The sequence below is a fragment of the Cupressus sempervirens genome, chromosome 7, assembly GCF_028749045.1.
Source record: "Cupressus sempervirens isolate cs-2001-9-10 chromosome 7, ASM2874904v1, whole genome shotgun sequence".
Lineage (NCBI taxonomy): Eukaryota > Viridiplantae > Streptophyta > Pinopsida > Cupressales > Cupressaceae > Cupressus > Cupressus sempervirens.
The window spans coordinates 656319938-656392026 of record NC_143124.1 but is presented as its reverse complement, the minus strand read 5'-3'; positions in this window follow the sequence as shown (position 1 = coordinate 656392026).

The following is a 72089-nucleotide window of genomic DNA, read 5'->3' as shown; positions in this document are numbered from 1 at the left end:
CATAGTGAATATCATTAGTAGAGATATAGGCCTCAATATCCCCATAATCTCCACATCCTTCCCTTGTTCATCCTAACATATGTTGGCCTTTTTTCTGCAATCTATACTAGCTCTATGAGAACCAATCCAATCCATACCTAAGACCAAATCCTAGGAGCCAAGAGGAATAACCTGAAGGTCAAATAATGTCACAAAATCTCCTATACTTTGCTCACACTTCTTAACTATGGAATCTATGGAAACCTTAACACCTAAGGCTAGCTCCACTTGCCAACCCACATCTTTCTTAACTGCTTCCATCTGACACTTAGCAACTAATGATGGTGAATAAAGAATCTGTGGCACCTAAATCAAACAAAATAGAGAGAGGTGTAGCTTGGATAGCTCTCGTAGTCTCAACCATGGTCCCCTAATGGTCTACCTAATAGTGATCTACTATTGCAAATACCCTATGAGCTCTACCTATATCTCCATCTATGGGTTTAGATGTTGTTGGTCTATAACTTAAATATTGAGATGCACACTATGGATAGTGGGCTGCAATGTGTCCAATCTACCCACAAGAATAACATCATGTGCCTCTTCTAGATTCCCTTCCTATAGGAGGTGAACTCAACTACTAGTGGCTACCCCTACTAGCAAAATATTGGTTTCTCTTCATAGGTTGAGTGTATTGGTTTCACCTATTGTGTTGTAAATTGCAATTGTTCTTAGAATTAGAACCACCACCACCACTCTGTGCTTGAGGGTATGATCCCTTCTGTTGCTATGACTACTAAGGTTTCTAGTAGTTTTGATTCCCCTTAGGAAAAGGAGGCTTCTTATTCCCACCTAATTTGTGGTTGCCTTTAGGTCCTAATGATGTAGGCACTATCATAAAACCTCCATGTCCTAGGTTGACACTCTACTCTATAAGGATGGCTTGATGTACCATATCTTTGAGGGTTTTAGGCTCAAACAACTTAACATCCCCAACTAGATAGTTATTCATGCCTCTGATGAAATGTTGTGATAACTGTGCTGCGTTATTACTAATTCTTGAAAAGGGCATGAGCTCATAGAACTCGTGCTCATACTCTACTATGGTTATAGTGAACTATCTTAGATTATGGAGCTCATATTCTCTATGCCACTTCCATTCCTTTGGTAGGAATCGCTCATGGAAGTTTTCCAAGATTATCTCCCATGTGACATTGTTCATGTCTATACCCAAGTTCTTCTCTTTGATAGTCCACCAAGTGGCTCCAAAGATTTCTAGGTTGGTAATAGTAGACCTCACTTTGACATTACTATCAAACTCCTGAATAGAAAAAACCCTGTCAAGAGCAATAAGCCACTGCTCAGCTACATATCCTGAACCATGCACATTAAATGGCTTGACCTTAGACCTCTAAAGGTCCTTCATCTGAGTAGCTACTATGTATCTATGTCGATGCCTCCAAGGGCTCCTAGACCTAGGTCTATTCTCATGTCCTCCATGATGTGCTCCATCCTAATTCTAAATAGGAGGTAGCTAGTCAATGGTGGTTTTCATCATATGCCTAAGGTCAACCTCCTCAAAGTTAGTTTTCTGCTCTTTATGGTTCTCTTCCTTATGCTCATTGACATACTCCTCCCTATTATCTTCTTGAATGGGGCCTTCATGGATAGACTCATGTACACTGATAGCTCTACCTCATCCATAGCCTCTACCATGACCAAGGCTATGACCTCTAACATAAGATCTCATCCCATATACCATCCTACAATAATATCCAAGATACAAGATACTATAACAATCATAAAACATATTTCGATAAACTATATATAAAAGACACATGTTTAAAAACAATAAGTTCAATTTTTAATTTTTCCTAATTTTAGGTTTAAGTATATTTTAGTTTTGAAGTTTAAGTGTTCAAGTATGAAAATATACAACTAAAATTTTAAGTTCTATTTTAGTTCAACTAGTTCAAGTTTCAATTTGAAATAGATATACATAACAATTTTAAGTTTTCATTTTTGTTCAACTAGTGGCATTCCAATACACCCAAAGCTCCTAATGTAGAAACTTGGGCTCTGATGCCAAATGTAACACCCTGCCAAGGAATCCAAAAGAATTAACCTAAAGTTTTACTATGTTTGCCAAACATTTTTTTTAACAAGAAAGAATAATATACACATCAAACATAAAGTAGTGGAAGCAATAACATTAAATCATTTATAAGCATTCATAACAGGTTACATTCCTTAAGGATCCCAAGACATTGAATTACATTTAAATTTAATTAATACTAAGGCTAACAAATACCACATCCATATGAAAGAATAATTAAAATTCCAAAGTCCATTTAAATAATATATATTTTTTCTGAATGCTACTTGGCAACAAAATTTAGAATTGCTCAATCATCCACTGTACATGTCACATGGTATGAAAGGCTTAAAGAATATACATTTATAAAAATAGAATTACATCATCCTCCTTGGATCCGTGATATAAAACAATACCATAAATGAAACCATCCATTATAAAAGATATAACCATCCATCATAAAAGATATAAACATCCATCATAAGATATAATCATCCATCATAATGATACAAAGATAGAATGAAAGGAAATACAAACAAGGAAACTCGAGCCATAGTAGCTATGAATGGATCTCAATGGTAAGAGTAAAAAGACTACCACTTGACCACATGGTAACCCAAAAATTCCCACTCCCACTACACTAAGGTGATAGTCTCAAGTCCCAAATAGGATGTCAATCCAAATATCAAAAGTACTCTCTAAGTCCAAGAAACCCTAAAAGTAATCTAACCCAAAGGTTCCAAGGTAAATCAACATCTAAACCCAGAGGCACACAAAGAAACATAAGAAACCTAATATGTAAGTGGGAAAGTGCCATCACATGAATCAATGCTAGAGTTACTTTGGTAGTCTCTCAAGACCCCAGACCCCTAGTGACCCTATGCGGCACTAGTATCCTCTCATACTGACAAGGCATACTAATGATGTAAGGTCACAACCAAGCATTCTCTCTACTCCTATCCTAGTATGTACTAGCACTCGAAGCATGGGCAAGAATATACAAAGACTCTTATTAGGTTCATTTTACTCTCATTTAGTGTAGTATTTTCAGTTATTAAACAACTTACAATGGGTTACCCTGGCAACCACTTAGGGCCCCAGCCTCTATTGCAAGCCACTTTTTGACATTAGATATAGATAACCTACCCTAAGCTCATAAAATCACAAATCAAAGAATCACCTCAGCCCTATATAAGTGACTGGAAAGCATCCAAAAGATAAATCACAATATCGATTAGTTCTCTATGAGCAACTGGAAAGTATCCCAAAAATACTGATTGAAGACTCAAAATGGTTAAGTCAAATATATCATAGCATTCATCTTGCTATCCCACAATGACAATGAAAATAGTAACCAACAATATAATCAGACTCGTCATAGAGAAAACCAACACATTACCATAGTTGAGTTAAAAAGATCAAGATCAGTTTAGCATAATACCACATTCACAAAACTCCCAAACCTCTGCTAGATGTCCTAAAACTAGTCAACTCTCCAATTAACCCAAACCCAAACTATAGACAACATATTGATACGAAGTGTACGTTTCATAGTTTGGTTTGATTTTGAAAACATATAGTTGAGTTAAATATAAGGTTTCAGTATTTGTTTCAATGTATGTTTCAAGTAAAAGATTCTCAATTTACCCTGCAAGTTAACCCATTCATTTATTCCAATAAAATATAGAATTACCCCCATTATATATTGAGTCAATTTCCCTAATATACTCTAAGGATAATTTTACATATTTATTTAAGATTACTAAAAATAATCCTCATTGATTTTCAATAAAACAATTTGCAATTTTATTAAAATTGGAATAAACTAAATCCAAAACCTTATTAAGTGATTTTCACTATTATACAAATTAATTAAAATATATTTAATTAAATTATATTAAATTATATTAAATTAATTAATAAAGATATATATAAAATAACTATGTTTTAATTAATTATTAATAATTAAAAATAGTTAATAAAATTATATTTAATAAATAATATTTAAAATTGATAAAAATTAACATTTAAAACTTTTTAAATAAATTTTAAATTTAATAAAACCTAAAATTACAAATTTTAATATACTTGGCATCATATTTACTAAGGTCATTGGCCTTCCCTTAAAGGGGTTGCTGAGAAGTGTACCCTATAGCCCCAGGGTCTACGATCGCAGTGGTACATTGTACCATTGTTGTTGTAGCATGCATCAACAGTTGTACGAATGCTAACAGACATAGGGGTGTGTGGTTAATCCATCCCTCCCAATATATATATGTATATATATATATAATATACATATATGTATATGTATATGTATATATATATATACATATATGTATATGTATATGTATATATATATATACATATATGTATATGTATATGTATATGTATATATATATATACATATATGTATATGTATATGTATATATATATACATATATATACACATACATACATATATATGCACACACATATATATATATATATATTATACGTACATATATATATATATGCACATATATATATATATGTATATATATATATATATACATATGTACATATATGTACATATATATATATATATATATATATATATATATATATATATATATATGTTATTATTATTTTAATTTTACTTTGCAAAATTTAATGATATATAAATTTTATAATAACCCTCCCCTTGTAAATTTTGAATTATTTTTTATATTAAGCTCTAGCCTTAATCTAATAGATGCAATATGACAATCTGGTCAAAATCTCAATTGAATTTTTAAATTTAATACAAAACCCTTCCCCATTCAATTTTCCACTTTTAAATCTACTAAAGAAGTATTATATTGATCATTTAAATCTAATGAAGAAGGATTATATTGATCATTTAAATCTTTCTGTATATAGAAGATTAAACAAACATACTAAAAATTCATAATATGAAACATTCATCACAAGAATTATTCAGATAACCATTCGACAATCACTATGAAGATAGGAAAAGAAAGAGCATAATAAGCTAAGCGAATAATCACAAGCATCTACTTAGACTCTAATGCTAATTGAATTGCCCAAGAAGATTGTGAGAGAAATTTCCCCTCTCAAAACCTTCTCTTTTTCAAATTTTTTTTCCCTTCCAAAAATTCATGGTCCTTCGAAAATGAACCCTCAATTGGTGATAATGAGTTCTCTCCTAAAATTGAGGCACTAATTATGCATTCACCCAAGAGGACTCCTTGCTCACCAGACTTTAACTCTTATTATCTTTTTCTTTATCTTTTCTTTATCTTTTCCATCCACATTTGTTGAATTATTTTAAATAACTTTATTTAATTTTCACTTGACTTCTCTTTTCAATTAATTTATTAAATTTTAATCTCATGCATGCATTACACAATTTTGAAACTTTTAATAAATTAATACCTTTTTCACTTCTTAATTTATTTTCAAACATTAAATGATAACATATTTATTAACTTAAATGATAATAGTATTTAGCATTTATTTAAAAAAGAACTCTAAATATATTATTATTAAATTATATAAATATTATCACGTTCTAAAATTATTTTTATAATTTTTATCTTCAAATTCAATTCTTTTTATTTATTTAATTTTCCCAATTAATTAAATATAACTAAATATTAAAAATATCATAATTAAATTTCTATGAAATTAAGTCATTAATTTAATAATTTAATTTGATTTAATTAATAGAAAAATCACCAAGGACTCACAAAACAAAATATGAAAACCCATCATAGAAAAACACATACCAGATCAAACTAAAGGGTTATAATCATGAATCAACATCATTTGATGCATTTTGAAGGTAAACAACTTAGATACTTAACTTAATTTTCTAGGACAAATGGCTTAAAGGTTTAGGATTTGGACTTAATAATTAGAAATGCCATACATAAAGTAAACATACATGCACACCATACACATGCAGTATGGGGTAAGTATCCATAAGAAAACACATGATAGTCCATCTAACTAATCATCATCAATGACTAAAATCACTGAATAATCATCATGCATACATGAAGTATAGAGTACCAAATAATCTCATCATGTAATCAACTCAATGTGAAACAATATCTGACAATCTCAAACTTTACTACTAGTAAAAAATATAAAACTCACCTAAAAGAGTTTGACAATGATAACAAAAATGTAAACTAGCGGCAGGCACTATAGGTTTCTTGGTTGCATTTCTCAATCACCTTTTGTAAATAAAATCTTGGGAAATTCCTAGGTGTATGCACATCATTGTAAGAGAGATACTAAGCATTGGCATCTTCTATCAAATTGTTCTACATTTCTACCAATTTAGTGCTCTATTTTTTGTTTGATAGAGTGAAAAGATGTAGGAACAACAACATGTTCATTAGAATGTTATACCTAATTGTACACTTTATTATCTCATTGATACTAATTTTGCTAATATGACAGCCTTGTATGTTGATAGTTGTCCAAAAATTCTACTAGATAGAGGCTTCAAAGAAATTTGGCAAGTGATCATTCGATGAAGGCATAAATATTGTCATGATATTGCTATCAAGATTTAACTTTTTTTTTTATAGTCAAACATACTGACTCATTTTTCATGAGTAGTGATTCACATGAATCCATGTCTCATGATAATAAATGAAACACTTAGCACTTAATGGATAAAGATGAAGCACTAAGATCAACTAGATCTAATCAGTGCTAAGTGTTCTATTTATTGTCATGAGAAATAGATTCATGTGAATCACTACTCCTAAAAAATGAGTCAATGAGTTTGACTCAAAAAATACATAATTAAATCCTGATAGAAATATCATAATTTGACTTGTGGAAAAATATCTCCTACTTATAAATATTGTAACTGATGGTAACATAGATTGTTGAAAATGTCTCATGTTCAACCAATCAATTTTGTTGGAGGTTAATCATGGAAAATGTCTAAGTATAGAGAGGGAAACCAATATGCAAACAAATAATCTTGACAAGCAAACACATGACAAATAATCTTGATAAGAGAGTACAAGATATGTATCTGACATGGTTGTATATGTTAATATAGTGATTAGCATATATTTTGGTTGAGAAAAGTAAAATTGGCAGTGTGGAAAATATTATCAATAATTTTAGTGATTAAGAAAATTGGCCTTGCAAATTTCAAATGATTTGATCAATATAATTGCTTTGCAATTTAGGGGTGACATCCTAGATGTTAACCCTTGGATAAAATGATGTTATTTTACTTATGGTAGTTTTACTAAATATTTTGTGAACATGTTTTGCTACCCAAACAAACAAAACATATTGAAGATTATAAAGGAAAGTTTTGTTTGGTATGTGGGAATAGATTATCATGCTATGATGATGTTGTTCTTTATATACGCAAGACTTGATGTTAGATTAGATCAGATGCAAGCTTCATTAAAGACTAATCATGCATTGTGATGGCAAGTATAGTATTTTTCAATATTATAATACTTTCATTATAATTGGGTAGATTGGGTCCCTTATAAGAAAGTGTTCTTTTATTCTTTATAACTATATCCAATAGGGATTGACCTACTTATCATCTTTGGAGAATGACATCCTCCTAAACCTTAGAGTTTTTTCATGGTTGGCTATCAAAAGAAAGGTCCTCAAATAGGATCACTTGGCTAAGTTTGGTTTCAATGGGATGAGTAGGTGTATACTAATAGGAGTATCCAAGAGATCTTAGACCACCTTCTACTAAATTGTCCATACTAATAATTTTGCTAAAAATTATTATGTTTGAAGCTCAAGTTTTAGTCTCCAATATTTCTTGGCCTTAAGGATTGATTTTGTACTTCTAGCCTACCAAGATGTGGAATGAAAAATTTGATTGCATTTGGTGCATTGCTCCCTCTCTTATTATTGTGATATTTGTAAAGAAAGAAATTGAATGATATTGAAAGAATTATCTATGAGCTCAGGAAGCTATTTGTTAAGAAAATTGAATCCTTAATTATAATGTTAGTAAACTCAATTGCTATTGGTTAAGAAAATGAAATCCTTACTTATGGTGCTAGTAAACTCAACTATATTAGGAGATAACATCTTGATAAAAATTCATATACCAATAAGGATGAGGAGGTTTTAGTAAAATTTTAGAGTCTATTATTACCAGCTATTTCAGGCCATTAGATTTCTCATGCTAAGGCTCTTCACAATATGGAGTCAACCAAGTGTGGGGCGGGTGAAGGTAAACTTCAATGGGGCAGCTTGCTGAAATCTAGATGTGGCAAGAGTTGGTTGTATTGCTAGAAATTGGGAATACTTGTAGAATTCAATAGGAGATCATCCAATAATACTATAGAATTCAGGGTAACCTTATGTGGTGTAGAGTTGGGCTTTAAGTTGGTTGTATCTAAACAATTCCTTTAAGGGGATTTATTGATAATGATGAAAGAAATATATTCTCAATCCACTCCTAATTGGACCTTGCATATATGGCTAGACTTCATTATTCTTATGATGGATAAGTTTGAGGATTGTAGGGTAGCCACATCTATTATTAGGGGAACTCAAAGGTGGATGGGTTAGCTAAGGAAACAACTTCTTACTTAGCCTAAGGTAGATTGATTGAAAATAATCTATTGTATGCAATTCATGGGTTGCTCTAAGATGCCAACTTCTCCCAACTTTCATATTTCAGCGGTTTCTAATTTCTTGGTTGGTCAGGAGATGTTTCATTTTATGGTGAGCCTTTCTCATAGGATTTTTCATTTTATGGTGAGCTTTTCCTCATAGTTTCCCTTCATTTGTGAGTCATGGACACTGGTGCTATGAGTCAGGCTATTGATCTACTAGGTGTGGGTATGATGTATTTTTGGTGTAGTATGTATTTCTCATCCTTGTGCACCTTTAGAGTTTTTAGTAGCTATTTGGAATGATGGACAACTTGGTTGTGCATAAGTATTTACTTTGTATCATTAGTTTCTTTTATTGTTAGGGTCCGTTTGGTTATTGGAATAGGAATAGAAAATTTGGAATATGTTTTCTATTTTCTATTTGGTTTGTCAATTGGAATAGGAAATAGGAATACATATTCCTATTTTGCCTCTAAAATGAGCTTATACCCATTCCAAAAAAATAGTTTCTATTGGAATAGCCACTCCTATTCCCAATATGCATTCCCATGCCTGCAGCGAAATAGGCCCTTAGTGACTACTAAAATTTTGGGACTTTATGTTGCTTGAGGACTTGGTATTTTCTATTAATTCACATATGTATGCCTTATTATTTTAATAAAATGGTCAATACCTCTATCCAACAACTTATTGATGAAAAATAAATAAAAATTAAATTTTATAATGTATTGAAATCTTGAATAAATGTTCAACTATACCAAAATAATGTACATCTTATTCAAATATTAATTCAACCTTCAAGTCTTAACCTTACTAGTTGGTTGGAAGATTATTAGAAGAGTCAATTGTGTCTTCAATGAATTGTTTTGTATCAAGTTGACCTTTAAATTATTTATTGTTTAGAAAAGTTCGGATTAAATATTTTTAAATTTTTGTAAATTTTTTTCTACCATTTTATTGTTTTGTAAGGTTAAACATACAAGCAATAATTGATCATTAATGACTCTACATTACTAAAATATGATACTACTTAGATAATTTAAATTGTAATATTATTATATTTTAACTAGATGGGGACTAAAAATATTTTAAATAATTTCTTATTCTAAAAGTTAATTGTGTTTGTCGTGTATTGTAAAAGGGATTGGAATTAAATATATTTAATTAATAATTAGTTGGAAAAATAAGACCAAACCAATTGAAAATTAAAATATATATTCTACATTCTATATTTAATAAATTAATTATGTTGGTAAACATATTTGTCACTTGAAAATGATGTAAGTTGGCCAAATGGAGTGTATGTGACAAACTATTCCCGACACTTGGATAGGCCCTTGATATGCATCCCTCCTCTATGTTTAGAGGGGCAACCTCCTCATAAGATGTAGATTATGAGTTTTAGAAAGATTAAAGGAATATTAAGTATTAAGAGTTGTAGAGCTTCATTCTTGCTTAAAGGATATATGAACTTCTAACAAGAACTCGTGTTGATAAAGATTTAAACTTCATCATGAATACCAATGAGCTACTCATACAAGCATCAAATGAAGTAAATTCAACTTCCTATATTACAGGTACAATGGTGAGATACCAATAAAAGTACTTGATCATGTAGAATAGATTTGAAATTGACTATTTTCCTTTCTGAGAGAGAGAGCATTAAATATTATATCCTCATATGATGAACATAACTAATAAAGTTTGATCAACCAAAGATATTGAAAATAGTTTCAAATTAACTTGGTTCTCAATACATGAAGTGATACTACTTCAATAAAAAAAAGTTGTTCTCTCAATTCTTCCACTTTCAAAAAAATCCTTTTAGAAAGCAAAACAATTCCTTATATGGACCTGAGGTTAAGAATGACTCCTCTGTGGTTAATAAATACCTCCCAATTACATAATTTTTGTGAGGTTAATTAACCTTGCAATAATTAACCTATACAAGGAAAACATCTAAAATATGACCCAAGCCAAGATTCATAAAGAGCATCAAATATACATCTGATCACTAAAGCTTCTAGTTGTTTGAATCCATCTATCAAGATGTGATAGATTTATTCTTAAAGGCTCTTTTGGCATCAAGGAATGCCACCATTGAACCGTAATTAGGAATGAACACATTTTTCATTCTAATTTTGGCTATGAAGTACTTATCCTAGATTTCTTCCCAACTCCTATTGATATGTTGAAATTTTGCAATCCTCCAAAGTGACAAAGACTAGATTTCTCTATCTTTGAATGCATCTTGAGAGTAAAGGAATCTAGAAGAAATTGGCAATCAACATGTTGAAGATCACTCATTATTGCTCCACCTGTAATAGTTGTGACCAAATTATGATATTGCTATCAGGATTTAACTGTGTGATTTTTGAGTCAAACTCATTGACCCATATTTCATGAGTAGTGATTCAACATGAATCCATCTCTCATGAAATATGGGTCAATGAGCTTGACTCAAAAATCACACAATTAAATCCTGATAACAATATAACAATTTAAATATTTATTAACAAATATTCAAATTATTTTATATTAAAATAATACTTATTGATTTTTCAAATGAATTAATTACAATTTTTTAAAAATCAATATTATTGATAATAATAAAATCAATTTAAAACTTCATCGAATGATATTCATTATTAATCAAACTTAATTAAACTAAATTTAATTAAAATAATTATAAAATAACAACTATATTAATCTTCATTAATTAATTAATTAATTGTTAAATATTAATAAATAATAATTTAAATTAAATAAAAATTTAATTTTAATAAAATTAAATAATAAAGACCAATTTTAAAAATATGTTTTAAAAACACAAGATTGTGTTTAGGGCCCACCGGCCATTAAAAGGCACGATGCCACCCTACTATAGTAGGGGCCTATGGCCTCAATAATACTTTTGTATTACTACTACCATAGTACCCTATGGGAAATGGTTATGCTATTGGAAAAGTAAAGGGGGGAGGTGGGGTAAACCCACCTCGCCTCCCATTTTTTTAATAATAATTTAAATACAATGTGTTTTTAAAGCAAAACCCCCTCCATTAATATTTTAATATAAATAAATATATATTTTATTTTATTTTAAAAGTTTTAGCAATACCCTGATAGGGAAAATATGGCCAACCAGTCGAATTTTAAATTTTAAATTTTCATTTCATTTTCAAAAGCCCTTCTTGGTCTAATTTTTCTCTCAATTTTTAAATCTACTAAAAGAGGGTTCTAATGATATTTTTAATCCTCATGTATACAAAAGAAATCCACATACATACCAGTAATTTCAAAATAAAATATTAAAAGTTTCATCGCAATGAAATTAAGATAAACAATTTGCAGTCATGAAGAAGATAGGAATATTAAATAACGTAATTAACTAGGTGAACAAAACACAAGAATCTACCTTATGCTAAATTCGCAAACACCTAAAAGATTGTGAGAGAAATCTTTCCTCTCAAAACCTTCTCTCTAAAATTTTCCTTCTCCAAAACTTCATTTTTTTTGAAAATGAACTCTAAATTACTAATAAGGAGTTCTCTCCTAAATTCGGGGCACTGATTGTGCGATCACTCGAGGGAACTCCTTGATCACCACCCTTTAACTCTTTATTATCTTTTCGAAACTTCATGCATAATTTATGCAATTTTAAATATCTTTAATGAATTAATTTTCTTTCTCTTTTTAATTAATTTATTATATTTTAATCGCATGCGTAAGCTTTATGCAATTTAATTAAAATAAAATTTATTAAATAATAGCTTACTCTCTCCTAATAATTTTTGAAGCATTTTTAATATAATATTTATTAACTTAAGTAATAAATTTATTTATCATTTATTTAAAAATGATCTCCTACATATATTATTATTAAATTAATTAAATATTATTATGCTCTCAAATTAGAACTATAATTTCCTCTTTAAAGTTTTATTCTTTTTATTTAATTAATTTCCCAATTAATTAAATATGATTAAATATTGAAAATATCATAATAATTTTCCATTAAATTAAATCGTTAATTTAATCTTTTAATTTGACTTAATTAATAGAAAAATGACCAAAGACGTATAAGATGAAATATGAAACCCATCATAAATTACCACATACAAGATCAAACTCAAGGGTTATAATGATGAATTTACATCATACAACACATTCAAAAGGTAATAAACTAAGATACTTGTCCTAATTTTCTAGGACAAATGGGTTTAAAGGTTAGGATTTGGACTTAAGAAATTATCTCCCCTCTCTTACTATTGAGATAATGCAATAGGTTATGCTCATCCTAGCAATTTAGGGAAGTTGATAACTAGTACCTATAGACTGCATAAAATCCAGACATGTACAAACACATATATACTAAGCTAAATAGGTAATGGCAAGAAGTGGTGCATTGTGTAGATCCTGACTAGCAGGTGACTGTGACTCCCTTCCTTAACCACATCAAAAATGTCATACATAAAAAAAATATACACGCACACCATACACATGTTGTATGGGGTAAGTATCCATAGAAAGCACATATAATAGTCCATCTAACTAATCATCATCAACTAAAATTACTACATACAAGACATAAATAGTACCAAGTAGTCCCATCATAAAAACAACTGAATATTAAACAATACTTGATAATATCAAAAATAATGCTACTAATCATCAAGCATAAAATTGGCCTAAAAGAGTGGCCATAATAACAAAATGTAAACTAGGGGAAGGCACTACAGGAACATTGTATAAGTTAGATGTAAAACCTATATGTTTTAATAGTGTCAATGTCAAGTCTGATAAAATTAATATGGCAACACATGGTGTAAATGCAATGGAAGTTAAACTTCTTGTAGAGAAAACAATACTTTGGAATTATAGAGGCTTGGCCATATTGGAAAGAAAGGTTTTAAAATCTTGAAGAATAAAAACTTGGTTGAGGGTTTGGTTGATTGTAACCTCAAATTTAATTTATGTGGGCATTGCATCTATGGAAAGCATAAGCATGTTTAGTTTTATTCTAGTTCCCAAAAATCTTCTAGTTTGTTGGACTATATTCATTCTATTGTGTTTGGTCATGTGGATGGTTCCTTCTCTATCTAATTCAAGATATTATCTATAATATATTGATGACTATTCAATATGATTTTTTTTTTATAGTTTTTAAAAACTAAATAAGAAGTGTTTGATCAGTTTAAGGAATTTAAAAATCTTGTTGAAAACTAGACTGGGAGAAAGCTTAAATATTTAAGGACGGGTAACGGTGGTGAGTTTTGCAATGTAGATTCATTTCATTAATAGGAATAAGATGACACCTTATACTTCACAACAAAATGGAGTAGTGGAAAAGATGAATTGGTCATTGATGGAGAGAGCAAGGAGCATGATGGGTAGTGCTAGTCTTGAATAGAAGTTTTCGGCCGAAGTAGTGGCAATAGTATGTTACTTGTTGAATCATTCTCCTATGGCACTGCTAGTTGACAAGACACCTATGGAAGCATGTTCTAGTAAGAAGTACTCATTAAAAAATTTGTCTGTCTTTAGTTGTAAAGCATACACTCATGTACTTTAAGTGAGTAGTTTGAAGTTGGATAACAAAGTAGTGAAGTGTATCTTCATTAGGTATGATATGTCATGAATAGCTTCTCATCCCTCATATACTCAATGTAAGGAAGGAGCTTGAGATACTTATGCTTATACCATGCTACTATAAGACATCTCTATTGAAAGTCATAAAAAGCTTCTAATTGTCTCTATCTAAAATGCTCATAAATATACATGTCCTTGAACCTACTGAGAAAGGACTCCCATGTGAGAGTGTCAAAATGTACCTCACCTAAAGCCTCCTACTACTACCACTAGGAAGAACCTAACTCACAAAGGAGATGCATCACAATTTTTCCCTTCATATTGCTTCCATAAGGATAGAACCAAAGCATCATTGTAAACTTTATAGCCATGTCTTTGTACATGTTAAAGATGTGTGTGATGTCATCAAGGAGTTCCTTGGTGCCAGATGCCCCTTGAAAGAGCTTAATGCCACTTTTCTAGATCTCATTGCAAAGAAGGTGGGGTCTGATACTTTGGGTGCTTTTCACCCTATTAATATTTGGAATTATTTTTATAAAAATCATTTAAAGGGTCCTCACCTTGAGAATCCTTTCTATCCTTCTTGACATCATCTCCCTTGAATAGAATGGCTTTGTCCCTAACCATCAAATCATGGACTTAGTTATTATTGCCCATGAAAATATCCATTCTATGATGGCTTCTCACAATCAAGGTTTTCTTATGAAGTTGGATTTGTCCAAGGCCTATGATTGAGTGGACTAGAGTTTCTTATTTAAGATCTTGGAGGCCATTGGCTTTGGGAAAAGATGTATCTATCTCATTTCTCAACTTGTTACAATGACTTCTATGGCTGTCCTAGTCAATGATTCTTTGTCAAATCTCTTCTTTCCTTCAAGAGGGCTCAGATAGGGGGATCCCATCTCCCCCATCTTATTTATTATTATGGATGAATATTTGGGGAGATACATTAACCACATCATTTCCCAAGGTTTCTTCCATGGACTCTTTCCCTCTTCTATTTCTGATGTAAGTTCCCATGAACAATTTGTAGATGATACAAGTTTGATGGGGATTGCTATAGTTAAGGAAGCTAGGAGTTACAAGAATGTTTTAACTCTCTATATAAAAGCCTCTAATCAATTAATCAATTGGGAGAAGAGTTCTATCTACTTTGTGAATACTCCCCTATACAGACAGTGTAAAATCTCTAGGATTTTGGGTTGTGGTATTGCTGCCCTTCCTGGATTGACTCCTTTTGAGAAATACTCATTGATAAACACAAAAAAATACTTGTCAGTTAGAAGGGAACTTAACTAATTCAAACTGGTAAAATTACTCTTCTAAAATCATGACTTAAAATTATCTCCATATATGCTCTTGGTTTGTTCAAAATGTCAATTAAATATGTTGAGGGTATGGAAAGAATTCAAAGAAATTTTCTACAGTCAGGGACTAAGAATAAAAAAAGGCTTCCTCTTATTTCTTGGGACTTTGTTTTCAAGACTAAGAATCTTGGAGGGATGACATTAGATCTATTAGAGATATGAATAAATCCCACCTGGCTAAAAAAGGATGGAGAATCTTCAATGATGATAGGGATTGGAGTAAAATATGGAAGAGTAAATATCTTCAACACTTTTCCTCCCTAAACTACTTTCTCTTTATTGATAATTTAGAGAATGTGTCTTCCATTTGGAATGTTGTCCAAGATATGGAGAATATTCTAACCAAAGGTTGTAAATGGAAGTTGGGTGATGGTAAAACTATTTGTTTCTAGAAGGATAGTTGGTTATGGGATTCTTGAATCTACTTTACAATAATGGCCAAACAGTTGAGTACTGCAAAGCCACCTACGATGTTAAAGTCAATGACTATTGGATAAACAATAGATGGGTGGACCTAACTTCTTTAGATATAAACCTTTGTCCTATTCAACTCTCTCTTTTTTCCTCTTGCATCAATCTCATCTCCCAAGGCATGGTCATCTAGGCTCTACATTTGAATGGTAACTTCAATTTTTCTTCCCTCTTTCAAGAAAAGAGAATTGATCTCCTATGGGATAAAGCTTGGATCAAAGGTTTAACTCCTAAGATTGAGATTTTATTTTTGATTTCTCTATACAAAAAATATCAATATAGATAATCTTAGACAAAGAGGGATGATCTTAACCAAATGGTGTTGTAGTTGCAAAAAGGACATGGAATCTGTTAACCGTCTATTTTTGCATTGCTATTATGCTAGGGATGTTAGGAAGGAAATTTTAAACTTATGGGAAATTAAATGTACTTTTTAGGAGAATCTTGTTGATAGTTTTTAAAGATGGAGTAGCCCCTTCAAAGGTAAACATGCTTGCATCCTATGGTGGTACTCTTTCCCCCACATTTTTTTGGGGCTTGTGGAAAGAAAGGAATGATAAAATCTTTAGAGAAACTAGCACCCCCTCTTGGGTCATTGGTTAAAAAAATATCAAAAACATAAAGGAGAATTTTTTATCACACTATGGCCCCTCTACTAATCTCAACTCGAAGCATCCTAGTGAAAACTACATAATTAAAAAGGATGATTTGAGGGAGAATTCCATCTAGTTATCTCCTCCCAATGGTTGGATTAAGGCTAATTTTGATAGGGCTTCCAAAGGGAACCCTGGGAAGGTTAGTTTTGGGGGATTCATAAGGGATTGTAATTGCAATATCATTCATGCTTAGGCTATTCCTCTTGGGATTACTTCTCACCATAAAGCTGAGATGACAGGGGCTCATTACATGATCAAGTTGGCTAAGGATATTGGTTGCAAGAACCTCTAACTGGAAGGGGATTCTAGAAATATTTTTAATATCCTTAATAATAAAAATGATCCAACCTAGAATATTTCTAACCTTCTTTGTGAAAGTAAATAAGACCTAATTTTTTTTCAAAAAGTGTTCATTTCTCATAACTATCGTGAGATAAATATGTTGGCTGATTGGATAGACAACTTGGTAGTTCAAAGTAATGATATTATCACGTGGACTAACTACCTAAGCATGGATGATGATCTAATAGCTAAATGTAATTATGAAATAAATATATCTATAGAAGGGAAAATTAATATTTGATTTGCTTGTAGCCTCCACTTTTCATATCATCAATGCTTTCATTTATTATTTTAAATGGAAAGGTTTCCATAATTGCATGTTTGTTATTACTTCACACAAATTGTGGGTATTATTTGGTCTTTCAAAAGGCAATATGCTAATCATCTCTTGGCATTTTTGTGTGAGCTTTTTCAATAACATTCTATAGAGTAGTGTCTTTCTACAACTATGGGTGGGGAAGTGAAAAATTTGGAACTCAAGAAGTGCCACAAGTGGAAAAAGAAGAATGAATTTTGGCATTAGCTCTAGAAAGGAAAGGTGATAGTTACATAGAAAAACTTCATGGTTACAAACCTCATGTGACAGACAATTTCTAAGAAGCTTGGAATGGTGACAAGGTTATTCTCTATGGTAGACAATTCAACATTAATGTTGATTTCATTACTGAGGTTACAAGGCTATTGAATGAAGGTATGATATTTTTCAAGTAGAAAAAAGCTTTAGAAGAGGCATTCAAGTACTTTCCCAAAAATGATCAGGAGGAAGCAAGACTGGTGAAGGTTGTTAACTTCTATGATCTGCTCAAATTAAGGATATCTAGTAGGAGGTTCTCACTTGTGTGCAGTTGAATTTCATTCCAGATCATATGGTTTCTAAGGTTCATCAATACCATTTTGTTTTCCTGAATCATTTCCGTTATAAGAAAAGAATCTCCTTCCCTTAATACTTGGCAAATTGTCTCCTAATTGGTATTAAATCCCATAAGCATAAGGGGTCTAGACCTATCATCCATGAGGGTCTCATCCTACTTATCACTAAATTCTATTGAGATAGTACCCTTGCCCACTTTTTTTCTACCAGTAAATGAAAAGCATTGGGGAAGGTACACCCAACAATAAGGATCATGTGAGCATCTCTTTGATGAAAAAAAAGGATGGTAGCAAGTGGGCTCTGGTGATGGAAACAAACTCTAATCATAGTTCTGATGATCTAGAGGTTGTTGATGCTTCCCTGGATGATGAGACTACTCAGACTACAAGTGATGGTTGTTCTTTTGAGAATAAGGATATTTCTCTTAGCCTAGATGATATCTTGGCCAATGACTCTCTGCTTTCCTCCTCTAGTATTGTCAATAAGAGAGGTAAGCATTCTTCCATTAATGGTAAAGTTATGGATAATTTCCCTTCCTCTAAACACAAAAGAATAAAAAGAAACTACTCTAGTATTGAGGAGAAAGATGTTATCATCAAATAATATTGTGGAAATATGGTGAATGAGGAGCTCTTGCATGATCAAGAGACTAATAACAATGATAAAGATAGGATCATTAGCCTAAATACCAAGTTACTAGACTTGGAGCATGTTGAGATCTCCCTTGTTAACACTACCCTCTCCCATGAACCTATGACTACTACTAATTCTCTAGCCAAATGTGGCCATGTTAATATTGATCTTGGTACAAATTATGAGCCAAGGACCAAAACCTAGAACCATAAGGAAATTCTTCACTAGACTAAGAATTCTAAGGATACCCAAGATTTAAAGGGTGATGATATGGTTCTAGAATATCTAAATAAAGCTAAAAATAGAGCTAATATTGGGTTGGATATGGAAAATTGGATGTACAATAAAATAAAATAAATTCACTTATTTGTTTCTTCTTTGCAATAAAAGTCCCTTTTTTATAGGTGAAGCTAGATGAGGAATGTAAGAAGAAGGGGGAGCTGAATTCTCTAGTTGGGAACATCCCAAGCAAACTCCAGGAGTATGAAGCTTAAGGATAGTGAGATAGGTATGTAGGATGTTACTTCATCCATCTTGGCTACTACTACCTCCATTGGGAAAGCTTCTCCAGATGAAGCCAATTCGAGTGGTCACACTCTGCTATCGGTTGGTGGTTTGAGAAGAAGAACCATATAGAGTATCAAGAAAGATGACCTCTAGATTCATGTGAAGAATTTTTATGACTCTCTAAATGATGTTGTTTTCTTAGGTACTACTATCAATAGTGCTATAAAAGACTTGATCTAAATTTTTTTTGGGTTTTTTCTATACTTTTGGTTATTGCTATTTTGTTAAATTATGTTGGTTATTGATCCCTATAAAACCAACTTGACTTGGTTGTTGGTCCCTATAAAACTAGCTTGACTTGGTTGTTGGTCCCTATAAAACTAGCTCCTTACTTTGGTTCCTTATTGTTCAAGGTTTTGTGTCCCCTTCATACCTACTTTACCTAATCAAAACCATGCCTCTACACTTACACCATCGGTATCTCCCTTGAATACAAGAGGTTAGAGTCAAATCAACTCTCTAATATCATCTCCAATGTCTCTAGGAGCTCTCTCCACTATGTATCCCCTTGGGTTAGGATGTGACAATACCTTCTAAATTGACTCAACCTCATGATCATCATTACCCTCAACATAGTTGGGTGGAGGACTCCTAGTCCTCTCCCTAGTAACTATCCTATGGCTACTTGAATTCCTCTACTCTAGCTGTGGTAGTATAGGTGGTAACCACCACTGAACAAATCTGATCAAGTTATGAAGTGCATCTAGAGTGTCCTTATTAGGGTTCATAGGTAGGTTAGGTAGGGGTATATGATCCCCTCCAAAAACCTCAACCTCCTGCTCTATCTCAATATTTTCTAAACAAGAGGCTCTAGGAGCCCTACCTCATTGACTAGCTTGACAAGCTCATGTGACCACTGACATCCTACACAAGGGTTAATGTTTTTCATAAGTTGAACATAAAAGGGGTAACTTGATCATTCATTATGCTAGAAGTAATCATATCTTGTTAAACAAAGATAAATTTACTATGTTTCCTATTATAGCAATGTTAATCATTACAACTTTTTCTAGGGAATGACTAGGTTACTCAGAGACATAACTCAATTGGAAAGTAATTATGTTGATGACAAATTTGAATGTTTTGATAAGTACAAGGTTAAACCTCATGTTGAAAACTAGAGTGTAACTTGTTCTGATTCTCAAACTATAAACTTGTGGTTTAGTAAGGATTCTTGGACAACTATATTTGAGCCTCTCTCTCTCTCTCAAAAATAGAATAAAAATAAAATTGTATATATATATATATATATATATATTGAAGTTCAATGTTTCTTCCATGAATTTCATCCAAAATTCTAAATCATATCTACATTACAATATAATGTTTGTAACTTCATTATTATTATTTAAATACTATGTTTCACCACATTTTGAAGTAAAAGCTAATTATATAATTCTATAAATTTATTTCTAGAGTATATAGAACTATACTTAGTAAAAAAATATCATTATATTTATTATTATATTTATGAATTTACATTAATAATATGTAATGCATTTTATAATATCATGTATTGTAATAGATAATTATTATAAAAAATTAATAAATCTTAAATATCATTATATTATTAAAATATTAAATAATACATAAATGATAGATGACATAATATATTATATATTGTTAAACCATGCTTAAAAAAATTATAAATAAATAAAAAATTTAAATTTAAAAAAAAAATTTACATGCCTACTAGTTTTGTGGAATGACATAGATTTTAGACCCTAAAATTTATTTATTTTTTAAAAATTTTAAAATTGTTTTCTCATATCATACTATAAGTTCTTAATGTAGTCTCTGAACTAACACTCCTACTCTCACACAATACTATATATATATATATATATATTTCTATTTTGTTTACCCAATTTGATTGACCCACCATGCATTCCTGGGAGGAAAAAAAAAAAAGTTTTAACAGAGCCCCGTGTACCACCCACATGGTTGAGGTTTGTTTGGGGATCTGAAACTAATGCCAAAACTAGGAATTCATACTTGATACGCTGATGTTAAACAAGAAATTAAGTTTTTTCTCAAATATTACTTCTAAATTACAAGATTTGATTCTTATAACTTGTGTGGTAAAAAAGAGGAAGCATAGATAAAGAGGAGGTAGGGGTCAATGGGGCACATGACATCCCATCAAGGAAGAAAGATCACTTCATATGATATTTTAAAAAAAAAAAAATTTATGTCTCCTTTCTTTTCATTGGTTATAAGTAACCATTTTGACAATACCCTTGGTGACTGTGTAAAAACATATGCTCCCAAAATAGGGTTTACCTCACACTCTTATCAATGATTGTAATGATTATTAGTGGATGTGGGTACAGTAATTAAAATGAAACATTTTTATTAAAAAATTGTACATATAGTCCGGTAACAAATATGTGCCTAAGGGCTTAGGATAAGAAGACATTGGGGTTTAACATCTTTCCTAGATATTTATGTGTAAGTTTTTGTTTTGGTTGTTGTGAAGCTAATTAGATAAATGACATGGATGTAGCAATAAGAAAATCTAGAAAAAAGTTATTTATTGTTTACTATTTTTAAAATCTTATGCATAGATTCTTTGTCTTGAGACTTTCTCGTTAACTTTTAACTCTCTTTTAACTAGTTGATTATTCTAGTTAGGTTAATGTTGTCACTTAGGTTTGCACCCTTGTCCAAAGCCTATGCATGAGGACAACCTAGTGAAACATGGAAACAACCTCCAAACTGTGGGACTTGAACTATGAGGTTGAGTCTCTAGAGAAGGCCGGCTTCCTCTTACTATAAGGATGCACCTAACTACTCTTGGAGAGGAAAAAGGAGAAGGAGAGCATGAAATAAAATCTACCTAATCTACTCTAAAGAGGTGATGCATCAAAATAGAGTGTTCAGACCAATCTTTGCCCATAAATGCACTATTGAACCAGAATGAAACTAAAGATATTACACATTCAAACTTATTTCAATCAGATAATCACATGCAGATCCGAAGACTAAGATGAATGACACCAGGAAAGAGAAGATTCACTTATATATCATTCATAGGCTAGAAGAGATACAATCATGCAGATTACAGACTTCCACAAAATAATGGTGAAGGCAAAGAGTTCTTGCACTTTCATACCAATGGTTGAAGGAGATAAAGCAAGAATCATACAGTTCAAAGGCAAAGGGAATTTTTACACTAGAGTTATAGAGCAACAATAGAGAATGATCGACCTTAACAAAATCTACAAAAATTACCTTTATAGTGAAGGCATAACTGAGATTTTCCCTCCAAAATTATCCTACAACCACTTGCCATTAAGTCCTACAGGGAACAATTATGGGGATCTGAAGAAAATTTGATCTTTGTTGCACAGAGTGCCTTGAGAAGATAGAAATGGTGCCATAACTATGCTCTAACCAAGTAGATGGATCAACTGGGGGGCAGTGGAGTGTTCTTTCCTTGTTTAGCATTCACTTATGGTGGTTGGAATTGATTGCAAAGATCAAATTGTGTAGAAAAACCTAATCTCCTCTGTTTCTAGTTCCTGAATCAGCATGATCAGTAGGTCAACATAACCCTGGCACTAGGATGAGCCATGTGGACAACCCAGTTTATTTCATTTTGCCACCTAGTAGAGTCTTCTCTAGTTTCCCATCTCCTTCTCTAACTAACTGTGCCAACCTCTTAACCCCTGACTGTGACGATCACATTAACTACCAACCGCTAACTATTACTGCCTTAACTATTGATGCTATTTGAGCTATTGGGACACATGTCCTCCACCCATTTTCCCACAATATTTAACTTTCTCGCATCTTGATAAGTGAGGAAGCATTGATCATTGATCTCCACAAGATCAATGATCGAGAAACTCCTTCACGTACTATGCTTGTTCCTGCCTCGAGCCAATCACACTTGGCACTACCTTAGCAATCTGTACCACATTGGACAACACCTGGCATCCAACTGGCGATCCACAAAGAAACTAGTCCCACAAAGACACATGGTGGCTACTTGCTTTTCTGCAATATTTAACTTTCATGCATCTCCATAATGTGGGAAAGCCTCAACCCTTGATTTGCCTGCATCGGATGGTGGACACGACTTGTACTTTCTAGCCTCTAAGAACATCAATCGTGACAACATCTAGGACACATGTCACCAAACTGCTTCCCCATAGTATTTAATTTCCTCGCATCTTCATAATGCAAGGAAGCGCCAACCCTTGATCATCTTAGATCTAACAATGCCTGTCACTTGTACTTCCTAGACTTCCACGACCACCCGCTATGACATCACCTGAGACACGCGTCAACAACCTGCTTTCCCGCATTGTCAGAAGGTCTGACAAAGCTTAGAATGCGAGGAAGCGGGCACCAATCGATCTACTAGTTCAGCCACCACCTATCTAACCTATGGCCCATAAAAGGAACATGAACCCAGCAGCCACACATCGTAGAAAGGCTTTCTCGCATTATTTAAAGGTCGCACATCTTGATAATATGGGGAAGTGGGGAACCATAGATCACCCTCAATCCGAAAATGCTTGTAAACTTGTGAGTTGAAACTTGGCAAAGACCCTGTGTGATGTCACCTATCCACGCATCAAAAAGGGGGATTCCCACATTATTTAACTTCCTTGCAACTTGATAATGCAGGAATGTGGCAATCGTTGATCCTCTAAAATCTGACGATCGTGAACCTGCGAGCTCGTGGAAGGAAAAAATAAAATAAACTAATGTTTTAATCCTTTTAAATTTTTTGTATTTCTTAGGAATTAAAATAACACTAAACCTGGAGACTAGTCATTGGTAGGTAGACATTTTGAAATTTAAACTTTGGCAGGGGCACAAAAATAAACAACATTTCTGGTGACTCACAGGGGATGCTAGCCCACTATGCATAAGACCAGTGGCCTAAAGTATCCATTGGGCTATAGAGTCATAAAATGAGTAGATTCTAAGTATTGAGAAACCCTAACCCTACCTCTAAGAAGAAAACCCAGAAACCCTATCTCTGCAACTAGAATCAGAGACCAAAACTTCCTTCTACAACCTTCAAAACTTTTGAACTTGTTGTCTCATGGAGACAAACTTGTGCTCGTGCACTTCTTGGAAACTAAACTAACTATGTACATGGAATCTCAAACCCTCAAAAATAAGGCTTGAGATAGATCCCATTGACTGGGATGGGTAAAATCTCACCATCAGGCTTGCTTAACTAAAAAGCATTGGACTGTTTGCAACTGATAATTAGATAGGGGCCACTCCATAATGCATCAAACTTTGAGTGTCTTCCTGGTTTTTCCCTATCTGCATCCCATTTTAAAACCAAATCTCCCTCCCTAAAGATTCTTACCCTAGCCTTCCTATCAAAGCTCCTCTTTACTTGTTTATGGTGTGTCTCTAGGGTTTGCATAGCTCTATTTCTCTTTTCTTCCAACTCCATTAACTCTGCCATTCTCACTGTCATGGCATCATCTTCAATCAACTCCAGCTAATGAGCTAGCTCCAAGGATGGAAATTCTAATGAAATTGGAAGCCTTGCATCTCTACCATATACTAACATGAATGGAGAGTTCCCTATTGATCTTTTAGGTGTTATCCTATTAGCCCACAATGTTGTCCTCAGCCTTTTATGCCAACACCTTTGGTTATCCTCTATTGTTCTTTTCATGATCCTGATCAGGTTCTTGTTGGAGGACTCAGCCAAACCATTACCTTGAGGATAGTAATTCAAGGATGTGCTCAAATAGATATTATGATCCACTACCCATGCACAAATCTAAGCTCCAAAAAAAGATTTTGCATTATCTGAAATAATGGTTGAAGGGGCACCAAACCTAGTCACAATCCTATCAAGGAACTCAACAACTGAAGATTCAGTGGTATCCTTTAATGCAACTACCTCTATCCATTTGGTAAAGTAATCTGTAGCAACTAAAATCCACTTGTGACCAGAACTAGAAAGAGGATTGATAGGGCCTATGAAATCCAATCCCCACTAAGCAAAAGGCTGGTCCACCTAAATAGGATGAAGGGGAAGAGCTGCAACTCTTTTTTTGCCAAAGAAGAAGGCATATTTTTCACACTTCCTTACATACCTATGACAGTCATGGAATAGAGATGGCCAGTAATAACCAGCCCTCATGATCTTCATTGCAGTTGTTCTGGCTGAGAAGTGACCACCATCAGGACCATCATGAAGTTCTTTGATCATTCTTTCAGCCTGGTCTGTATCAAGGCATCTTAATAGGGCTCCATTAAAATCTTTTCTAAAAAGGATACCATCAACTATGACATAAGGAATTGACTGCAATCTATACTATCTCCTTTTAGCTTTGTCCAACCCTTGAGGGTATCCATTACCTAATAAGAAATTATTCATGTCATCCATCTAATTCCTTGGGTTATTATTTCTTACTTCTTGTTCTTCTATTAATACCATGGAAACCTCCTCATCAGGTTCTTGAGATGATAACATCTATTTACACAATCCTTTCCCTCTTACCAGCTTGGTAATCTGAATGTCAACATCATATTCCATTACCTTAGTAATCTAGCCAGCTCTTTTCTCACTAACATCTTTGTTCAAAAGGAAATCCTTCACATTGGCATGGGGTACTAACAAATGAATCTTATTGTGGGATAGGAGGTGTCTGAATTTATTTAGAGCTCTGATGATTGCAAGGGCTTGCTTCTCTACATATTTGTATTTATCTTCATACTCCTTGAGCCCTTCATTAAAGACAGATGTGAGCTGCTCTCCATTCTTGTCATTTGTTTGAGTCAGGACAACAGAAATGCTTGACTCACCACCTAGGGTATAAAGGATGAAATCCTTCTCAAAATTAGGATTCATGAGAGTAGGGGTTTAGGCTATGGCTATCTTGATCTCTTCAAAACTCCCCTTCCCTTCCTTGGCCCATGTAAAGACCATACCTTTCTTGAGCATAGTTGTAAGAGGTTTCACCATAGTAGTAGGATTTGGAATACATCTCCTCACAAAATTTATCCTACCTAGGAAACTTTGCAGCCCTTTCTTGTGTTTAGGAAGAGGAAGAGCAAGTATTGCTTTTGTTCTCTCTGGATCAATGGTTAAGCCATCCTTAGATACAATGTGTCCTAGTAATTTTCCTTGATTAGTAGAAAAGACACACTTGCTTGGGTTAAGAGAAACCCCAAACTCTCTACACCTTAAGAATACTTGTCTGAGATGATCAAAATGATCATCTACATTCTTTGAATACACAGTGATATCATCAAGGTAGACTAATACAAACTTGTCAATCAAATTCTTGAAGGCCATCTCCATTGCCTTCTAAAACATAGCACCTGCATTGGTTAGCCCAAATGACATCTTACAATAAGCATAGGTACCCCATTTAGTGGTAAATGCAGTCTTGTACCTATCAGACTCCTTAACTAGCACTTGATTGTAACCAAAAAATCCACCAAGAAATAAAAACCTCTTTGAACCAACGACCTTGAACAAAATCTGCTCCATAGAAGGGAGAGGATGGTGATCTTTAAGGGAAGCTTGGTTAAGGTCCCTAAAGTCCACACACAATCTAATTTCCCCATTCTTCTTCCTAATAGGGACAAGGTTTGCTACCCATGATGAGTGGTTGATGGGAAAAATTATGTTGGCCTCAATCAACTTGGATAGCTCTTTTCTCATTAGGGGTTCAATCTTGGGATTCACTAGTCTTTGTTTTTGTCTTACTAGCTTTACATTATCAACTAGATCTATAATATGCTGAAATAACCTTGGGTCAAAGCCCTTTAAATCATCATAAGTCCAAGAAAAAATGTCATTAAATTCTTGACACAAATGAATAAAATTTTCTTGCTCAATTGTAGAACATACTGTACCCATGTTTAAGGACTTTCCATCAGCAACCATAACTGGAGTATAGTCACCTTCATCAACAGCTAGGTTCATGGCCCTGCCTCTTGCTTGGTCATCAAGATTAAAAACACTTTCTAAGGTAATGAGACCCTTAGGAAATTTTTTAGAATTGAGATGAATGATCTAATCACCATACTAATCTTGCAGTCTTGACTGATTTCTCTTTGAAAATTCCGCCTCACTCTGCAAGAAGCTAACAATTTTCTCATCAGACTCAAACACCTACCAATGGGTGTTGTTATTAGGGATGGCATGCCTTACTACCACTCTGATTTGTTGCTTCTTCTCCTTCTCAAGATTCCCTGGCACATCATAAGATGCACCTATTGCTGCAAGTCTATTAGCATGTCTGTTTTTATAAGACTTGAGCAAACCATTCTTGGTGATATTCTAATTTCTCACTTGATTAACCACCAACTCACTGTCCCCATACACCCTTAAGGCTTGAATTCCTCTTCTTTGAGCAAGTAGGAAACCTTGAATCAAGGATTCATACTCAGCTACATTATTAGTGGAACTAAATTGGAGCCTAAAGGAGAATTAGTACCTTACTTGTGCAAGAGAAATCAACATCACACCAGCTCCTAATCCATTTTTATTTCTTGAGCCATCAAAGTACATACTCCATATCCCACTCATATCTTTTTCAGTCTCCACAAGATTGGGAACTAGAGCATCTTTTTCCAATATACAATATGTGCTAAGACCTGTCTCAAGGATCTCTGACATAGGGTCAAATTGATACACATTAGCCCATTCATCCGAGAAAAAATTAGGTATCTCTTCTAGGGAAGTGGTAGGCTCATTCACTATGTCATTCTCACCCATCTCTAGGATAGGGCAATTCATGTTGATAAAATTAAGGGTGTAGGTTTTAGTATGATGGAGGGCTTGAGGCTATGCTCCAATTGAAGGATTGGCTCCATATCTTGTTTTGAAAAACATATATGACCAATTAGAAGATATGTAACCACCTCTCTGGGTAGTAAAGTCTCTTGATAGACAGATGGCAAAATATGGCTTGACCTCAACAATAGAGATATTTTGGGTTACAGTACAACTAGGGCATGCATGTAAGGCCATCTTCACATTCCTAAGGATTCCTATAGTCTTGATAGTACTACCATCCAACTATAATACATCCCTAACAATGGGCTCATATTTCATTTCCAAAGCATCAGCAACACACGTAGGCATCACTGAATTGCTTGCCGTTGAATCAATCATGCAATTATGGACTAGATTACCCCCTATAATTAGAGAAACATAGAATGGAGGAGGTCTAACCTTTTTTCTTGTTTCTACCTCCCTTGATGGTTGTACTAGGCTTGTGGCACTTTCCATGTTGAGTGTCTAATCCTTTGGTTCAATTCTTTCCAATTCTTGTTGCAGCAACCTCTTTTGCATAGGTATAGTAGCTACAGCATCCCACATGGAGATATTCACATTTGTCTTCTTCATTTTCTCTACCACACTAAATGGCATAGTAGTTGTTTTGGTAGAATCCTTGGGGGCTGCAATTGTATGAGGTTGAGATGAAATAACCTGAGGATCACTTGCATCCTTTCTGCCATGATTTTTCCTTTGCTACTGAAAGGTACTTGATTGCTCATTTGCTTCTTGCTCATGAGGTGTTGCATTTGAAGTTGAGGCCTAATTGGGAGGAGGAGGGATAACATCTTCCATAGCTCTTCTTTTGCTTCTAGTGTTATGAGCAATGGAATCCTGGTTTACATTACAATGCTCCTCCATCTAATGATTCATAAAAGAGCAATCACCCTGTTTTTGCATATCTGAGGCATCTTTAAATTGGTCCTCTTTGTATGATTGTCTTGCTACAGGTTCTTGGATTTTCAAAGCCATAAAAGATTCAGCCTTTTGAAATATGCAATAGGCATAGGAGTAGTTATAGGAGGGACAAAAATCTTGATCTTGAGCCATATTGTTTTGAGGGACTATGGCCCTATTTTGGTTTACATTTGAGGTTGAAGCATGGCCACCCTGCCTACTCTAATCAAAAGAATTGCTCCAATGATTAGGATTTGGAGGCCTACCACTATTGGGATCTTGATATTGAAATTGATGAGGCTTACTACTTTGAGCTTGCTATCTTTCTAAAGTCACCACCTTGTTGCTCATTTTCTACATCATAGAGAAATTATCCTCTAGCCTCTTTCCATGATCTTGCAATCTTTTCTCTAGGTTCTTCTCTCTTTTTTCCATGTTATGCATCAGAGATTGCATCATCTCCTTGATTTAATCTATCCCATTTGAAGACATGGAAACTTGGGGGACTAGGACAAGGGATTGTGATGTAGAAGTTGTGGGAAGAGGAGCCACTACTGGTTGATGATTTGAAACATCAAGAAAGAAAGGCATAGGAGGCCTTGGGGCTAGCTTACCTCCTTGTATCAATATATTTTCTACCCTTATTGCTATGTCATAAGCATTAGGCAAGGTATCTCCTCCCATAGTTTGGATTGTAGTAGCAATATCACTGTTGAAAGCTCTAAGATAATGCAAGAAGGCATTACCAGGGGTAGGCTTCACTAAAGTAGGTATTCTATCCCATGTCTTTTGAAATCTATAATTAAAATCAGTCATACATTCATGGGGGGCTCTTTTTATAGTGGTCAACTATTCTAAAAGTGACAAGTAGTCACTTTTATCCTCAAAATGTTTGCACAATCCTGCTCCTAATCCATCCCAATCTATTATAGAACCATGAGCTAAACCTCTATACCATTGTAGTGCTTTTCCTTTCAAAGATGAGGCTAAGAGCCTAACTACAACATCATCCTCTGTAATACCATGGATATTACAGACATTTGCAACCTCTTGAATATGTTCTAAGGGAGAGATAGAAGTTTCACCAATAAACTCTGGTAGACTTTTGAGGGTAGCTACTGGTATGTCATGTCTTTGGGAAAATAAGAGAAGAATCCCATCATTAAAGGTGGAAAAAGTATGAGCTCTAGGCAACGCCATATAGACAAGTGATCTATTGATGTATATTGATGGCATTCTAGGCTGAGATTTAACAACAAGAGGAGTAGAGATAGATCTTGTAGGGGTATTTGTTACTACTATACTCCTAACTGATGATAAATATATTCTAGTCTTCCTTCTTCTTAGAGTTTGAAAATGAAAGCTCTTGATACTGAAACTTACCTCTAGAAGATGCCCTTGTTTCAACTATGGACATGAATCACTATAACTTTGGCCTAGAACTAGATATGTATTCAAGCTCAGAGTTGCCAATTACTTTGAAGGATGAGCCTCTTGAAGGCTTGAACACCGAAGCCAGTACCATCTCCTCGGTATTGACCTTGAAATCTTCTCTTTTGACACCAGTAGGCTTGAAATTTTCTAAGATGTGGTCCCATCGAGTGTGCCAAAAATTGTTGTCACTTAGGTTTGCATGCTTGTCCAAAGCCTATGCATGAGGACAACCTAGTGAAACATGGAAACAACCTCCAAGCTATGGGACTTGCATTGTGAGGTTGAGTCTCCAGAGAAGATCGGCTTCCTCTTACTATTAGGATGCACCTAACTACTCTTGGAGAGGAAAAGGGAGAAGGAGAGAATGAAATAAAATCTACCTAATCTAGTCTAAAGAGGTGATGCACCAAAATAGAGTGTTCAGACCAATCTCTTCCCATATATGCCCTATTGAACCATAATGAAACTAAAGATATTACACATTCAAACTTATTTCAATTAGATAATCACATGCAGATTAGAAGACCAAGATAAATGACACCAGGAAAGAGAAGATTCACTTATATATCATTCATAGGCTAGAAGAGATATAGCCATGTAGATTACAGACTTCCACAAAACAATGGTGAAGGCAAAGAGTTCTTGCACTTTCATACCAATGGCTGAAGGAGATAAAGCAAGAATCATATAGTTCAGAGGCAAAGGGAATTTTTAAACTGGAGTTGTAGAGAAATAGCAGAGAACAATAGAGAATGATCAACCTTAACAAAATCTACAAAAATTGCCTTTATAGTGCAGGCATAACTGAGATTTCCCCTCCAAAATTATCCTGCAACCACCTACCATTAAGTCCTACAGTGACCAATTATGGGGATCTGAAGAAAATCTGATCTTTGTTGCACAAAGTGCCTTGAGAAGACAAAAATGACACCATAACTATGCTCTAACCAAGTAGATGGATCAACTGGGGGGTGGTGGAGTGTTCTTTCCTCATTCAGCATTCACTTTTGGTGGTTGGAATTGATTGTAGAGATCAAATCGCGTGGCAAAACCTAATCTCCCCTATTTCTAGTTTGTGAATCAACATGATCAGTAGGTCAACATAACCTTGCCACTAGGATGAGCCATGTGGACCGACTATTTTATTTCATTTTTCCACCTAGTAGAGTCTTCCTGAGTTGACCATCTCCTTATCTAACTAATCGTGCCAACCTCTTAACCCCTGATCGTGACGGTCATATTAACTGCTAGCCGCTAACTATTACTGCCTTAACTATCGATGCTACCTGAGCTATCAGGACACATGTCCTCCACCCACTTTCTCACAATATTTAACTTTCTCACATCTTGATAATGCGAGGAATCATTGATCATTGATCTCCATGAGATCAACAATCGAGAAACTCCTTCATGTATTGCACTTGTTTCTGCCCCAGGCCCATCACACCTAGTGCCACCTTAGCAATCTGTACCACACTAGACAACACCTGGCATCCAACTGGCAATCCACAGAGAAATTGGTCCCAAAGAGACACATGGTGGCTACCTTCTTTCTCGTAATATTTAGCTTCCTTGCATCTCCATAATGTAGGAAAGCCTCAACCCTTTATTTTCCTGCATCGAACGGTGGACATGACTTGTACTTTCTAACGTTTGAGAACATCCACTATGACATCACCTCGAACATGTGTAGCCAAACCACTTCCTTGAAATATTTAATTTACTTGCATCTTCATAATGCAAGGAAGTGCCAGCCCTTGATTGTCTTAGATTTGATGATGCTCATCACTTGTACTTCCTAGACTTGCACGACCACCTACTGTGACATCGCCTAAGACACACATCAATAGCCCACTTTCCTACATTATCAAAAGGTCTAACAAAGCTTAGAATGCGGGGAAGCAGGAACCAATCATTCTTCCAATTCAGCCACCACCTATGCAACCTATGACCCATAGAAGGAACACAAACCCACCTACCATGCATCACAAAAAGGCTTTCCTACATTATTTAAAGGTCGCACATCTTTATAATGCAGGGAAGATCAGCCTCAATTTGACGATGCCTATAAACTTATGCATTGAAACTTGATAAAGACCTCGCATGATTTCACCTATCCATGCATCAAAAAGGGGGATTCTCACATTATTTAACTTCCTCACAACTTGATAATGCGGGAATGTGGCGATCGTTGATCCTCTGAATTCTGACGATCGTGAACCTACTAGCCCACAGAAGGAAAAAATGAAATACACTAAGGTGTTAATCCTTTTAAATTTTTGGTATTTCTTAGGCATTAAAATAACACTAAGCCTGGTGACAAGCTGTTGGCGGGGAGGCATTTTGAAATTTAAACTTTGGCGGGGGTGAAAAAATAAACAACAGTTAACTAGGCCTTTTTAGTAGGGTGCAAAAAGGACTTTCTATAGAAAGATAGTAATTAGAATCTATAATTTTTATAGAGTGAATTATATTTCCACTCTATACATTTTACAAAATCCTGTACGTGGGTTTTGATCATTTTCACAAGTATTTTCTTTTTTTTTTCTTTTTTTTCACAAGAGATTTAAACACATTTTACTAATTGGTTAATTTTCTAAGATGTGAGTTTTGAAGCTAAGCAATGAAATATTCTAACACACTATATAAAATATTCCCAACTTTACTAATACATTTAATAATTTAATTGTGAAATGATATAAATCTATCTTTCGACTTGAAAAAAAATAACATACTAAATAAGAAGAAAGCTATATTTCTACACTTAACATGAACCCATCTTTACCCCAATGTTTTCTAACCTAACTATAATACCAAAATACCATGCCCAAACTTTTTTGACCAAGACACACATGCCCATATTACTTAATAAAATTAAAATTAAAATTTGAAACACTTTAAGAAACCATATCAAATAATTTATAGATTATTGCTACAAATTTCCAATACATTTAATCATATTCAAGGAAATATTTAAAGTGAAATGTATTCACAACTTTGGCATGTCTCTCCAATATTAAAATCACATCTGGATCTTACAATAAATAAAGATTTCATAAATGAAGATCTACATGTGATCTTTTACAATACAGAACTTATACGAATATTCATAATAAATCATCTTGAAATCTACAATAGAAAATGAAATCTTCCAAGATTTTATTCAACATAAATCCACATGAAACCTATATAAGAAAAACACTGAAAACCATAGAGAGCTCAACTCCCAACCTAAGTCTCTATGAGAGCACCTATCGAGCTTCAAGAACTAAGACCAACCGGTAACAATCAAGCACAAAAACATAAAACAATAATTATAGGATACAAAATTTAACACCCTTTTTAAGATTACACAATATGTTACCATAGCAACCAATGGAATGGGTGAAGGTGTGCCTAAAATCCTTGAGGAGAAGCCAATACAAAAAACCAAGGCATACAAAATAAATACCAACTCTCACAAAAATTCTCCCCTTGTCACATAACAATGTACTAGCACATGCAATCCATACTAATGTGTATCCCTCTTCCTTCTAGGGAAGATACTATGCATTCAAGGGAAAGGCCCAACTAACCCCTTCACCTTGTTAATGTTATAATTTTGTCAGATAAATTATATTATATTTATGAGAAATATAATATATTACACATATTATATTTGGAATAATTAACTTATATTAAGATATATATATATATATATATATAATTATAATATATTGATGGTATATTACTTGTGTTATAACTATAACTAATGTAAGTTAATATGTTAAAGAGACATGCCTCTTTATTTTACATATATAGTCATTCATATAGTAACTTGGAAAACACATAACATTCCACAAGTGCTATTACAAGTTACAGATCCTATTTCACTAACATGGTATCAGAGCAAGTTTACCTAGGAATAATTGAAATTTGGATCCACCATTTGTATGCATCAGATTGGACATGGAACTTGAGCAAGTCTAGTGGTAGAGGACTAGTTAAATCTGTGCGAGCATCAAAAGAAAATAAAATTCAAAGATCCTGCAATAGGAAGGGCCAAATTTAGATCTAATAAAATGAAGTCTTGTAGGTTTGAACAGAGATCACAAATCCACTTGTCATCGTTGAATGCTATTGACCTAGATATTGATCATAGATAATTTTTAAATAGTATATATCACTCTCCAAGAACCATTCAGGATATGATAGAAGATTGATTACCGAACTCCACAATATAGAGTGTAATTTGGGTTCTCATGGAGCTTTAAGAAAATCATATTTATGGGTATGCTAAAAGAGGAGGTTGTGGCATAATTTACGATTCCTAGAGACATACATTTTGGCTATAGCTGCTCACATTTTGAATTCATTAGTGCTGCTTAGTTCATTGGAAGGTATGGATTTTTAAGAAGGTCAATTCATCTGTTTGAATTTGATGGGAATATAAGAACCACAGGCAGTGAATAGGAATTTTTAGAATGATTGTAGTATTTAAGTTGGAGGGTCATATGAAACATTTTGCTCATTGCTGAACACAACTTGTTTAATTTTGGAGATATAAAGTTTTGGGATTGATCACATGTCTATTGTGCCACTTGAAGATATCAATCTAAGCCTCCTCTTACAGGCAAAGGATGGAAGTATTTTTATATTTGACACTAAATATTGGAGATTACATTCAGTAGCTACTTGGAGTCATTTCACAAATTTAGATGAGGAATCATCATTTGTGAATTAAGTGTGCCAAATTGTAATGCCAAGTTTTAATGTATTGAGGGTCTTGAAAAAGCTTTGATGATGCTTCTCCACTGATATTTGGTATTAGTTTTGTAGAGAAACATGGAGAAGGAATAGCATGAGACTAATAACATAAGCTTGATACCTTACCTAATGCTTTGAAGAGGGTTGATTATTAGCTTAAAAGTCAAATAGGGCTGCTCAGGACTTGAGATGCAAATATAATTGATTTTATGTTGCTCTCAATAAGATTTTTTGTTGAAATGTACCATGACTACCTTGTTAAAATCTTGGCCCATGAGCACTGCCTTGATTTACTGTCTTAAGTTGTGGAAGAGATGGATAGTGTGGGACTTTAGGTTCAAAACAAAATCCTTTGAAATTTTTTTTGGATGTTTAGTTCAAATTCTGTGAAATTTGACATTTATTCAGCTTCTCATCTAGAGCAGTTGCATGAAGTTGGCCACAAATATTTACTTGCAAATGATTTATTTATTTATTGATCCATTCTACTTATTCCAATTTTTATTGGGCACTCTATGAAGCAAATTCTTTATGACTACATGTCCAGGAAATGGAATGGAATGAATATTTATACCTATAGTATATTTATTCATTATCTCTAAAATGAAAAGAGATTAGACAAGATGCTTGAAAGTTTGGAGTAAAATGGCACAACCAGGATGTTTGTCCGGTGCAATAGCCTATAATTTATTAATGATAATGGGCAAGAATATATATTTTTTGAGAGTTTTTTTATACGTAATGGATTAATTGGAGGAGGATCAAAAGAAAATATTACTACAACCTTAATGGAGAGAAATTCGTGGAAATTTGAAAAGCCTCAATCAACCCTCTATCTCTAGATACTTTAATCAGATTGATATTTTTAAGTTGGGAAATTTTACAAATTATCAGTTTGTTCTAAAAGCTAACACATATCTAGATAAATTATTGAAGGATGATAAATATTGTAGCAACTGACTATGCAATACATGAGTTCCGAAGTTCTATGGGAAGCCTTTGGGACTTTGGTTACAATAATGGTGCGATTCTCTGCCACAGTTGAAAGCTTGTCCTGATTGCTCCTGAATAATGAGATAAACTCATTGTCTCTTTTTTATTAATTTTTCCTATTGTAGTCAATCTCTTAACTATATCCATGCATGTGATATAAGATTTATTTTCTTTATTATGCTCATTCTTTTCCTTGATCTAAGGGATGATTCTCTACAATGAAAAAAAAAAAAGGAAAAACATAAAGAAGTTTTCCATATATGATGTGATGCAAAATTGTTTAATGATATAAGAGTGGGAATTTTACATTTTGGGTGGAAATAATAACCAAAGTTCCATTCCCATTGTTTGACAAATGCTTATATGGAGCCATTTCTATCATTCATTGAAACAACTTGTATCAAGGATGTTGAATTACAGATTAGTATTTATTATCCTCAAGTATTGCATGTATCTACTCTTTGTAATCTCTCCCTTATTTTGTATTTATATAATTACCTTAAAGAGCTATTTTCTTTGATCTTCTCTTTTGTCTCTGATGATGTTCTTGCAGGAAAACAAGATTGGTACATTAGGCATGCTACCAAATATTGTACAGACTTAATCTTATGATAATAGCTTCAACGAAGCTGTGATTTAGGATTCACGAATCATCTGATGATTAGGTTGGATAATGTGAGTTTCTTGAAGAAAATATCCTTGATTAAAATTATGAGAGGGAATCTGACAATTCATTAGAGGCAACCTTGGAGAAAGAGAGGGAGCAGAAAATAATAAATGTTTCAGTCAAACTTTTGATGATCTTGGTTCAGAAGGAGTAGACCTTGATTGATGGATTCTCCACTAGTCAGAAACTATAAAAGCTAAAGGACTATGATCCATGGGATAAAGTCTCATGTATGTAGGCTGGAAGGCTTTATGCTACTAAGATACCCATTGAACTAGGGATGATAAGGTTAGAAGGATGATAACAAATTTAGAAGAAGTTTGACACTTCATCGAAGAGAACCTTGTGCTAAGAGGTCAGAAAACTTGATATCAAACTAAGAGGAAGAAACTTTATTCTTTGATATGTTTTATGGTGAATGTTATGACAACACCACATGACAGTATTTGTGAAGACTTCATGTGAACTTTTCATGTCATACATGTATGAGCCTATCCCCTATGTATATCATGAAGAAGTGATGACTTCTAAATGATTGTCACTTGTATTAGGAGAATTTTTTGTAAAGTGACGTCCTTATAATAACTTTTAGCATGATTAATTTTTGAATTTTTTTTTAATGTAAAGGCTTTATCTTATAAATCAACAACTAGGTGGTTGATATCATTAATTTGATTATCTACAAGTTGCTTGTATAGATATATTTTTGGTACTTGGTGTATATCTTGCCTTGATATTATGATAGGCCATTACCACATTGAGTACTTCGTGGATATCATTTAGTTGATGTTATGATAGGCCATTACTCAAAGTATTTGGTGAATATCATATGTTGATATTCTGATAGGCCAATACTTACATGATATCATATTCTAGAAATCTTCTGATGAAAGATTTCTTATATTTATTATTTTAAAATATTACCTATGGTGTAATATCTATGTGTTTTTATCTGTCTTCATTAAGAGGGAGTGTTAATGTTATAATTATGTTGGATAAATTATATTATATTTATGAGAAATATAATATATGTGAGCAATGTTTCTGGATTAGATTGTGTGAGTTTTTTTAGCATCAACGTTTCAGATCATACTACATGATGGATCATGTAGTATGATCCGTAATGTTGATGCTGAAAAAACTCACACAATCTAATCCAGAAACATTGATCACATTATTAATGGATTGTGGAAATCTGATTATGTTAATATAATATATGACAAATATTATATATGGAATAGTTAACTTATATTAAGATACATATATACATATATACATATATATATGTATATATGTATATATATATATATATGTATATATACATATATGTATATATATATATATGTGTATATATATATATATATGTATATATATATGTATATATATATGTATATATGTATATATATACATATATATATATATACATATATGTATATATACATATATATATATACATATATATGTATATATACATATATATATATATGTATATATATATGTATATGTATATATATATGTATATATATACATATATATATATACATATATATATACATATACATATATATATACATATATATATATACATATATATATACATATATATATATATATATATATATATATATATATATATTCATTCATATAATAACTTGGAAAACACATAACATTCCACAAGTGCTATTACAAGTTATAGATCCTATTTCACTAACACACCCAAAGGCCACTACTTCCCTCCCAAGAGTGAGTAATTTCCTTCCACACCCATAACCTCATACTCTCAAAATCAAAGAGAAAGAAAATAAATAATAGAAATTCATTCCCACCCAACAATACAATGTGGACAATGAACAATACACATGCAACTATAGTAGAATTTACATAACTTTTATTTAGAAAAACAATACAATACATATTCCTAAAACATGGGAAAAGCTCCAAACTTTCTCCAAGCTATGGAAAATGAACCAATTTGAGAAGAGCCCTCTATCCTTGATCCAATCTCCAAAAATAGAAAATCTCTAAAACTAGAGAGTGGGTGAATGAAAAACTCTATTTTCAAATTCCCCTTTTATGAAAAAACTCAACCCCTTTTTCTCCATCATGAAATAGAAAAGTCACTCTAACTCCAATTAAGTTTCCCTATTTGATTGGAATTTTAACTCACTGAAGATAACCATGAAAAGTTGGGTAAGATTTCTTCCATTTTTGTAATACTTGAAAAATGAGACTTTAAAGGGGTTAGAAAAGTGATTTAAATTAAAGTAAAAATTAGAGCTCTAACATATAGTACTAACATGTAGGTAACTTAATTTCACTAAGAGAACACTTTAGGAATCTAATAAAGCCCTCTAAAGCCACCCTAAACTTGAAATCTAAATTTAATCTAAATAAAGCCTTCATATTATAATTTTAATCAAAGAGATTTAATTTAAACATTTTTAATTGGTTAGAAATAAGGTTGGATGTATTTTTCTAGTATCTAAATCTTACTTGCCAATTATACACATAATAATACAAGTGTCAAGTGACACTATAAAATATATACTTAACATTACGAATGGAAAATCTAATCTAACACACTCATTCACATTACATTCACAAATTAAAATACTAAATAATGAGGCTAAGACCTCTTCATTAGATATAGCCTTAGCATTCCCAATTAATACAAAGGCATAGTCTCAGTTCTCCATTTTACACGATTATTTCCTACACACTCAAACCACATATCAATAGTCCAAGATAAATAAATCACATGCATATATAAATCCTAAAACAATTTTGTATTTGTAATTGAATCAAAATAAAAAATATATCTCAATTGAATTTCAAATAACATTTTTCCATTTCTAAACCATTGTGCATATATAATACTAGCATAATCAACTAAGCATGATATGACCATTTGCAAAATTTCATGATTTTCAAACATATGATCCATCTAAACTTTGCATTCAAAATCAATTTCATACTCAATAAAATAACCAATCAAGTACATGAATGTAAATAATCATCAATGAGTTCTAACACCATAAATAATCATGATAAAAAAAAAGTGTCCTATAGTATCAAATAGTTTGAATAATAGTTCAACATAGTCCAACATATAACAAGGTCTCAAAATATAAATGATTTGTAATGAAAATAAACTACTCTTTTATGCTATGATGGGATAGGGTGAGGACTCACATCCTCCCCCCCAGGCATGAAGATCCTCTTGGATTTCATCAAAGAGGTATGAGTATTGTGATCTCATCTATGTTGTGTCCTCCCATGAAGCTATGACCTCATCATAATAGTCTCATTACACTCTAACCTAGTCCAATTCTCTTCCTCAAAGTGCTAGGTTTTGTCAGCCCAAAATGTGAATGGCCCAAGCTGCCTGTTTGATTCCACTTGCAAGGCATCCCAATCTATAATGTGAGACTCATCATAAATATACTTCCTCAAAACTAGAACATGTAACACATTTTGGATGTGTGATAAGCTAGGTGGAAATGCTAAACAGTGGCCAATTGGTCCTATCCTCTTGAGTATCTCAAATGGTCTAACAAAATGAGGCACTAACTTAGAACCCTTTCCAAAATGGATTGAACTTTTGAGCATATTTACTTTTAAGAAAACTCTATCACCAACCATGTATTCTTTGTCTACCCTCTTCGCATCAACATACTTTTTCTATCTTTCATGAGCCTCCCTAATATGTTGTATAATTAAATCAACTTGTTGCTCCATGTCTCTAACTAATTGTGATCCAATAGACACTTTTTCCTCAATCCTATCCCAACTCAAAGGAGTCCTGCAAGGTCTTCCATATAATGTTAATAAGGTGGTATACCAATAGATGAGTGATACCCATTATTAAAGGAAAACTCTACAAGATGAAGGTACTCTTTCCATTTGACCTAATGATCCATGCCATACATTCATAACATATCCTCCAAAACCTAATTGACTCTCTTAGTCTATCCATCTATCTGAGGGTGATATGTTGTACTAAAATTAACACTAGTGCCCAAAACAATGAGTCTCAATAAAAATTGATCTTACAAGGAATGCCATGAAGTCTGATAACATCTCACAAAAATACATGTGCTATTGTTGGTGTTGTAAAGTTATTGTTAGACATACTTGCTTTCCACCAAATTCCATATTTCATATTTTGCAAACATCTAATGGTTGGTGTATTTGAATTTTTAAATATTAAATATAAAAATTAATATCTTTTAAACCTTGGTCATAAGCTTTATAACCTTAGCCGCCAATTTAATTTGTGTTTTTATACCCTTTTTAGGCCCACATCAAACTCATTGTCAATCTCAGATCTATCGACAACTATTGCTTACCAACTTTCTAGAATTGTTCTTGCTTTAAAGAAAGAGGGGAAGCAAATTTATGCCATGTGTCTAGGTGGGGCCTTTCTTTTCAAGTCATCAGCCACAATTTGAAATGTGTCAAAGTTGTGGTAGGTGTCATTTCTAGATGGGTCAAAATTTGTTGAGGTATGTTGTGTTCCATGCTTGATCAAGACCATCAGATACAAAAAGATCCATGATTGTCTAATTTTCACATTTTGAAGAAGAAAGAGTTTTAAATAATGTGGAAAAGCAAGATTCTTCCACATGGATTTTTGTGGGTCCTATTTTCTTGTGGGTCGTAGATAGGGTGATAAGAGTCTTAGGCTGAGTTGGCATATAGTGGGAGTTTCATTGGTTGAGGTACTGACATGGAGAATAAAGTAGACTGCATATTTCTTCGATCGTTAGATCTTCTAAAATTAGTGGTTGGTTCTTTCTTGAATTTTGGAGTTGCTAGGTTTTTAAATAATGTGGGGAAGTGACATTTCAACACATGGCTATGTGGGGTCAGTTATTCCAAAGGATGCTAGGTAGTGCTGAGGTAGAGTGTATGCCAAATGCCTTATGCTAATTTGTCAAAGGGTCTATGTGTTTGATGAGTTGGAGGCTTAGTGTCTAGTGGGACCAAAAATACCAAAGGCAAGTACAGTAGTAACTGAGGTCTTTCATGATCATTGATCTTGTCAAGATCGATGATCATCACTTTCACTTTATAGAACTATTTGATCTTTAAACAATGTAAGGAAGTGAAAAAGTGTCGCATATTCGGGTGGTTCCATCTATTGGAAATAAAAGAGGAGTAACTAAGAGGGGAGGGGTGAATTAGTTACCACTAAAATAAATCCAAGATCCCTTAGATTTTAGTAAAAAATAACCTCTAAAAACTAAGCTCTACTGAAGCTCAGTAAACACATAGAAAATATTGTAACTTGGTAAATATTGAAAATGCTTGATAAATACTTTAACATGAAAATATTAATATTTTATCTATAATTACTATTACTTTAACATAGTTGTAAACACATAAGAGAAATAGAATGAACACATTTGACACCAAGATTTTAACTTGGAAACCCGATTTGGGAAAAACACCAATTGCAACTAGTTACTGATTTTCACTCTTCTGAAGTGAACCCTGTTAGGAGCCAACTTGGTCAAAGGTTACAAAACACACTATTAAGTGTGACCCTATCAAAGAATTTAATCACCCTATTAGGAGTGTCCTTGTTAGAGTTCTTTGGGAAATTCAATATAAATGTCACCTTGTTAGAGGATTTACAAATAGTTGTTAAGCCAAATTTGTTAAGAGATTTAGATCATTGCTACAATGGTTAGGGAGTAACAATGCAACTAAATTTTTGATTATATATCTCAATCCTAGCTTGAATACTTGATCCTTCTTGATTGAATATATCATTTTAGCTTCACAAGGATATTATGCTTATCCTTCTGATTCGCTTCCTCTTAGCATCATTAAATCTTCAATTATCTTCCATGCATATATACTAATTCTCAACTTGACCTTATATTTATATTTTTCATATTGTCAAGTTGGCTAGAATACAACTTAGAATAATTAATATTCATCTCCTTAGTTGGCTAGAACCAATAGATAAATCAATTGAACTTAATATGCCAAAATAAGAAAATTCTTTGTTAGTCAACCCTACTCAATAGACACTAACTCAGAAACAATTTTCGTATGTTTACCAAGTGAACTCAGTCAACATTGCATATTTGCAAAGTTCCTTTGGTAACCAAGTGAACTCAGTTAATACTGGTTCCATTCAATATTTCCTTCATTGACTAAGTGAGCTCGGTGAACACTCATCTTCCACAAACTTTCCTCTGCGCTCAAGTGAACTTGGTAGATATTATTTTCTAAATTAGGCAAACTCTAGAATGCTTGGTAGACACAGAAAGTTTTCTTCAATGCTAGAGTGAGCTTGACATACACTGATTGGTGATGATATGACATTTTGTGTAACATCAAAGACAATACACAATTAATCAATTGTTTCAACAATCTTCCTCTTTAGCATTGATGGCAACACAACATGTCATAGCATAATGAAATTTTTAGAGTAAGGAGAAAAATAAGGAACATATCCTTAGTTTCATTCTGATTCTCTTCCATGAGAACTCCCTCTATTAGTGTGAACTCTTTCTGCCTTCATTTTTTCCTCTGTCAAAAAACTTTTATCTACTACAACTTCTTCTGATAGCAAATTCTACCTTTGATATCAAACCAAGTTCATTCTTCCTCTTTGACATCTCTTTCTCTTTACAAAATTTTTCTATGACAACAAACTTCTCCCTCTTTGACATCTCATGCTAAAGACAATGTTTAGTGAATATCAATTTACCTCAAGTACAAATTCATTTGCAATATGCTTTTGTCAATATTGCACCAATTGATTGATCTTCAACATGCTCTGGTTAATGCATCACTAAACTTTATTTAGTGAGCTTCAAATAGGGGAATTACCCCTAGCTTACCTCTTAGATACAAAAATGCATCCTTAGGTAATGGATTGGTGAATATGTCTGTAAGTTATTCTTTTATGTTTACATATTCCAATCTGACTTCTTTATCTTGTACCAATTCTTTCAAGAAATGTGTTTTGTTTTGGTATGCATCACTGAATTTTTTGATATATTGATTACACTGGTATTATCACAGTATATAACTATTGGATCCTTGATCTGTATCTTCATATCTACCAATAGTTGTTTGAACCAAATAATATAAGAATAATTTATTGCTGCTACCACATATTTTTCCTCTACTATGGACTAAGAGATACAATTTTGTTTCTTGATTGTCCAAGATACTAGTCTTTTACAAAGAAAGAATGCTCCACCACTGGTGCTTTTTCTATCATCAATACTTCCTACCCAGTCAAAATCTATGAACACTTTTAAATCCTATTTGCCTCTTGTTTTGTACCATAAACCATATTCTTTAGTACCTTTTAGATATCTCATGATTCTTTTGACTACCACCATTTTATTTTCTTATGGATTTGTTGAGAATCTTGCCACCATACAGACTGTTAATGCAATATCTATATCACCTAGTTTAGTAGTGCAAATTGAATACTAACTATTAAATAGAAGCATTAACAAAACCAAACAAGAAAACACCTAAGATAGGACTGATTGTTATCACCACAAGAGGAAGAAAACCAAGAATGGTAGGCTCCTAATGGTATGCCATCATGATACAATGGATTTATCCTTGATTTAAGATGTGTATGCTCACAAGATATGCTGAAGCTTTAGATGGATGGATGGAGTCAATGAAGCAAGGTTTCAATAATAGATTTATGGAGTGATTTCAACATTATAATGGTATTTTGGTAGTTTATGAGCTCTCAAAATAGCATTATAACTTTGTATGGAAGGTGGATGGTTTTGTGAAGGGAGGAGGTTCAATTTATAGGCCAAGGTTTGGAGGAATGGAGGGTCAAGATGATGAGATGGTGAGGGAGGGTTAGGATGCACTTGAAAGGGAGCACAAGGATTATGCTTGTTCAACACCAATGGGGAGGTAAAAAGTGTCACAAGGAGAATGCATGTGAGAGGATAGGAAATGGGTTGGTGAAAGGCTTCATGAAGGTGGTTGAGTATGTAAGAGTCATGTAAGAGGTGTAAGAGAGGATGGGAGAGGTATAAGAGTCATAAATGTTGGAGGGTGAGGGGAGAAGATATTTGTTGACTTTGGGTTGGGTTAGCAAGTATTAACCCATGTTTATGATTGTGCACATGATTAGAAGGGGGTTTAGAATTAGCTTAGAAGGGAGGTTAGGGGGGTAAGTGATTTAGCTTTGATGGGATGGGTTAGTTAGGAGGCTAAGTGAGGTTAGTATGGGTGAATGGGTTGGATTAGGGGTTAGGATAGGGTTTAGAAAAGGTTTTTAAGATTTTAGATATTTTATTAAATTTTTTATTCAATAAAATGAGAGTATGGAATTAAATTGAATAGATTTGATTATTTATTCAATTTAATAGAGGAATTGGGATTTAATTTATAAATTAATTTTGGGAGATCATTTGATTTTTTCAATTGGACTATAGTTAATTAAATTAATTAATTAACTAGGGGATGATAATTAATTAATTAAATAGTAAATATTTAATCAATAATTTCCTAGGAAAAACTAAATACGATTACTTATTGATGTAATCAGATTTAGGTGTCTACATTTTGCCCCTCTTTGACATAGTGTTGAAACAACACTATTTCAAAGAAGTTCAAACATATATGATGCGAAGAAGACTTTTTGAACCAACATAGTTGCCCTAATCTTGAGTAGAAAGAGAGAATGGACTATGTGATGTCCCCTGAAGAAGGTGGCAAGGAAAGAAAAAGTTTCATGATGGCTTGTTAAAAAAAAACTACAGGAAGCTAGCAGGGGCATGGTAGGCATGGAAGAGGTAAAAATAGGTAAAAAAGATAAAAGGAGGGTAAAAAAATGAGGGGACAGGGAAAAATAGTAGTGCTAGATGACCTACAAGGGCAGCTAAGGCATTGGGCAGGCTATAAGTGGTGAGAAGGGGGCTAGAAGGGGTCATTTGCATTATGATTAAGGAGGATATATTACTAGCAAGAGCTCTACATTGGATATTACGATGGCAGATATTGGGCGACCAGAGCACTGAGTAGACATAGTGTGATGAGTATGAGTATGGGGGACACTGGATCAATCGGTAGGGTCTAAAACCTCTTTATGATTTTATGTTTTACAATTTTTATAGCATTCTCACAAAAGTGGAAACGTGATCCTGCAAACATGGGTCCGACAGCAACACAAGCAGGAACAGAGGGATCGCTATCTTGCAAAACTTGCCTAGACAATGAGGAGTTTTGTGGTTTTAGTTAGCTTTGGTGAGATCACGATCTTAGAGTGGGAGTTCATGCGAGATCTGGGGTAAACTAGTGGTATCGCATCCCCACAAAATGGAATGCACTTTAGTCAATGGGGACGTTATGTTAGCAAAAATGGGTTCAAAGCAAGGATGGGGTTGGGTTGATCGGGATGGAAAAAGGGAAAACATGATCTCACGAGATTAGGGGTCCATGATTCATAGGTTGTAGATAGCGCAAAAATGTGCAGGCCTAAATGAAAGGCAAACTGGGAGGGCAGCACAGTCAAAGGTGCGATCCCACTAGATGATAGAGCCATAGGAACATGATTTTCTTGTGGTGTGAATGCTACCATAGGAACATGGGTCAAACAGGTAGAACAAGGAAAGGTCAACATTGCAATCCTACAGGAAGATAAACCCACAAGAATGAGAGTTTCTAGATTTACGGGAATGCATTTTTGTGGGAACATAGGATGGTGTAAAAAAAAGTAGAAAAAGCTGGGGGGAAAGGGAGGGGTTAAGGATTATAATCTAACATAGAATACTGACATCTAAGCTACTGTTGTGATGTGCAGTGGTCCTTGGAGGCGTTAGTATCACAGGAGCAAAGAGCAATGGTGTTGCACGCAGGTGAGATGCTGATATCCATAGATTGAGCGAGGATCAAGGTGATCAGATTGGGCTACCTTGTGAGGTTGCCCCATACTCACACATACATGGTGATGGTCACAGTCCTATGCGAGCGATGGCACAATGAGACAATGAATTTCCATCTGTCGATTAGGGAGATGACGGTGACCTTAGGGAATGTGTACTGGATATTCAGACTGCCAATATAGGGGATGCTAGTGATGGCAACTAGAGAGATGATAGCAGAGGTGGTTGTACAGGGACTAGTAGGACCTAGAGTCGAGTTCAAGATCTAGCAAGGATAGTTTTCCTTAGATGAGCATCTAGATCATGTGGCACTAGAGAGGCAGATTTACTTCTATGTGTTGGGGCTTGTTTTGGGGTATATTTCCCTAGATATAGGTAGGATAGGAGTTACTTTGGCACTGATCCCAATGGTTATGTGGATAGTGGACACAGGACTGCTAGCTACATGGGAGTCTTTGATGTTGGTCAAGATGTATAGGGAACTTCATCAGATAGTATACTAGGGTGGCGATCGGCAGGGGAGGAGTATTGGTTTCTCAACATTACTAATGGTGTGGGCTTGGGAGCATATTTTCATGCTTAGGCCACTGGGGTGTAGAGAGAGATAGGCAGAGGAGCTAGTGGCATACAACTAGGCTGAGCCACTGACATACCACCATACAGATTTAGTGGACTACTAGAGAGTCAACATTGATGAGATAGTTATAGTGGTGTGGTGACCATACATGGGCCTAGGACCATGGGTGGAGAATAGAGAGAAACTTCCATACACAATATTTCCATGTTTTGTGTTTAGTTGATGGGCCTACGTAGCAAATTAGTACAGGCCAAACAAGGTGTTATGATAGTTTGGATGTCGGCAAATAGCTCCAGGGGAGCCAAATTGGTATTAGCATGTGACACGTGAGCCAATATTGATGTATGGGCCAACCTTGCAGAGAGGGATTATTGAGGGCATGGTTGGAGCTAGAGCCACACTAGTGGGACTAGTTTGAGGGGTCAATAGATGTGGGCTCCACTCAAGAGTACTAAGACACTTTTGTACACCTAATACTAGTGGGCTGAGCACAAGGTATGAGGGCAGAAGTGGTGGTGGGTGAGTTAGCCTGGGTAGCCTGATAGGGGCACTATGTAGCCAAAGGGTTGTAGTAGTGGGAAGTAACTATTGTTCAAGAGGAAGGGCCAGCATGGCAAAGATAGAGGGTAGGGAGGAAAGAGAGAGGAGCTCAGGGGGAGAGAGGTGGAGAGGAGAGAGTGAAGGAGAGAGGGGTGGAGCTAATGAGAAGTTGAGAGGAGAGAGTAGAGGAGAGAGGGAGAGAGGGATTAGAGGTCATAATGGCCAGCAGGGGGTGACGAAGGAGGGTTAGTGGTAGGGGGAGGGGGTGGTGGACTAGTAGTTTGCTACACCTTGCTACAATAGGCTCATGAGGCCATCAGTCAGCTACTCTAGGATACACAGCAGGAGTGAGATCAGCTCCATATAGAGTGAGATCAGTTCAAATAGGAGTGAGACATATCATAGGGGTAGGTGGATAGGGGAGGTCTTGAGATAGGGAGGTTGTAGATAGAAGTAGGACGAGTGGAGGGGAGGTTGGATGTGGCAACATTGGAGAGGCAAGCCGCACAGGTGAGGATAGACACCATCCAACATGAGAGAGATAGGCTAGTGGTGGAGGTGGTGACCTTATAGGTGCAGAAGGTAGTGGGAGGGGGTTTGGATGAGTTGAGGAGACTACAGGCAGAGGTAGAGGAGCTGAGGGAGAGAGTTGGTTTTTATTGGGGGAGGTACCATGCAATAGTCCTAGCATCTCAGATTGAGCACTACAGGCGATCAACTTGGTCAGCTACAATAGATACACACACAAGGATGCACGGAGGAGGGGACAATGGATGGAGTGTAGGGGGAGTGAGCACGGGCGGGTCCCAATACATAGGTCCCAATACGAGAGTGAGATGATTTGGACATTTTTCCTTCAGGCATAGAATTTCTTGGGGTGAATAATGTTGGTAGGGTCATTCAAGACTTCACCTTCAAGGGTAGATAACTGATAGGTTCCTGAGCCAAAAGATGTCGTGACTACATAGGGACCAAGCCATGTGGGCTCGAACTTGCCTTTCTTTTCTTTGTTAGCCTAGACCTTCATATTCTCTTTAAGGACCATGTCACCTTCTTGAAAACTATGCAGATGGACTTTCCTATTGAAATTGTGCTTGAGGTGACTTTTATAGACCATTAGGTGGTCATAGGTCTATTTCCTTTTCTCATCAAGTAGATCAAGCAAAGTAAGTCGAGTCACTCTATACTCTTCATCATATATCTAACCTAGTAGAGAGATGGTAGTTCAACCTCAATAGGTAGGACTACTTTAGCACCATAGACCAAGGAGTATGGAGTTGTGCTAGTGGCTATACGAAATGAAATGTGGTATGCCCATAGGGCTGGATTAATTTGCAAATGCCAATCATGGCCAGAGTCATTGACAAATTTCTTGAGTATTCTAAGTAGGGTTTTGTTAGTTGCCTCCACCTAACTGTTACCTTATGGGAAATATGGGCTAGAAAAGTGGTGATGTATGTGAAGGGAAGTGCACAATTCCTCCATATTTAGGTTTTCAAAATTTCCCCCATGGTCTATGAAAATGGTGGCTAGAATGCCAAAGTGACATATGATATGATATAGTACAAATTTGGACACCTAAACTCCCATGGCAGTAACAAGGGTAAATACTTTGACCCACTTAGTGAAATAGTCAGTGGTAGTGATTATCCAAGTGTGCCTTTCTAAAGAATGTGGTGCAATAAGGCCAACGAGATCAAACCCCCAACAGGCAAAAGACCATGGTGGTGCAATGGGTTGCAAATCCCATGTTGGAGCTCAGATCAAATTAGCATGTTGTTGACAAGGTAAAAATCATCTCACAAACTCACATGCATCATGTTCTAGAGTAGACCAATAGTATCTAGCCTCAAGGATCTTCTTTGCTAGCACCATCCTACTCGTGTGAGCAACACAAAGTCTATCATGTACCTCTTTGAGAACCATCAAAGCCTCATTTTGATCTAAACATCGAGAGAGAGTATCACGATAACCATGATGATATAGGGTTTGGGTGATGATAGTGTAATGGGAAGCTCTATGAATAAGGTTTTGACATTGTGTTTGTGTGAGGTGAGGAGATATGATACCATTTAGCAGGTAAGTGTGAATTTCATGGTACCATGAAGATTGAGGACCAACCAAGATACAAACCCGTGTTGATTCATCATTCTCATATGAGGGTCCATGCAGCTACTCAACCAAGAATTCATATTGTGTAGCTTCATGTAGCATTTCCAAGAGAGAACCAATAGTAGCCATGGAATCTGCTGCCTTATTCTAGAGTCTAGGTACCTGTATGACCTAGATCCAAGTAAAATGCTCTTTTAATTGATCAACCAAATCTTTGTAAGGTAGTAGCTTTTCATCCTTTGTCTGATATTCATTCATGGCTTATTTGATGATAAGCTAAGAATCACCATAGACCTATAGCTCCGTGATATTCCATTCAATGGAAATTTTGAGTCCTACAACAAGGGCCTCATACTCTGCAATGTTATTGGTACATTGAAATTGTATCTTGAAATATTTAGGAATAAAATCGCCTTGAGGTGTAACCAAGAGTATGCCTACATTGAAGCCATGAGATGTATGGGAGCCATCAAAATATAGCTTCCACGATGGTTGTTCTTCTATCAAATAGAGGTGTTCATCTAGAAATTCCATGATGAAAGGGTGATTTGCAACTAAGGGTGCATCAACCAAGTGATCTACAATAGCCTAGCCTTTGATGGTCTTTCTATCAATATATTGAATGTCAAACTCACTGAGAAGCATAACCCATTTTTCCAAGCATCGAATGAGTACTATGTGAGAGAGCATATATTTCAATGGATCAATCTTTAATATCAATTGTACACTATGACTCAACATCTAATGACATAGCTTCTAGGTGGAAAATATCACTGCTAAGCATGACTTCTCCATTGGCATGTAGTTGAGCTCATAACCCACTAATGTTTAGCTGATGTAATAAATAGCCCTTTCCTTTCCTGCATCGTCAAGTTGTGCTAGAAGAGCACCCAATGTTGTGGGAGTAGCTCTGATATACAATATGAGTGAGCACCCTACAACTGGAGGAACCAGAATAGGTAGATTGGCTAATTATTGCTTGATGAGCTCAAAGTTGTGCTGGCAAGCTAGGTCCCATCTAAAATTTTGATCTTTCTTAAGTAGGTGAGTGAAGGGTTGACACTTATTAGCAAGCTGAGAAATGAACCATTAAATTGATTAGAGTTTTCCTTGCACAGAACAAAGGTCCTGAGTGTCTTACAAGGAGCCATATCCATAATGGCTTTGACCTTCTTAGGGTTAATCTCGATACCATGCCATGACACAATGAAGCCTAGGAGCTTTCTTGAAGTAACACCAAAGACACACTTCTTAAGATTCAATATGAGATGATATTCTACCAGTCAATTGAACATTTCCTTGAGGTGAGACAAGTGATCCAAAGCATTGAGAGACTTGACTAAAATATCATCCATGTAATCCTCAAGTATCTTATGGATTAGGTCATGGAAGATGACCGTCATCATGCCCTAATAGGTTGCCTCGGCATTCTTCAACCCAAATGGCATCATGTTGTAGTAGAATGTGCCCCAAGGTATATTGAATGTTTTTTTATGCTAATCTTCCTCTACAATATGAATCTGATTATACCTAGAGAAATCATCCATTAGTGACAAGAGTTCATGACATGCAATGAGATCCACAATCATGTCGATATATGGTAATGGAAAGTCATCTTTCAGAAAAGCTTTATTGAGATCCCTGAAATCAGTGCAGATTATGATATCACCAGAAGGCTTGGTAATAGGTACCATGTTAGAAATCCATTCAAAATAATCAATTGGTCAAATGATTTTAGCCTCTAGCAACTTTTCTAGCTCTACTTTGACTAATAAAGCCACCTTGGGGTGCATTTTTTGAAGTTTTTGCTTGACTGGCTTGGCCCCCGAGTCCACTGCTAGATGGTGTACTACTAGTTTGGGGTCCAACCCCGACATGTCTTGATATGACCATGCAAAATGGCCCAAATTTTCATGGAGGACCTCAATGAGAAGTTCTGCCTACTCGGGTGGTCGAGAAGCTGCAATGTATATAATATGTGGTGTCTCTATCAAACTAATATTTACTGGCTGAGTTTCTTCTATCAAAACTAAAGATATAGGAAGCTGATGCTCTTATAGGGGGAGGATGAAATCTCCATCTTCAGGTGGCTCTAAGAGGTTTTCACTGTCAAATATGTCCTTTATTTTTGTTTCATTTTTTGAGTCACCTAATGGCGGTCCAGAGGAGTTTTCACCATGGGATGTTTTTCTTTGATCTTTTTGCTTTTTTGTTTCTTTTTTAATTTCATTTTTGTGACTAGAGATTTCCTCCTCCGTGAAGTAACCTAGTGGATCTAGCTTGTAGACATATGCTGATGTGGTGGTAGCCATTTTTGTGGCATTTCTGCCCCCATGAATTTAAGGAGTGTGTGCTCAGTAGAGAACTCATCAACATGAATGACACTTGGTTGGTCCCAATCTATGAGTTAGAGGTGAGCGAGGGGAGGTCTATGAGATTCAAGGATAGTTGGCAGAGCATAGAGGCTCCAAGGATTATTTTTTCAAGGAAAATATCATCATAAGCTTTCTTTTCGACTTCCTCAAGGATTTCTTTGAACTCAATGAGATTGTTTTTGATGTTCGTAAAGGCATGGCCTTCCATTGTAGTGCCCCCAGTTGCGAGGAGTCCATAGTGCAAGCCTTTGGTTTTCTTTCCTTGGTGTGCTTCTATAGGCTATCTCATACCTAATTCCTGGTGGCCTAAACCACCTCCTTGATAATTCCATTGCTCTATCACCAAGTGATGTGACCAGGGATATTTCTATTTAAAGTGATCAAGAAGTGCTTCAGTTTTAGGAGGTGGCTCTTTGTATAGCCATGTGTTAATGTCTAGTGCGCTTTCTACTCCATCAAGGATACCTTTGGTGACAAATGTGGTAGAGCCTAGCTAGTGGAGTCAAGAGGTGGTTTCTGGTATAGGCCCTTGATGTGTCAGGCATCCTTGAGTTTGTGGATCAACTGGTAGAGTGCTGATAGAAAAAGCATCTGTGAGACTATACTCGCCACAACCTTGGTAGTTGATCTTAACCATGGAAAGAGTGGAGGCTAAAATGGTGTCTAGATCATGGTAGGTGCTAGAGGAACTAGCCATGGTGGTGCCAATTTTGATCCCAGGATAGTGATTAGTATATGAAGCTTCAACTACATTACAATAAGAAGAGGGTTCAAGATCTGCACGGATGGTTATCTTAGTGCCATTATACAAAAATTTGATGCACTGATGATATGTGGATGGAACGGCCTTCATGGCATGAATCCATGGGTTACCAAGGAGGATGTTATATGGAAGGTTAAGATCAACTATGTGACAGAGTGTTTCTTGAGTGGCTTGTCCAACTTTGATGGGGAGCAATATGATTTCTTTAGTAGTGCACTCAAAATTGTCATATACCTTGATGGTGATCACTTCATTGATGATATCTACTTTAGTATATCCTACTTGTTTGATGAACTTTAGAGTACACAGGTTTAAAGCCGATCCATTATCTATCATGACACATTTAAATACAAAGTTAGAAACCATGACAGCTATGTGAAGTGGGAGGATGTGATCAGGTTCAACTACTGGGATATCTATGGTTTTGAAGGATAAGGCACATGAGGCCGAAAGATGGCCAACCAAGTTGCAATAATCAGTGCCATTTATGTCAGAGGGGATGCATGAGTCATGTAGAGTACTGTCAAGGATCTCTTGATAAAGTGGGCTTGTCCATAAGAGATCTAGGATGGAGATCTGGGCCAACATGTTTCCAAGGTGTTCCAAGATGTTATACTATAGCCCTAATGAAGGTGATTCTAATGTAGATGCTTGAGATGGAGGTGGTCATGCTGATGGTGGTCTGATTTGTGTAGATACAAGTGGACCAGCTATATTGAGTTGCATTTGGTGGGTAGCAACTACACACTGGGTGTCTGGGCCCTTGATATTTATGACGTTGATAGATGGCTCAACTTGTGATATGCAACCAATTAAACTACCATAGTCTAAGTATGTTGAGGTATAATTTTGAGACGTATCTTGATTGTCACCTTGTTTACTCGGAGCATTGTTAGGTTTGTTGATAGGAGGGTTTGTAGGTGCCTTTCCCAAGATCATGTTATGAGGAGGGAAAGCATTTTGATACATCATTAATCCTACATTAGCTGAGGGTTGTGCCCCCACTGTGATCTCCTTCTGATCAATGAGGTCTTGTACATAATCCTTAAGCTGCATGCTTTTAAGGGTAGTGTGTCCTTTAACACAATGGAATTTTCAATATTTGTTATCTTTGTACCAGGATGCTCTAGACTGATTGGGCTCCAAGGGTTGCATTTATGGATACCAATAAAGGATATCTTTGGCCAATTTTTCAAAGATTGCATCAAGAGGTTCCCCCAATGGGGTGTATACATGTGGTTGCCTTTGAACACGGGGTTTTACTACCTCTTGACAATGTGATAGCATTAGTTTGATTATGATGCATGGGTACTTGCTGATGAAATTGCACAGGTGGTTGGTGATACACAGGGGGTTACTGTTGATAAGGTTGTTGCTGACAAAATCTAGGAAGAACATTGGTAGTTGCCCCAATGATATGAACTTGTTGGGTGTTAGTGGCACCATCTGTCATCGTGTTTTTGTTTTTGTTCCAGTATCAAGTTTTTTCATTGCTCAAACCTTGGTCCTAGGTGTTTTCTTTATACAAACTGATGACATCATCCTTAATGAGGCCTTACTCAAGTCCCATCCCTTTTTCTTTAATGTTCTTGTACATTTGCAAATAGTTCATAACCATATGATGAGCGAGGCTGGGGTGTGCATTGTTTATGAACATCTTGACAAGATGACGCTTAGGGATGGTAGAAGAAATCCTTTTTGTGAGGATCTGCCAGTGTTGCAAGTATTCTGCAAGACTTTATCTGCCTTTTTGTTTAGTGTGGACTAGTTCTACTACAAACAATTCAGTTTCAATGAGATGGGTATACTGAGCAACAAAGGCCTCAGAAAGTTCTACAAAACTTTTGATAGTGCCCTGAGGGATATGACAAAACCATTCCAAGGCTAGTACTGCTAGGCTCTTGGGAAAGAGCTACATGAGGAACACATCATTATAAGCTACCTCTTGACAATGCATATAGAGTTCCTTAACATGTGTGACTGGATCACTTTTCCCCCTAAATTTGTCAAACTTGAGGATCTCAAAATTTTTTGGAAATGGTGTCATTGTGATAGTCCTATCAAAAGGGTATGGGAAGTCATTCTCAAACTTGAAATTTTTGGTGTTTGTTCCATCCTTGAGGGCTTTGAGAGCATTTTTCATCTCTTCCCATTCAGAGTTTACAGGTGGGGGAGTGAGTGCCCCTGATCCAGGTGCCCCTAGTGGAGGATATGTGCTAGAATCTAAATTTTGATATGGAGAACTCTGATGGCCATATGGCATCTATGGAAAAATAGTTTGCATTACTAGTGGAGTGGATGTTATGGGTTGTTGGAATGTGGGTTGGGTATACTGCTGCATCTAATGAGAAGTTGTTTGGTGTGGAAGGTAACTATGAGGTTGATGCCCTATGTGATAGTTTTGTGTGGGTGCTTGAGCATACTGCTAGCATGATAACTGCAAATGAAATGATGGTAATGTCGATAATGCCTGTTCCATGCTTTGGGAATACATAACATGTCCAATATATGTGGGTTGCATGCCTGCTTGAGAGTATGACTAATTATGAACATGCATAAGGTAATTTATCTGTGGTAGAGTATTCATCAAAGGGAACTGTAATGGCAAGGTGATTTGGCTATTGCCTAAAGGTGGCATGGAGAAATAATTAGTGAGGGGTGGGAGTGAATAACTATGTGAAGTAGTGGATGATAGTACCTAAGGCATGGACATGATTGTAGTGCTATGGGGAAGACTAGTGACAGATGCCTGTGTTGCAATAGTATTCCAAGGTCCCAAAGGAAATGTAGTTGAAAAGCTTTGGCTAGCTACAAAGGGACTGATAGTGATGTTAGGTGGGATGGAAGATGAAGTATTTGACCCTAGTGGTGATATTTGAGTAGTAAATGGACTAGATGTTATGTGGGGTGGAAGCAAAAAGGTAGTGCTACTGGATGCAAATGTAGGATTTGGTGGAGAAAAAAAATGAGTGGTGGAAGCAGATGTAGATGGTACACTTAGGGTTGGTTGGGATATAGTATGCACTAAAGGTTTAGTGAGAGTGGGATGGGTGTTTTGTGGAATGGGAACAAGCACCTAGGTTGAGGGTATATTTGGGTCTGCTAGTTCTACTTGAGGTGGTTGCCATCCAAACAAATGGTGGGTAGGATCTGTTATGTCGATAGGTGGTGGACGCCCAAACTTGTAGATGCCAATGTTATCCCTTAAGAAATTTTCCATGATGATTTCCTTGTTTTGATCTATGATGGCATTTACAATGGTAGCATGACCAAGTTGGTTCATGAAAGCCTCAATATCTATGGATGAACCTAGCTTCTCTGGGATTTGTGGTGGTGGATCTGATGGCATCATGGACACTATGAGATATGGCTAAGCTTGAGATGTGTTTCCACTATGACTAGGATCCATATCATTCTTTTTCTATGTGTTCCTACCAAAGCATGTGGTGGGTGGCATGAAAGGATGCTTTTTCCTAAAGATGGCAATGCAGTGAGGGATGATGCTAGATCTATGATACTTGAGGGTTCTAAATGATATGATACTAAATGTAGGAAGTTGTGTTTTCTCTTAAAAATATGAGTGTGGAAATGTGATGGTGATGTGAAATATGTGGTCCTAACCTTTGGCTCAAAGTGATGTGGGACACAAATGACAACCTATTTCTAACAAATGTTATGTTTTTAGGATACTTAAGATGATGAGAGATATGATGCAAAATGTTTCTAAGTGAGCAAGGAAATAATGGGAGATGTTGATATTTTGTTAATGCATGTGGTTGATTCTTCTTCAACAACCTAAGATGAGAGGATATGGTGTAACTTCAAATACTTGTGTGGGATAGTTTGATTCCTAGATGAGAGACCAAACCCATAAGTGTGCAAGTGTGTGTGGAAAAAGGAAGGACCTAATTAGAATGAGTAATAGTAGAGTTGTTGATAAGGCTCATATTAACACCATGTCGAAAGGTTAGGTTTTGAATTTTGTAGTCCCATTCGATTTGCAATGCTACCTCTACTCTGTCTTTCTTAATTTGATCCAATTTGGCAACCCTTAGGTTGGGGGTGTGCTTCTTATGCTCTACTTTGATTTTCTTATAAATTGGTATTTGAGGAAGCTTGGCATTTTTAAACTTAGTCTTAGGATGGCCTAACATGTGATATTTCCAAAGGATTTTTATCACAACTATGAGGTTTTGGAGGTAGTGACTATGCTAAGTATACCTTTCAGACCTTGGGTTGAAACATAAATCAAATAAAAAATAGTAGGCTATGGACTTCAAGATTAATTTGGCTAACTATCTTCTAAACAAGGACAATATGTGACATTTTTGGTCAAGTAGGTTGATAGCAAAATTTATTTTGAAAAGAGAAACTTTTGGATTTTTAGAGCAAAAGGTTTGTTTGGTAACTAGATTTTGTTGGGTATGCATGTGGTTTTCTAGGTAACAAGTATATGTAAAGGTAAACCAAGATGAAAAGACATTGTTGTGTGTGGGTTTGCTAACAACCATTTTCCATATGGGAAGGTGAGGTCTCTCAAAGATAAAATATGATATTTTTGGTCAAGTAGGGTAGATGGAAAATTATTTTTGAAAAAGAGTAAGACTTTGGACCAAAAAAGGATTTTGTGACTAGGACCTACTTAGTGATTTTTGGTGTGTTTTGAAAGAACAAGTATAACTTTTGAGACAAATGGATAGATTGGATCGATGAGACAAGTACTTGTTGTAAATGGACTTGCTAAGAATTGTTGTTTGAGATGAAAAAGGTAAAACTTCTCTTTTCTAATATGAGGGTAAATGAGAAAACAATTTCTCAAAGGACAAAGAAACTTTGAGAAATACAATCAGTTGATCTCTTTAGCAAAAGGATTTTGATAATAACCATTGAATCGTGTATGTTCAACAAATGTTTTACATAGGTCTTGAGCACAAGTAAGATAGTTCAAACACACACATTATCCCTAAGGTCAAATTTTGTATTGCAATATGTTATTCAATGGCCCACAACTTGATGTCTCCTGATTCTAGTGCAATATTTCCCTCTAATCGAAGAGGTGAGTCGATACAATAATCAATCAACAAAGGATACACATCAGAGAATCTTCAATGCATAACAAATTGAAGTTCCCCTTCTGCAAGAACAACGACCCTTGGAGATGAAACCCAAGTGGCCTTATGCCTCTACTAGGGGAGCACAATGGTGAGTAATCTTGGGGGATGCTATTTCCCCTACATCATGAATGAACATACCATGGATAAAAGTGAGATACTTTTGTCTAAAAGGGTTGTAAATGGGTCTGTGGAGTCTCTTAAATGGTTGTTACTGGCTATGATCCACTTAAGAATATATTTTGGACATGCTAAATGTTGGAAATATTCAAGATATAACAGTTTACTGAGAGGGGAGGGGTGAATCAGTAAACATAAAATCTTAAATCAATTCATATTAACCAGTAAAATATTTAATCACCTAATTCTGCAGTATGTAGACATTCATAACACATAAGCACAGAGATTTTGGTGACCTAGAAACCTTCCAAAATAGAAAGTAAAACTGGGGTGGGGATGAAACCCACAAATCTTCTTTACTGCAGTAGGAAGTTAGCCGGTTAAGGCATACAATGATCACTTCTGGTGATCTGCCCTGTTAGAATGAAACAGTGGATCTGAATACAACTGATTGCTGATAAGATCCGCTACGCTCTGATTGTCCTTGATATGACAGATAAAACATTTTTGCTCCAATGCTGATCTTGCTGAAAACCTTCAAAATTCAGCTTACATGCTTTCGCACACATTCTTCACATACTTCATATATTTCACATGCTTTTAGAATGATACAATACATTACATATATATACCATCCAAGTTAAAATTACATGCAATGGTCGGCTGAATAAAAGTAGACAAAATTTAACTGAGTCGGCCAAATAGCAAAACAAACTTGGTAGAACAATATTCTTTGTTTACCGACTGAGCTCGGTTAACACTGAGTCCTATGTTAACCGATCGAACTCGGTTAACACTGCATCCGTCTTTACTTGGTTAATATTGAGTTCTTAATTAATTGACCGAACTCGGTTAATGCTGAGTTCTTAGTTAACCGACTGAACTCGGTTAATACTAAGTTCTATGTTAACCGACTGAACTCGGTTAACACTGAGTTCTTCTTTACTCGGTTAATACTGTGAGAAAAGTGTTGTCACTAATGGCAAATAACTTTATGCCAACAATCTCCCCCTTTGGCATTAGTGACAAAAACAATTATGTATCAAAGTTTATGTACAGAAATTGACATACATTTCAAAAAGTTTCCAGAATTGTAGATCTTATTAGATGTATGTCTCCCCCATACAATATGCACAGTATTTACAGATCAATACATATATCTTTGCACGGATAGCTCTGAAGTTCTGAAGTTCTATCTCCCCCTTTTTGACAATAATGCCAAATAACATATATTTACACTGAGATTTCAAAATGAGAGAGAAATTTTGAATGTACCTTGAGAATAAGAGCCAAAGTCTTATCCCAATTTTCTTGCAAAATTTTGCTGGAGGAGAGTGCAATTTGAATTTTTGTAAAAAGTTCAATCATATGATCTGCAACTGAGAAATTGTTGTCATGAATCAATGTTCTGGAATGAGCAATATGCTTTTGCATTGAAGTCATGAGAGGAAGAATCATATTCTGGATATCTATGAGAGTAGACCTGATTCTTGCTTCCTCTCTCAGCAATTCTGCCTGTTTCTCCGACAAAAATCTTATTTTATGATGATGGGATGAACTTGTACTGAGGTCAGATTGCAACACTTGGGCACTGACCTTTATATCCTCATCAATTTTATTCAATTTTTCTTTTATATCCTTGGTATACTTAGTAACATCACAGAGTTTTTCAAAAAGTGAAGTTACATTATTAAAAGAATTCTCAAAATTATTCAAAATTGTAGACAATTCTACCTGATTTAATGCAATATGCTGAGCAATGTGCTCAAGCACCTTATTGTTAAATTTCTTCTCTGCCTTTTCAATCAACTTTTCTTGGCCGGAGGTATCCTCATTGAATTTGTTTATAGCCTCTTCCAACTGAATCAAAATGTGTTGAGTAGAATCTACTTCAACACCTATAGCCTCTGTTATAATATTTTTAGCACACTCAATGATGCTATATTCCAGATCTCTTTCATGCCGTAGCTGTTTTTGCCTAGCCTTCTGCTCTAATAGCTGACTGAGCATTCTCATTTCATCAACTAATGCTATATCAAGATCTATTTTAGGAAGGATAATTTCCTTATCCAAATCAATTTCCTCATCCAGTGTCTTGCTGGAAAACATGTATCTTTTTGCTTTTCCAGCAAAGACTTCATCTTGACCCTTGTGAACTGAGATGATAGTTGATGAGGCAGGGCTGGCTGATAAGACTGGAATAGGACTATGTAAAGGAAGACTAAGAGATGTGCAAATGGTATCAAAAATTGATGTTTCTGTACATGATAGAGTGGAAGAGCTAATAGTTGCCAAAATTTGATTAAGAGAAGTCAAAATTGTAGTATCTGTAGGTACACTTATTATACATTCTGCAGTAGAGGTTGATGTGCATGATGAACTTACTGCAGAGACTGATGGAGACTCGGTTAATGAAGGAGGCTGCAGCTCGGTTAATGAAGTGATTGGCACTTGCATAGATGGTATACGAAGCTGAGAGGACTTACCAGTAGAAGCTATTTCCATAGTTGATGTAACTGTTTTGGATGGAGAGTGTGGAAGAGATGCAATGACTTCAGCTGCAATTTGTACTGGATCTTCTTCCACCTTTGCTTGTTCTTTCTCCTCCATTTCTTTTTCATCTTCTTCTTCCTCTAATTCTTTCTTAGCCTCTTCTTCCACTTCTAACATGATTGAATGAAGATCCTCTGGAATATCTTCAATATCATCATCATCTTCATCATCATTACTGTTGTCAATGTCCTTGATTTCAACAGTATCATCACTGGATTTGTGTAGATGATAGATGTTTTTCCACATGTTTGTTGCATCATTTACCACATGCTCAATGTATTTGACAAGTATCAAACAGGTGCGGAATCTAATCATCATATTGCCTTCGTGATCTTTCAGTGATGCTTTCACTTCAGCATTAGTGAAACTTGGCAGGAGATTCTTCAGTGTCTGCTCATAGATGTCTTTTACAGTCTTGGTTTCAGCTTCCCATCTGATTTGCAACCTCTCTAATAGTTCTTTGGAGATCTGGGAGGCTATCTAGTCCGGTGAGTATTTCCATTTACCCATCTTGTTCAGTACCAATTCCTCAATCTGCATCTTTTCTTGTTCTATTCTGGTTTCAAACTTCAATGCTTTGAAGTTTGTGAAGCTAGCACCTCCTTCTAATTGCTTCAATCTATCCTCAAATGTGAGTGGAGGCTTAACAAGTACAGGTTCTTTCTTTCCTTGTCTTGTTCTCCTGGAGAAGACTGCATAGGCTTGCCTTTTAGGTTTGGTGATGATCACCTTGCCTTTCTTTTGTTGAGGCTCCTTTTCCTTGTCTGACTCGGTTTCCTCTTCTTCTTCTTCGTCTTCTCCTTTGCCTTCTATTATCATAAGAGAGCCAACTTCCGTCTTCAGTTGGGTTATCCTTCTCTTTCCTTTGCTAATGGCCTGAGGGATTTTAATTTGGAGCTCAATTCTGGCCTTAGCTTGATCATATGTTCCAAAAATTGGTTGCCTTGGGTCTACTGGTTCATTCACCAGTGCTTCAATGATATCCCTGGCTTTGTCAATTTTTACCTCATAGGGAAGAGGTTTCACCCATGCTACTCGAGGCCTAGCTGCCTGAATGTATACCTTGTCGCAACCTACCACGAAGCATATGTCTTCCTTGTATTCTTCAACCAGTTTGGGTGGAATTTGGAACCTATGATTCATCTTTTCCTTAAATTCTTCAAAATAGTTATCCAAAATAATATCAAAATTTTCACCTAGTTCTGCAATGAACTCGTTTATCTGATAAAGAATTGGTATATCTTTTCTCCATACTACTGATCCCTTTGATGGAAAAGATTTCTGAATATAGAAGAATAAACAAATCAAAAGTGAACCGAATTTGCAGGGATTGTTCTTGGAGGTTCTAATGCTTTCCATATTCTTATTGACTTGGGATAAAAGTAATTCTGATAAATCAAATTCTAAATTCTTCTTCACTATTTTGTACACCAGATCCACAGCTTCACAGGGTACATTGTTTGGACGGCTTGAACTATAGATTTTGTGAGCAATGACGTGAATGCCAAATCTCAATTTGACATCAGCTACAGTATTCAGCTTAAGTCCCCTACCATCCCATTCTGCTTGGGTCAGTTTCTGCAATTCCTCCCGACCTAGGGTTTTGGTAGACTTGGCTTTGCTCAGCATGGGGAGTCCAGTAATTTTGTTAATCATTTTCTTTGTGATGAGCACTGGTTGCTCTAACCACAATTGGCCATTGTGAACTCGACTGAGTACATACCTAACCCATTTAACTTGAAATTTCCTTGGCAAGTGCGAAATGTGGGTTAACCCTTTTGTTTCAAGATGCTTATGTTCGGGTTTTAGGTTTCCATCTATGCTCATTTCACCTAGGGCATTATCAATTTCTAGGTTTCCAAGTTCTTGAATAGAGCATTTAAAATGAGATCTTATATCATTGACAAGAAGTACCTTTGAAGGAATTTGAGATTGAGCACCATTAGGGTCCAGTGATTCTGCAATAGCTGGTGCTAATTTGAAGTTCGGTGCCTTCCATTCCTCTCCTCTAACCAGCATTTCTGAGCCTTTCTTAGTCTTAGAGCTTCCACTTTCGGATGCCATTGTTACTTGGTAGGTGTAGAAAAATTCTGAATTGATTCTTTCGCTCTTTTGAAAAATTCGCTCGGAAATGTCTTAAGCTCGCTCTGAAATTGCAAAAAATACCTTAGCTCTTTGTTCGCAGTAAAAATTTAGATCAAATTTTGCCCCTTTTGATAACAAATTTGCCATAAATGTTTTGGTACGATGGCAGAAGAAATGACAGGTTGTCATCCACTAGCTCGGTAGATATTATCAACTCGGCGATCGAAAGAAAATATTGAAGTACCAACCTTACTTGGTTAGGTCACGAACTGACCTTGCTCGGTTGACACAACATGGTCAATGAAACTTAGTTGTGACCGACCGAACTCGGCAAAGTCTCTTACCGACTCAACTCGGTAACTGCTACTCGGTTAATGAAGCTTTGTTACATCCAACCAAACTTGGTAAAGTATTGAACCGTCCTGGAGTCAGAGTGTATCTACAATACTAATTTGATCCATCTTCTTCCTTTGGAGCTGCATAGGATAAATCTTGGAAGATGCAGTTCCAATGTTTCTTATATGAATACTAATTGGAAATGGTAGAGTCACCCACCTCTTGAGTGACACTCCTATCTGACTTATCTTGTTCGGTAGATTTTGGAATCCATTGCTGCTTCATTTGCTTTCGAATGTTATCTGCTTTGATTTTCTTTTCATCTTCAATTCTTTTGATATTCATGCAATTTTTGGCTATATGACTGAGTTCTGTACATGTATAGCACCTTACAGTTGTGTCCTTTTTCCTTAGGTGATGTCTGGCACAATTCATGCCAGTATGTCCATACTCTCCACAATAGTGACATCTGCACCAGGTGTTGTAGTCCCATCCGAATATGGCTTTGACAAGTTGTTCAGCTGGATTGAATGATTTGGATTTGCACTGGAATGCCTTGTGACCATGCTTTTTGCATTTGTAACAATTGCCTTCAAATTTTGGTTTTTCTTTACACTCATTTTCCTAGTGACCATGCTGATTGCAATTGAAGCACTTACCATTGAATTTTGCTTTCCCATTGCTCCAGCATTTGTTTGATGTATGACCTATCTTGCCACAATGATTACAAGTGGATCTTTTATTCCTTTGTTCACCTTGCTTGGAGGATTCACCAGCTTCCTTGTATCCAAGACCAGCTTTGCTTGTTTGTTTTTTAAGATTCTACTCATTCAATTGATTTACGTCTACCTGAGATTTCATCATCCTTTCATTGACTTGCCTTTCAGAGATTAGGTCATTTTCCAAGCTTTCATTGATTTGTCTTTCTGATCTCAAGTCATTCTGTAGACTTTCATTGATTTGCTTTTCAATGTTCAAATCATTCCTTATTCTTTCATTTTGTGCTCTGAGAATCCTGATTTCTTCATTTGCATTGGTGAGTTGGTCTATGAGATCTTCATACTGATGAGTTTGATTGCGGATTTCATGACTTCTATCTTCGAGTTCTTCTTGTGCTTTGTTTCTTTGATCCAAAACTTCACATAGCCTGATTGACTGTATTTCTTGTTCTCTCTTAAGCTTTCTTACCTCTTCTTGCAGAGATCCATTCTTTTCTAGAAGTTCTTTGATTGCTTGGTCAGCTTCTTCTGAATTGCTTGATGGTAACAGGTCTTCAATCTTCACTTCAACATACTGATGATCATTCATTTGTTTTGCAAGATCCTTTCTTCTTTTTAGGGATTGAGAAAGATGTTCTTTGCTTCTTTAAGTTGAACCATGGCCATTTCAAGATCTAACTTTTCATTTTCTATAACTTTCTCCAATCTGAATATCTCCATTGACTTTGATCTTTGCTCAAGCTGTCAAGCTTTGTCCTGAGAACCAAGTTAGCTCTGATACCAATTGTTGGAAATATTCAAGATATAATAGTTTACTGAGAGGGGAGGGGTGAATCAGTAAACATAAAATCTTAAATCAATTCATATTAACCAGTAAAATATTTAATCACCTAATTCTGCAGTATGTAGACATTCATAACACATAAGCACAGAGATTTTGGTGACCCAGAAACCTTCCAAAATAGAAAGTAAAACTGGGGTGGGGATGAAACCCACAAATCTTCTTTACTGCAGTAGGAAGTTAGCCGGTTAAGGCATACAATGATCACTTCTGGTGATCTGCCCTGTTAGAATGAAATAGTGGATCTGAATACAACTGATTGTTGATAAGATCCGCTACGCTCTGATTGTCCTTGATATGACAGATAAAACATTTCTGCTCCAATGCTGATCTTGCTGAAAACCTTCAAAATTCAGCTTACATGCTTTCACACACATTCTTCACATACTTCATATATTTCACATGCTTTTAGAATGATACAATACATTACATATATATACCATCCAAGTTAAAATTACATGCAATGGTCGGCTGAATAAAAGTAGACAAAATTTAACTGAGTTGGCCAAATAGCAAAACAAACTCGGTAGAACAAACTTCTTTGTTTACTGACTGAGCTCGGTTAACACTGAGTCCTATGTTAACCGACCGAACTTGGTTAACACTGCATCCGTCTTTACTCGGTTAATATTGAGTTCTTAATTAACCGACCGAACTCGGTTAATGCTGAGTTCTTAGTTAACCGACTGAACTCGGTTAATACTAAGTTCTATGTTAACTGACTGAACTCGGTTAACACTGAGTTCTTCTTTACTCGGTTAATACTGTGAGAAAAGTGTTGTCACTAATGGCAAATAACTTTATGCCAACACTAAAATCATGGGAAAGTTTTCCCACCTCAGGCTACCCCTAGAAACATGCTGCCCAAACTCAAGAGATAGAGCGAAAATTTTTACCTTTCCCCTCATTTATATACTGGCCAGAATTTTTATTGATTTGATCTTCTCGCCAAAGGGGATGTTCTTCTCACAAGTGGATGAACCCAATAGAAGCACTCCTAGGTTGTTGCAGATGATCTTGCTAACAACTTTCGATACATGTGTCACATATTTAAAAGGTCTTACTTTGCATTAAAAGAGAGAAGTCTAAGATGCACGAAAATGCACAATCTCAAAACACACAAGACATGGGGTTCATTACTATTTGGACACTTTAATGCTCTATTCTATGATTTTTGAAAACACATGTGTTTAACATACAATATTTGTTCCAACTTCACAACGTCGTCAAAAAAAGTAAATTGAATCAACAAAAGGGAAATCGTGCACCAAAGCTTCAAAGAGGAGGGAATAAGAGCATTTTAACCTTTAGGGCATTCAAGATTTGATGAATTTTATTTTAAGCCTCAAATTTGAAGTGTTTGCACATAATGTTCTTTAATGCCTTAAAATGAAGTGTTCATCACAATGGTTAATTTTAATCTTTAATCATTCATTCCATGAAAAATGAAAAGAAAGATTTGTTCAATTTTAAGCCATTTAAAGGACAATTATGATGATAAAACCTGTAGAAAAAATGTCAGCATAAAAATCTACATGGAAAACTGTTAAAATTTTGAACAAACCAGATAACATTATGAACTCGTGGGTTTAGGAAGTGATCCTGCAGGCGGGAGAACACAGGAAAGGTTCATGGGAACGTGGGACAAAATTGGTGAAAACTATGAAGATTTGGTCATGGGCTCAAAAAACACAATGCAATCCTGTGAGCAAGCAATCTCGTAGGTTTACTTTTGATTGTTCCTGTAGGCAAATACTTCAGTGGGTTTGAGAAGTCAATGGTAGGAATTAGTTTGAAAGATTGATTGGGCAATGATTGCATTCCCATAGGAAAATGGTAGCGATCCCACAAATTGTTCTAGCATTTCCATGGAAGGAAATACTGGCAGGAATGGAGAGTTATTCTAGGACACATGGTAGATGCTAGTTGGGGATGAACTACAAACTTGCAGTCGTGGGTTCGCATTCCTACCGGCTAATAGCCATGTTCCTGCGGTTGCGGGATCACATTCCCAGGGTTGCAAGATCAAAAAACAAGCTAGTTTTCAAGTGTTCAAAAATAAAAAATGATTAGATTTTTGCGAGCAAGATTTCCAAAGGATGACCTCCATATTTGCAACAAAATCAGAAAATTTATTACAAAAACACACAAGCAAATAAGGTTACTTTAGTTAGTTAACACAAAAAAACTCAAAAATTGATTAGATTGACCCAAATATGGGGTCCCACTAGGCATGCCAAAATGTATCACCTAGTTTAGTAGTGCAAATTGAATACTAAATATTAAATAGAACCATTAAAAAAATGAAACAAGAAAACACCTAAGATAGGACCAATTGTTATCACTACAAAAGGAAGAAAATCAAGAATGGTAGACTCCTAATGGTATAACATTATGATGCAATGGATTTGTCCTTGATTTAAGATGTGTATGCTCACAAGATATGCTCAAGCTTTAGATGGATGGATGGAGTGAATGAAGCAAGGTTTCAACAATGGATTCATGGAGTGATTCCAACATTATAATGGTATTTTGGCAGTTTATGAGCTCTCAAAATAGCATTATAACTTTGTATGGAAGGTGGATGATTTTGTGAAGGGAGGAGGTTCAATTTATAGGCCAAGGTTTGGAGGAATGGAGGGTCAAGATTTCAAGATGATGAGATGGTGAGGGAGGGTCAAGATGCACTCAAAAGGGAGCACAAGGATTGTGCTTGTTTAGCACCAATGGAGAGGTGACAAGTGTCACAAGGAGAATGCATGTGGGAGGATAGGAAATGGGTTGGTGGAAGGCTTGATGAGGGTGGTTGAGTATGTAAGAGTCATGTAAGAGATGTAAGAGAGGATGGGAGAGGTGTAAGAATCATAAATGTTGGAGGGTGAGGGGAGAAGATATGTGTTGACTTTGGGTTGGGTTAGAAAGTCTTAACCCATGTTTATGATTGTGCACATGATTAGAAGGGGGTTTAGGATTAGCTTAGAAGGGAGGTTAGGGGGTAAGTGATTTAGCTTTGATGGGATGGGTTAGTTAGGAGGCTAAGTGAGGTTAGTATGGGTGAATGGGTTGGATTAGGGGTTAGGATAGGGTTTAGGAAAGGTTTTTAAGATTTTAGATATTTTATTAAATATTTTATTCAATAAAATGAGAGTATGGAATTAAATTGAATAGATTTGATGATTTATTCAATTCAATAGACGAATTGGAATTTAATTGATAAATTGATTTTGGGTGATCATTTGATTTTATCAATTGGACTATAGTTAATTAAATTAATTAAGTAAGGGATGACAATTAATTAATTAAATAATAAATATTTAATCAATAATGTCTTAGGAGAAAAATAAATACGATTACTTATTGATGCAATCAGACTTAGGTGTCTACAATATTAAGCCTTGGATGCACTACATACTAGAATTTTCCAATAATTTATCTATGTGTGGTCTGATCTACTTCTTTGGAATCATCATTTTTGGAAAGCTTATGTTCGGTAGGCATAGGGGCTCAAACTAGTCTTGAATCTTCCATTCCAATTTTTTTTAGCCTCCTTAATATATTTAGATTGATTAATGCAGATAACATCTTTTTTTGTTGATTAATAAAACATGAACTTTTACTAAGATCAAGATAGAATAGGTTACCTTTTGTTTGTTTTCTAGATCCAACCAGATTTCCTTTTCCATTCAATAGTTTGGTCTTCCCATCCATAAATTCTACCTTGAATCTAATGTTATTCAACTATGCCACACTCAATAGATTATGATTTAGTCCTTTAACCCAATAAGCATTATCAAATATAAGTTCATTTGTTAACGAGATAGATCATTTTCCTTTTGTGCAATAAGGTTCATTATTTCCAAATCTCACACTACCACCATTATAATATTCTATGTGCTCAAACTTTGTTTTGTCTCCAGTCATAAGATGTGAGCATCCACTATCAATAATCCATGTATCATTATTACTAACATGAGAGATATGTGTCATCTTACCTCCTTCATTATTAGATTCATCTTTTATAGCAATATATACCATTTCATATTCACTGTTATCAGAATCTTTAGCCATAAAACAAGATTTCTTACCTTTGTCTTTGTAGTTTTTGAATTGCTTCTTTGCTTTGTACTTATTACTTTTATTTTCATCCTTTTTCTCTCTATTTGGACATCTTGCAACAATGTGACCAATTTATTCACAAGAAAAGTAAATTAGAGGAATCTTGCCTTTGTACTTTCCTCTGACTTTGGAATATTTCCTTGCAAGTAGGGCTTCAACAACTTCAAGATTACTGTCAAAAATTTCTTATGTTTCTCCTTCACTTCTTGATTGATTGGCCTTATATTTCTTACTCTTTTTCTTGAGTGAGAGTTTGGCTTCAAATGCAGACTCAATACCTTTGAAGCTAGGAACATAGTTATCATAGTTATCCAACTCAAAAGCTATCAATCTTCCAACTAGAGCATCCAAAGTTATATTTCTCTTTGGATCACATCTCATCTCTTGAATAATAGACACACTAATTTCATAGATAGGAAGAAGGATTCTAAGTACCTTACTTACAACTATTTTTTCATCAATGTCTCCTCCAAATGCTTTGATTGTGCTCACACTTGTTTTGATTCTTTCTACATATTTTGCAATGTTTTCATCTTCTCTCATTTTCATCTAATCAAATTGAGCTCTGAGCTACTTCAGCTCTTCTTACATTGTCATCTCCTTCATAAATTTCTTTTAGTTTGATCCACATCACATGAGCTATAGTATAGTCTTTTACTTTATCAAATTCAACATAATTAAGAGAAGATGCGATATCAATCATCATGATGTTTTGATTTTTCTTTTCAACAATGTCTTCAACTGATAATGTTCTAGTGGGAGTCTTGTATTCGATATCAAGATACTTACAACTCGAATCATTGATAGTTGCTAGATGTAATCTCACAAGTCCTTTCCATGCTGCAAAGTTGTCTAGATTCAACTTGGGAATCTCTCTTTTGTAAGACATCCTTATCATTAGATTAGGTCCTTCAAACCTTCTCTACAAGCACCAAATGCTCTGATACTAATTGTTAGAAATATAAGAGTAGTAATTGAGAGGGGAGGAGTGAACCAATTACTGCTAAATTAAATCTTAGATCCCTTAGATGTCAATACAAAATAACCTCTAAAAACTAAACTCTGTTGAAGCTAAATAAACACAAATAAAATGTTGTAACTTAGTAAATACTAAAAATGCTCAGTGAATACTTCAACATGGAAATCTTAAGATGTTACTGTAATTGCTATTACTTTAACATAGTTGTAAACACATAAGAGAAATAACATGAACACATTTGACACAAAAAATTTAATGTGGAAATCCAATTTGGGAAAAACTGCCAATTGCATCTAGTTATTGATTTTCACTTTTCTGAAGTGAGCCCTATTAGAATCCAACCCTATTAAAGGTTACAAAACAAATTTTTAGGTGTGACCCTATTAGAGGATTTAATCACCCTATTAGGAGTGGCCTTGTTAGAGGTCTTTGGACAATTCAATAGAAATTGATAGAGAATTTACAAATAGAATTTTAAGCCAACTCTATTAAGAGATTTAGATCACTACTAAAATTGTTAGAGGGTAACAATGACATGACCTAATTTGGATGCAACTAAATTTCTGATTACATATCTCAATTCTAGCTTGAATACTTGATCCTTCTTAATCAAATATTTCTTTTCATCTTCACAAGGATATTATGCTTATCCTTCTGATTCAGTTCTTCTTAGCATCATTAAATCTTCAATTATCTTCCATGCATACATACTAATTCTCAACTTGAACTTATATTTATATCTTTCATATTGTCAAGTCAACTATAATACAATTGAGAATAATTAATATTCATCTCCTCATTAGCTACAACCAACAGATAAATCAATTGAACTTAATATGCCAAAACAAGGAAATCCTTCATTAACTGAACCTACTCAGTAGACACTAACTCATTAACTGAGTGAGTTGGGTTAATGCTTATCGTTTGCAAACTTTCTTTTGGCACCCAAGTGAACTCAATAGATAACATCTTCTAAACTAGGACATACTCTAGAATGCTCAATAGACACAGAAAGTTGTCTTCAATGCCTGGGTGAGCTCGGCATAAACTGACTAGTGATGATACAAAATTTTGTGTAACATCAAATATAATACATAATTAATCAATTATTTCAACACCATCCCCGTAGGAGCTAGCCACAAACAATTTTAAAGGGTTTACTAGTGGTGATAGTTAAGTTTTTTTGGCCAAGGTTTCCCAAATGTTAAAAGATTAATAAAGAAAAAGGTGGTGGAGCCATGGGCATTTGATGGTCAAATGTGTTTGAAAAGGTACATGGTGGAAAAATATCACCAAACCATTGGGCCACATGGAAATTTCAACATTTATGGCATTAACTTTCTAATCTTTGTTGTTTTGGTGCGTCAAGAGCTAGAAAGTGGCAATGTTCAATGGCAGCCACTCTGCAATTTCCCCCATGCATAGTAAATACAAGAACTTCTAAATTATCATCTAGGTTACCTATTTTACCTAGTTATGCATTGATGGTTGTCATTTCTATCTTCTCAAGGTTCATGTTATTGATTTCTTGCATCTCGACTTGTACCATAGATATGATTTCCTATATTTGTAGTGATTGTTCTCTGCAATCTTAAATGGTAGTATTTTTTCTTTTCCTTAGGGTAGAAGTCATTGGATTTATGCTTGATCTATAAAAGCACATTTTGTAATCTTTTGAATGGTTGATCCTTCTCTAATTCTTTGACATTGCTTTGCATGCAGATTGTAATATCCTTTTACCCCTAAACTTCATGATATTCTACCTTATCTCTTTTAGCCATTGATGTATTGTGCAAGATCCATTTTCCTCTCTTCAATGTTTTATTTTTATCTTTCATTCTACATCATTATATTTCTTTTTGGCCTATGAATGATATATAGTGAATCTCTTCTTCCTTGTGTCATTTGTCTAGTTGTCTAATCTATGTGTGATTGATAGGTTAAGCAAGTTTGAATCTTTATATTTTGATGTCATGATAGTTAACTATGCAAGTATGGGTAGAGATAGGATTGAATAGTCTATTTTGGTGTATCACCTCTTAGGTTAGAATAGGTGTATTTTCTTTCATGTATCTCCTTCTCCCTTTTCCTTTCCAAGTGTAGTTTAGGTGCACCTTGATAGCAAAAGAAGTTGGCCTTCTTTAGAGACTCAACCTCATAGTTCAAGTCCCACAGCTTGGAGGTTGTTTCCATGTTTCACAAGGTTTCCTTTAGGTAAAAACTTTAGACAAGGGTGCAAACTTTTGTGATAACAATTTTTGGCATGCAT